Source organism: Pristiophorus japonicus, chromosome 23, assembly GCF_044704955.1.
Source record: "Pristiophorus japonicus isolate sPriJap1 chromosome 23, sPriJap1.hap1, whole genome shotgun sequence".
Classification (NCBI taxonomy): domain Eukaryota; kingdom Metazoa; phylum Chordata; class Chondrichthyes; family Pristiophoridae; genus Pristiophorus; species Pristiophorus japonicus.
In genome coordinates, this window is record NC_091999.1 from 25,543,254 (window position 1) to 25,615,342 (window position 72,089).

A 72,089-nucleotide genomic window follows, 5' to 3' on the forward strand; every position below is an offset into this window, starting at 1 on the left:
GACAATCCCCTGGACCTGACGGCCTACCTCATAGGACTCTAAAAGAGGTAGCTGCAGTGATAGTGGATGCATTGATTCCCCAGAATCTAGAACGGTACCAGTGGATTGGAAGGAGGAAAATATATCCCAGCTATACAAGAAAGGAGGGAGAGAGAAAACAGGAAACCATAAACTGGTTTGCCTGACATCAGGAATATGGAACATGCAAGAATCTAATATTAAGGGCATCGCAACATGGCACTTGGAAAAACTCAAAAAAGTTAGGTAGAGCCAAAATTGTTTAATGAAAGGAAAATAGTGTTTGACAAATATATTCATGTTTTTTAAGGGGTAGATAAGGCGGAACCGGTGGATGTAGTATATTTGCACTTCCATAAGGCATTCAATAAGTTGCCACACAAGAGGTTTTTACACAGGATTAGGGTTCATGCAATTGCAAAATGTAGCATGGATTGAGGATTGCACACGGCCAGTAAAAATGAAAAAGAAAGACTTGCATTTATAGAACACGCTTCATGAACACCGGACATCACAAAGACTTTACAGTCAATAAAGGACTTTTGAAGTGTAGTTATTGTTATATTGTAGGAAAAACGGCAGCCAATTTCACACAGCAATCTCTCGCAAACATCAATGTGCAATGTCGAGATAATCTGTTTTAAGGGATATTTACTAAGGAATACATATTGGCAAGAACAACGGGGAATATTCCCCTATTCAGTGCTGTGGGATCTTTTACATAGACCTGAGAGCACAGCAGGGGCCTCAGTTTATTGTCTCATCTGAAAGACGGCAACGCCAACAATTCAACACTGCTTCAGCCTAGAGTTTTGTGCTGAACTATTTGGTGTGGGACTTGAAGCCAGAAGCTGTGATTCAGAGGTGAGTGTGCTGCCTACCGAGCCACGGCTGGAAAGGAGAGCAGGAATAAACAGGTGTTTTTCTGAATGGCTGGTTGCAACTTGTGGGTTACCAAGAAGACCAATGCTTTGGCTTGAGCAATTTCAAATCTACATCAATGACTAAATGAGGAGACGTGCAGAAATATATCCAAGTTTTCTGATGAAACAATGTGACGTGGGAAGGTAAGTTGTGGGCAGGATGCAAGGAGGCTCAAAATGGATATAGACCTTTAAATGAGGTTAAATGATTCGGCAAATCGTGGCAAACCCTGCAGTTCACGGGCTGATTCATGTTAACAGAGGCTGAGTTCTATGTTAAGTGGCCGAGTTCATTTTAGCAGAGGCCGAAAACTTTGGTCAGGGGCCGGCTTCATGTTAGATTAAGGGGTTATAATTCTACAGGAGGTGCATGAATAGCGAGACCAGGGGTTATATGTGCATAAATCGTTGAAGATGGCAGAGCAGGTTGAGAAAGCGTGAAAAGATACTGGGCTTCAAAATAGAGGCATAGAGTACAAAAGCATGGAAGCTTTGACATACCTTTATGAAACACTGGTTCGGCCTCGACTGGATTATTGTCTCCAATTCTGGACAACTATTTTACGAAGGCTGTTAACGCCTTAGAGAAGGTGCAGAAACAATGTACATCAAAGGTTCCTGGGTGAGGGAATTGAGTTACATGGATAGACTGGACATACTGTGGTTGCTCTCCTCAGAAGAACATGGAAGTTGAAAAAGTGACTGGATTGAGGTCTTCAAAATTATGAGTGGTCTGTACAAAGTAGTTAGAGAGAAACTATTCCCATTGGCAGAATGGTGGAGAACCAGAGGACAGGTGATTTAACGTGATTGGCGGAAGAACCAAAGGCTACATGAGGATAAACATTTTTTATCCAGCTAGTGATTAGAATCTAGAATGAACTGCCTGAAAGGGAGTGGAGGTAGTTTCAATCACTGCCTTCAAAATGGAGTTGGATAAGAACCCGAAGGAACAAAAAACTGCAAAGATACGGGGAAAGGACGGGGTAGTGGAGCTAGCTACATTTTGAACACCTCAATCTCGTCACTTTTCCAATTTCCATGTTCTGAGGAGAGCAACAACAGCTTGTCCAGTCTCTCCATGTAACTCAATTCCCTCACCCAGGAACCTTCGACGTACTTTGTGTCATAGAGGTGTAGTGGTAAACATAGTTGCTTTCCAAGCATTTGACGTGGGTTCAATTCCCAACCATCATATTTTTTACTTTTTGAGGATGTTTCCAGTAGAGTGGACAAGGGAGAACCAGTTGATGTGGTATATTTGGACTTTCAGAAGGCTTTTTACAAAGTCCCACACAAGAGATTAACGTGCAAAGTTAAAGCACATGGGATTGGATGTAGTGTGCTAACTTGGATTGAGAACTGGTTGGCAGATAGGAAGCAAAGAGTAGGAGTAAATGGGGATTTTCAGAATGGCAGGCAGTGACTAGTGGGGTACTGCAAGGTTCTGTGCTGGGGCCTCAGCTGTTTACACTGTGCATTAATGATTTAGACGAGGGGATTAAATGTAGTATCTCCAAATTTGCTGATGACACTAAGTTGGGTGGCAGTGTGAGCTGCGAGGAGGATGCTATGAGGCTGCAGAGTGACTTGGATAGGTTAGGTGAGTGTGCAAATGCATGGCAGATGAAGTATAATGTGAGGTTATCCACTTTGGTTGTAAAAACAGAGAGACAGACTATTATCTGAATGATGACAGATTAGGAAAAGGGGAGGTGCAACGAGACCTGGGTGTCATGGTACATAAGTCATTGAAGGTTGGCATGCAGGTACAGCAGGCGGTTAAGAATGCAAATGGCATGTTGGCCTTCATAGCGAGGGGATTTGAGTACAGGGCAGGGAGATGTTACTACAGTTGTACAGGGCCTTGATGAGGCCACACCAAAGTATTGTGTACAGTTTCGGTCTCCTTACTTGAGGAAGGGCATTCTTGCTATTGAGGGAGTGCAGCGAAGGTTCGCCATACTGATTCCCGGGATGTCGGGACTGACATATCAAGAAAGATTAAATCAACTGGGCTTGTATTCACTGGATTTCAGAAGAATGAGAGGGGATCTCATTGAAACGTTTAAAATTCTGACGGGATTAGACAGGTTAGATGCAGGAAGAATGTTCCCAATGTTGGGGAAGTCCAGAACCAGGGGTCACAGTCTAAGGATAAGGGGTAAGCCATTTAGGACCGAGATGAGGAGAAACTTCTTCACCCAGAGAGTGGTGAACCTGTGGAATTCTTTACCACAGAAAGTTGTTGAGGCCAATTCGCTAAATATATTCAAAAATGAGTAAGATGTAGTCCTTACTACTAGGGGGATCAAGGGCTATGGCGAGAAAGCAGCAATGGGGTACTGAAGTTGCATGTTCAGCCATGAACTCATTGAATGGCGGTGCTGGATCGAAGGACCGAATGGCCTAATCCTGCACCTGTTTTCTATGTTTCTATGTTTCTATTATCTGGCAGAGACCCGGTACCGGCTTATCTGGCAGAATGGCCTCCTTCTGCGTTGTAACTATTCTATCATTTCTGATGAAAAGACGAGTCCTGTGTTAAAGGAGCCGAGGTCATGTTAACAGAGACCGAGTTCTGTGCTCAGAGGGCCGGTTTCATATTAACAGAGATCGATTTCTGTGCTCAGACCCGCGTTCATGTTAGCGGAGACCCAGTCCTGAGTTCAGTGACCGGGTTCATGTTAACAGAGGCTGACTCCTGCGACCAGGGGCCGGGTTAATGTTAACAGAGGCCGAGTCCTGTGTTTAGAACCGAGTTTGTGTTACCAGCGACCCAGTCCTGAGCTCAGGGGCTGTTTTAATGTTAACTGAAGGTTATAATCCTAAAGTGGGTGCATGAACAGAGAGAGCTAGCTGTATATGTGTGCAAATCGTTGAAGGTGGGCAGGGTAGGTTGACAAAGCGGTTACAAGTCACACGAGACACCGGGCTTCAAGAATACAGGTATAGAGTACAAAGGACATTGTTATGAACCCGCCCAAAACACTGGTTCCACCTCAATTGGAGTATTGTGTCCGATTCTGAGCACTGCATTTTAAAAAGATCCGAAAGGTTTCGAGAAGGTGCAGAAAAGTTTTACAAGAATGATTCCACAGATGAGGGACTTCAGTTACCTGGACAGACTAGAGGATCTGTGGTTGTTCTCCTTAGAGCAGAGATGTTTGGCAGGTGATAGAGGTGTCCAAAATCATGAAGGTTCTGCACAGAGCAGATCAAACGAAACGGTATGCATTGGCAGAAGGATAAAGAACAAGAGAACACAGATTTAAGGCGATTGGTAAAAGAACCAAAGGCAATATAAGGAACAAACTTTTTCGCACAGCTACTGGTTGAGATCTGGAATGCACTGCCTGAAAGAGTGGTGGAGTCACCGAGGCCGACCTGGTTGGGAACACCAGCAACTACAGCGGAGATACGATGAGCTAGCCCAACGCAGGGAGCAGCGTAAGCCTTCCTGAGAGGAAGACAAAAGCAAAGTGGGTGACAAAACCGACTTCACAGCAACTCAGGTAGCTGGTTGCTGGCGTAACTTGGAGTGACATCGAGCCAAGCGGCGAGGTCGGGGCCCAGAAGAGTTTGGCGAACAATGGAAAATTTCGGAGGTTGGCGAGCAGCGTGAGGTCCGGAGGACGGTAACCAGTGGGAGTTCCGGATGTCACCGATCAGCACAAGCTCCGCAGGTCGGTGAGCAGTGGGAGCAGTGGCAAGGTTCGGAGGTCGGCCAGCAGCAGGAAGTTCGCAAGTCGTCGATTAGGGAGAGGACAGGAGGTCGGCGAGCTGTGGACATTAGCGAGGAGCGGAGGACGGAAGCAGCGAGGCCTGGAGATGGGAAGTGGCGAGGAATAGATGTTGGGAACAGCGAGGTCAGTACCCATGAGCAGCAACTTCGAGTCCCATGAATCCCAAGGAGACAGGAACTGCTGGAACGAGAGACGAAGACAGTTGGTGTATGCATGAGTGTACGTACTATACCTTTGCAGCAGAGCGTGGTCTTCAGTCACCTTGTATCCCCTTGCCACTTGGCCAAGACCTTGCTCTGCCAAGCCCGTGTGATAGCTGGTGTGCAACCGCAACCCGAGTTTAAAATATATCACATACAGGCATTTTCCTCCCTTCAAAAGGAAGTGCTGGACCTGGAACGTCAGGACCCTCATGGACAACTTCAACAGTGATAGACAGAAATGTCGCATTACTGTCGTTGCCCGGGAACTCTGACGTTTTAATGGACACATCACCGCATTAAGCGAGATAGCGGCTAGGGGAAAGCCAGCTCAAAAAACAAGGCGGTGGGGACAGCTTCTTCAGGAAAGATAAACCAGAAGAAGAATGCCGGCTCCGTAGTGTTAGCTTCGCCATAAAAAAATGAGCTAGTCGGCCGTGTCAGAGACTCCCCTTGCTGGATAAACGAAAGCATCATGATTCTTTGCCTCACCGTAGCCCAGAACCAGGGTGCTACGGTCTACAGAGCGTACCCCCCAACCCTGGAAGCAACAGACGTGACCAAAGAGTAATTCTACTCCAGGCTCGATCAATCCCTGTCCCTCGGCTCAGCGGGTGTATTGTATAGGGTTAATCATATAGGGTTAATGATGATATTTAGTCATCTTGAGTGTGTTTCTGTCCCAGGCCTCATGGAATGATAAGCAGAGAAACAGAGAGAGAGAGCTTGAGGTCTCATGCTTTGTGGACGAGCACCTGCGGCCTTATAGATTAGGAGTTCGCCATATGCCACATGCACATGTTTTGCTCAATAGTATGTTATTTGATAATATAAAGGTACAGCACTGTCCCGTAGCTCTTCGAACTTCACCTTGGACCGAAATTCGCGAGCTGTGCCGGGACCCCCAATGCTCCAGACCAGCCGTCCCTTGAGGAGTTCTGGACGAGCAGAAGGCCGTGAGCTTTGTTATTTGTATCATACTTCTCTTTTGTTCGTAAACTGTATTTATAATGTTTCTTTTCTCTCAATAAACGGTATGTTATTCTTTACTTCATTTGCCTTGTCTCTTATTTAACATTCATCCAGATCCCGAATCTGAGTCTATTATTATCAATCCAAAACATTTTGGCGTCACAAACAGGATCTGGTAAAATGCTTAAGAGAAAAGACGAGAAGCAGTCTCCTCCTGCGAGAGAGAAGTATAGAATACCAGGGTGGGGCACGAGGGATGAGGGTTTTGGCTCTCTTGCCAAGGTGCTAGCCCGGTTTGGACCCCGGCAACATGGGGATACGCCGTTATTGGAACAGAACAAAGGTAGAGCCGTACCCCACGCAGTACTGCCTCTCCTAGACGAAGAGGGCTTCCCACAGGAGAAAAATAGTCTCCCACAAATGGAATGGATTTTGTTGATAGACTTAAGGGCGATGTGTAAACAACTGAAGGAAAGTGAGACAGAAAACCTACCGCTAAAAACAGCTGTTAAGGTTTTGGAAAGTCAAAACTCGACCCTGACTGAAGCAGTCCACACTGCACAAGAGCGGGTGGACAAGGTCAATGAACAAACAGAATCTTTAATATGCCGTCTGGTGAGAGTACAAATTAAAAAGAAAGCTAGACGACGGAAATTACAGCTGGATTCGAAATATATCGTTTGTATTTGCTGCTGCATGTGGTATGGGCTTGCTCAATCCGATCCCAGTGAGTGTTTAAAAGCGCATGCAAAATCATATGGGGAATGTATACAAGCTGGAAGAAATGGAGAGGAGGGGGGAACGGGAGAAACTAAAGACCCTCCCCCATACGGTGCGAGCACGGAAGCTAGACCCCTTATGACAAATAAGACGAAACAGTAAGATGGGGAACAGCCGGTAACCACGAGAGGGGTGCATGACTTCACCACTAATGAGTTACAAGAAATGGTTACTATTGGGATCCAGCAAAACTATCCCTCTGCCGTTGATTGGGAAGGGGAGGTAAAACCTTGGAATACTATGGCAGAGTGTGCAATGCAGTTGCGCAACATGGCAACACAGGGAGGAATATATCACCAACAATCTGGGGGGCCAGATCACGAGCTCTTTACGGCAGGAAGGCGGAGCAGCCTGATGAAGAGTGGCCCTCCTATGATGAGCGGTGCGCTACACGCATTATTGGGACCAGCCCAAGGGCAGCGGGTGGCGCACGCCTGCCTATTTTTAGGACAGTTAGAGGATGTAGAAGATCCCCTCGACTAGGGGTGTTGCCGGAATCCGGGAGCACCCCCCGTTACAACCATATCAACCCAAGCTCCCGGGGATCTGAGGCCACACATTCTGATTACTTACCTGACAGGGGAGTAACCATAATCAGCTTTGTTGAATGACGAAAGACTTTGTGAATGACTGTCTGTGAATGAAAGCGCTTTTGTGTTTTTTTGACTGCGGAATTAATTTTTCATATGTCTGAAAGCCTGTTTGGAAAAATAGTGGAGCTGCCTGTTTGTTTTAGCTCCACCCATTTTTTCAAACAGAGTGAAAACATGTTTAACCCTTCGTAGTGTTGTCCTGTATGTGGGAAGTCTTCAGAAAGTGTGAACCATATGCGGACACCATACAAGAGCTCTTGGGGGCGGGTATCATTGGACACGCAGTGTCCCCCTACAATAATCCTGTTTGGCCTGTGCAGAAACCCGACAAAAGTTGGAGAATGACTGTGGACTACCGACAACTGAACAAATTTACCCCTCCCCTGGCAACCGCTGTCCCAGATGTAGCAACTATAACAGAGCGGCTGTCTGAAGAAGGTGCGGAGTGGTATGCGTTAATCGACCTGGCCAATGAGGCACACAAGGTCAGGCGAGCGCAGGAAAGCTCCATAATGCGCTGGAAATTGTATTTCGCAGACAGAGCAAGTACAGGAATAGAAGGAATCACCAGACTACATGATCATGTGGATGAGTGCCTACATATAGCTGAGAGTGAACTTACGCAGTCGTCTGTCAGTTTAACCAAAGAGTCACCGGTCTCCTGGGGCGTGTCTTTTGAACAGTTAACACCTGAAGAACGTAGCCATGCCTGGTTCACAGATGGCTCAGCGGTCTGGCGAAACGGCCTTCGGTGATGGCGAGCCGCTGCCTTCAATACAAAAACCCAGACAAATGTGTATGATGAGGGCGTGGGAGGCTCCAGCCAGCTCGCAGAACTAGCAGCTGTAGTCCTTACGTTAGAAGAGGAACAGCAACAAGTAAACATATATACTGACTCATGGGCAGTAGCCAATGGCATGGCGAGCTGGATGCAAAACTGCCATGAACATAACTGGCAAATAACTGGCAAAGACTTGTGGGGAAAGCACTTATGGGAACAAATATCGTTCAAAGCCCAGAAGATGAAAATAGCTGTATATCATGTGGACGCTCACATGAAAAACACTTCAAAGACCTCTGAATATAATAACACCATTGATAATATAGCCCGGGTACGGGCTGTCAAAGAGGCGGAAGAGGAAGAATATGGCATAGGCAAGTGGACCCACCACAAATCTGGACGCTTGTGCATTCAGGGTACGATAAAATGGGCACGAAATAGGGGGTTACATTTGATTACGGACGGTGTTAAACAGATCATAAACACCTGTGAAATATGTCAAAAGATGAAGCATTTTCCCTACAATGACAAACCGGTGCCCATATTAAGAGAGGGACTCAACCAGCACAAATATGGTAAATTGATTATATAGGACCTTTCCATTGCAACAAAGGTTCCAATATTTCGTCACTGCTGTCGATAACTATTCTGGACTTTTGATAGCTTATCCAGTGACTAAAGCGAATCAACAAAGTACGATTAAACGACTGGAGAATTTAAACGTATACTACGGAGAGCCAGCAGAAGTACAGTCCGATAATGGGTCGCACTTCACAGGTCAAGCAGTGCAACAGTGGGTGTTAGACAATGGGATCTATTGGATGTTTCACATACCTTACTATCTGCAAACAAAGGGTTAATAGAACGCATGAATGGTCTACTTAAACAACAGATTAATATTAATTCCCACTAACACCTGTCTCTGTTAGTCCCAGCCTGTTAGCTGAGAAGTATTTCCATCATTTTCTGATTCAGTCTCTATCGCTCTCTCTCCATCTGTCTCTTTCCTTGTAACTGTCTTTATCATTGTCTTTCTATCACTCTTTCCCTCTCTCTCTCTTAAAAGATCAAACACACACACATCTCTGTATATGTATATGTTTGAGTCTTTTTCTCAATCAGTCTGCCTCTCCTTCTCAGTCTCGCACTTTCTGTCTCTCGTTGTCTCTATCTCGCTGTCTGTCTCTCCCTGTTTGTCGGTTTGTCTCTGTCTCTCAATGTGTCTGTCGACTTCTCATGGTGTCCAGTTCTGTTCACAGTGGCTCGATTACTGCTCTGGCAGAACTGGTACACGTCAGTTCCTTGTTAATATAGTGGTGAGTATCCCGCCTGTCACGCGGGAGACGGGGGTTCAATTCCCCGACGGGGAGGCAGTTGTTTCAAAATATAGAATTTTACTTCTGTTTCTTGGAAGAGATTCATATTAAAAAGTTCCAGAGCAATATCGAACTGTAAAAATACAGATAGAGGAGATTGCCTGGTCCAGATTTTTAGCAAACGGAGAATTTTTCAGGCGTCTTTGGCCGTCTGCTGGACAGAGATGGATGACTGAGTTTTTTCTGAGTCACGTTTAAAAAGGCAGCGACACAGTAGTCGTGGCCGAGTGGTAAAGGCGATGGACTAGGAATCCATTGGGTTATCCCGCTAATGTTCGAATCCTGCCGACTACGATTCTCAGCATTTTTCATTCTATTTCACAATGTAACCGGTTCTCTGCCAAACTGATCCTGAGATAGATGGAATAACGTCCCACACATTTCAACACTGACATTTTTTTCTCATTTTTATTAATCTGCAATATTCACGATACATCCGTTTCAAAAATCGCAAACATCAGTCAAAGTTGCGACAGTGATTCAGACTGTCTATCCTTCGAGATGACGAAGGCATCTGTGCATGCCCGTTGGTGCGTGCACATTTTTGGTTATGTGTGTGGGTGTCTTTGTGTCTGTCGATCTCTATATATGTCTCTGTGTATGTGCAACTGTCTGTGGAAATCATCATCATGAATTTGGTATGTCCTGGAACTTATAAAAAAGACTTGGGGGAAATAATAAGGTTGTGAACTTTTGTATCGGCTTTGGTTCAGTGGCAGCACTCTCGACTGAATTGGGAGTTTGTGTGTTCAAGTCGCACTTCTGAGACTTGAGCATTATCATCCTGGCAAACACTCAAGTGCAGCACTTGGGGAATTTTGCAATGTTGAAGCTGTTGACTTTCGGATGAAATGTTAAATTGAATCTCCGTCTGCACCCTCGGGTGGAGATGAAAGTTCCCAGTGCATTACTCGAAAAAGAATAGGAGAGTTGCCCCCGTCTCAATATTCCTAAAAATGTTCCTAAATGCTCACTGAAAGCCGATGTGCATGTGTTTGTATGTGGGGTCGGGGTTCAAGCCCAGATTCTCACAGAGACGGAATGCAGGCTCTCACAGGACGAGGATCGCCGAGTGGTTGAGGCGTTGGCCTTGAATTTTAATGGATTTTTCCCGCGTGGGTTCGCACACCACTCCTGGTATCTCTTTAATTTAACACGGATTTCCTCCCATTCTGATCAGTGAGACCGGATTTTCACCGGTTGAATCAGCAATTTTCTGTAACAATGTGACACTCTGAACCGATAATGAAATGAAATTGTGAAATGTATCTGCGTCGCTCGGTCTCTCCCTCTCTCTCTCTTCAGAGAGTTGTGTATGTGTTTGTATGTTTGAGTCTTTGTCTCTCTCAGTCTGACTCACTCTGGCTGTCCCTGTTTCTCTGTTTGTCTCTGTCTCTCAATCTGTCTCTTTCTCACGGTGCCACGTCTGTTCCAATGGGATTCTCTCAGATTCTTTGTCTGACTGGCTCTCTCTTTCCCATCATTTCGGTCTGTCCATGTCTTTGCCTGTCTCTGTGAGTCCCTGCCTGTTAGCTGAGAAGTATTTCCATAATTTTCTGTTTTAGTCTCTATCGCTCTCTCTCCATCTGTCTCTTTCCTTGTAACTGTCTTTATCTTTGTCTTTCTATCACTCTTTCCCTCTCTCTCTCTTAATAGATCAAACACACACACATCTCTGTATATGTATATGTTTGAGTCTTTTACTCACTCAGTCTGCCTCTCCTTCTCAGTCTCACACTTTCTGTCTCTCGTTGTCTCTATCTCGCTGTCTGTCTCTCCCTGTTTGTCGGCTTGTCTCTGTCTCTCAATGTGTCTGTCGACTTCTCATGGTGTCCAGTTCTGTTCACAGTGCCTCGATTACTGCTCTGGCAGAACTGGTGCACGTCAGTTCCTCGTTAGTATAGTGGGTAGTATCCCCGCCTGTCACGCGGGAGACCGGGGTTCAATTCCCCGACGGGGAGGCAGTTGTTTCAAAATGTAGAATTTTACTTCTGTTTCTTGGAAGAGATTCATATTAAAAAGTTCCAGAGCAATATCGAACTGTAAAAATACAGACAGAGGAGATTGCCTCGTCCAGATTTTTAGCAAACGGAGAATTTTTCAGCCGTCTTTGGCCGTCTGCTTCACAGAGATTGATGACTGAGTTTTTTCTGAGTAACGTTTGAAAAGGCAGCGGCACAGTAGTCGTGGCCGAGTGGTTAAGGCGATGGACTAGGAATCCATTGGGTTATCCCGCTAATGTTCGAATCCTGCCGACTACGATTCTCAGCATTTTTCATTCCATTTCACAATTTGACCGGTTCTCTGCCAAACTGATCCTGATATAGATGGAATAACGTCCCACACCTTTCAACACTGACATTTTTTTCTCATTTTTTTTAATCTGCAATATTCACGATACATCCGTTTCAAAAATCGCAAACATCAGTCAAAGTTGCGACAGTGATTCAGCCTGTCTGTCCCTCGAGATGACGAAGGCACTGTGCATGCCCGTTGGTGCGTGCACATTTTTGGTTATGTGTGTGCGTGTCTCTGTGTCTGTCTATCTCTATATATGTCTCTGTGTATGTGCAACTGTCTGTGGAAATCATCACCATGAATTTGGTATGTCCTGGAACTTACAAAAAAGACTTGGGGGAAATAATAAGGTTGTGAACTTTTGTATCGGCTTTGGTTCAGTAGCAGCACTGTCGACTGAATCGGGAGTTTGTGTGTTCAAGTCGCACTTCTGAGACTTGAGCATTATCATCTTGGCTAACACTCAAGTGCAGCACTTGGGGAATTTTGCAATGTTGAAGCTGTTGACTTTCGGATGAAATGTTAAATTGAATCTCCGTCTGCACCTTCGGGTGGATATGAAAGTTCCCAGTGCATTACTCGAAGAAGAATAGGAGAGTTGCCCCCGTCTCAATATTCCTAAAAATGTTCGTAAATGCTCACTGAAAGCCGAAGTGTATGTGTTTGTATGTGGGGTCGGGATTGAAGCCCAGATTCTCACAGAGACGGAATGCAGGCTCTCACAGGACGAGGATAGCCGAGTGGTTGAGGCGTTGGCCTTGAATTTTAATGGATTTTTCCCGCGTGGATTCGCACACCACTCCTGCTATCTCTTTAATTTAACACGGATTTCCTCCCATTCTGATCAGTGAGACCGGATTTTCATCGGTTGAATCAGCAATTTTCTGTAACAATGTGACACTCTGAACCGATAATGAAATGAAATTATGACATGTATCTGCGTCGCTCGGTCTCTCCCTCTTTCTCTCTTCAGAGAGTTGTGCATGTGTTTGTGTGTTTGAGTCTTTGTCTCTCTCAGACCGACTACTCTGTCTGTCCCTGTTTCTCTGTTTGTCTCTGTCTCTCAATCTGTCTCTTTCTCACGGTGCCACGTCTGTTCCAATGGGATTCTCTCAGATTCTTTGTCTGACTGGCTCTCTCTTTCCCATAATTTCGGTCTGTCCATGTCTTTGCCTGTGTCTGTTAGTCCCTGCCTGTAAGCTGAGAAGTATTTCCATCATTTTCTGTTTCAGTCTCTATCGCTCTCTCTCCATCTGTCTCTTTCCTTGTAATTGTCTTTATCATTGTCTTTCTATCACTCTTTTCCTCTCTCTCTCTTAATAGATCACACACACACACATCTCTGTATATGTATATGTTTGAGTCTTTTTCTCACTCAGTCTGCCTCTCCTTCTCAGTCTCACACTTTCTGTCTCTCGTTGTCTCTATCTCGCTGTCTGTCTCTCCATGTTTGTTGGTTTGTCTCTGTCTCTCAATGTTTCTGTCTCTTCTCATGGCGTCCAGTTCTGTTCACACTGGCTCGATTACTGCTCTGGCAGAACTGGTAGACGTCAGTTAATCGTTAGTATAGTGGTGAGTATCCCCGCCTGTCACGCGGGAGACCGGGGTTCAATTCCCCGACGGGGAGGCAGTTGTTTCAAAATATAGAATTTTACTTCTGTTTCTTGGAAGAGATTCATATTAAAAAGTTCCAGAGCAATATCGAACTGTAAAAATACAGATAGATGAGATTGCCTCGTCCAGATTTTTAGCAAACGGAGAATTTTTCAGGCGATTTTGGCCGTCTGCTACACAGAGATTGATGACTGAGTTTTTTCTGAGTAACGTTTGAAAAGGCAGCGACACATACTCGTGGCCGAGTGGTTAAGGCGATGGACTAGGAATCCATTGGGTTATCCCGCAAATGTTCGAATCCTGCCGACTACCATTCACAGCATTTTTCATTCCATTTCACAATTTAACCGGTTCTCTGCCAAACTGATCCTGAGATCGATGGAATAACGTCCCACACCTTTCAGCACTGAAATTTTTTTCTCATTTTTATTAATCTGCAATATTCACGATACATCCGTTTCAAATATCGCAAACATCAGTCAAAGTTGCGACGGTGATTCAGCTTGTCTATCCCTCGAGATGACGAAGGCATCTGTGCATGCCCGTTGGTGCGTGCACATTTTTGGTTATGTGTGTGCGTGTCTTTGTGTCTGTCTATCTCTATATATGTCTCTGTGTATGTGCAACTGTCTGTGGAAATCATCACCATGAATTTGGTATGTCCTGGAACTTATAAAAAAGTTTTGGGGGAAATAATAAGGTTGTGAACATTTGTATCGGCTTTGGTTCAGTGGCAGCATGCTCGACTGAATCGGGAGTTTGTGTGTTCAAGTCGCACTTCTGAGACTTGAGCATTATCATCCTGGCAAACACTCAAGTGCAGCACTTGGGCAATTTTGCAATGTTGAAGCTGTTGACTTTCGGATGAAATGTTAAATTGAATCTCCGTCTGCACCCTCGGGTGGAGATGAAAGTTCCCAGTGCATTACTCGAAAAATAATAGGAGTGTTGCCCCCGTCTCAATATTCCTAAAAATGTTCCTAAATGCTCACTGAAAGCCGATGTGTATGTCTTTGTATGTGGGGTTGCGTTTGAAGCCCAGATTCTCACAGAGACAGAATGCAGGCTCTTACAGTACCAGGATCGCCGAGTGGTTGAGGCGTTGGCCTTGAATTTTAATGGTTTTTTCCCGCGTGGGTTCGTACCCCACTCCTGGTATCTCTTTAATTTAACACGGATTTCCTCCCATTATGATCAGTGAGACCGGATTTTCATCGGTTGAATCAGCAATTTTCTGTAACAATGTGACACTCTGAACCGATAATGAAATGAAATTGTGAAATGCATCTGCGTCGCTCGGTCTCTACCTCTCTCTCTCTCTTCAGAGAGTTGTGTATGTGTTTGTATGTTTGAGTCTTTGTCTCTCTCAGTCTGACTCACTCTGTCTGTCCCAGTTTCTCTGTTTGTCTCTGTCTCTCAATCTGTCTCTTTCTCACGCTGCCACGTCTGTTCCAATGGGATTCTCTCGGACTCTTTGTCTGACTGGCTCTCTCTTTCCCATCATTTCGGTCTGTCCATGTCTTTGCCTGTCTCTGTTAGTCCCTGCCTGTAAGCTGAGAAGTATTTCCATCATTTTCTGTTTTAGTCTCTATCGCTCTCTCTCCATCTGTCTCTCTCCTTGTCACTGTCTTTATCATTGTCTTTCTCTCACTCTTTCCCTCTCTCTCTCTTAATAGATCACACACACACATCTCTGTATATGTATATGTTTGAGTCTTTTTCTCACTCAGTCTGCCTCTCCTTCTCAGTCTCACACTTTCTGTCTCTCGTTGTCTCTATCTCGCTGTCTGTCTCTCCCTGTTTGTCGGTTTGTCTCTGCCTCTCAATGTGTCTTCGACTTCTCATGGTGTCCAGTTCTGTTCACAGTGGCTCGATTATGCTCTGGCAGAACTGGTACACGTCAGTTCCTTGTTACTATAGTGGTGAGTATCCCGCCTGTCACGCGGGAGACGGGGGTTCAATTCCCCGACGGGGAGGCAGTTGTTTCAAAATATAGAATTTTACTTCTGTTTCTTGGAAGAGATTCATATTAAAAAGTTCCAGAGCAATATCGAACTGTAAAAATACAGATGGAGGAGATTGCCTCGTCCAGATTTTTAGCAAACGGAGAATTTTTCAGGCGTCTTTGGCCGTCTGCTGCACAGAGTGGATGACTGAGTTTTTTCTGAGTCACGTTTAAAAAGGCAGCGACACAGTAGTCGTGGCCGAGTGCTTAAGTCGATGGACTAGAAATCCATTGGGTTATCCCGCGAAAGTTCGAATTCTGCCGACTACGATTCTCAGCATTTTTCATTCCATTTCACAATTTAACCGGTTCTCTGCCAAACTGATCCTGAGATAGATGGAATAATGACCCACACCTTTCAACACTGACATTTTTTCCTCATTTTTATTGATCTGCAATATTCGCGATACTTCCGGATAAGAAAATGGAAAAATCAGTCAAAGTTGCGACAGTGATTCAGCCTGTCTATCCCTCGAGATGACGAAGGCATCTGTGCATGCCCGTTGGTGCGTGCAAATTTTTAGTTATGTGTGTATGTGTCTCTGTGTCTGTCTATCTCTATATATGTCTCTTTGTATGTGCTACTGTCTCTGCAAATCATAACCATGAATTTGGCATGTCCTGGAACTTATAAAAAAGACTTGGGGAAAATAATACGGTTGTGATCTTTTGTATCGGCTTTGGTTCAGTGGCAGCTTTCTCGACTGAATCTGGAGTTTGTGTGTTCAAGTCGCACTCATGAGACTTGAGCATATAATCTTGGCTAACACTCTAGTGCACCACTTGGGGAATTTTTCATTGCTGAAGATTTCACTTTCGGATGAAATGTTAAAGTGAAGCTCTGTCTGCACCCTCGGGTGGATATGAAAGTTCCCAGTGCATTACTCGAAAAAGAATAGGAGAGTTGCCCCCGTGTCAATATTACTAAAAATGTTCGTAAATGCTCACTGAAAGCCGATGTGTATGTGTTTGTATGTGGGGTTGGGGTTGAAGCCCAGTTTCTCACAGAGACAGAATGCTGCTTCTCACAGAAACAGGATAGCCGAGTGGTTAAGGTGTTGGCCTTAAAATTCAATGGGTTTTTTCCCGCGTGGGTTCGTACCCCACTCCTGGTATCTCTTCAATTTAACGCGTATTTCCTCCCATTCTGATCAGTGAGACCGGAATTTCATCGGTTGAATCAGCAATTTTCTGTAACAATGTGACACTCTGAACCGATAATGAAATGAAATTGTGAAATGTATCTGTGTCGCTCGGTCTCTACCTCTCTCTCTCTCTTCAGAGAGTTGTGTATGTGTTTTTATGTTTGAGTCTTTGTCTCTCTCAGTCTGACTCACTCTGTCTGTCCCTGTTTCTCCGTTTGTCTCTGTCTCTCAATCTGTCTCTTTCTCACGGTGCCCACGTCTGTTCCAATGGGATTCTCTCAGACTCTTTGTCTGACTGGCTCTCTCTTTCCCATCATTTCGGTCTGTCCATGTCTTTGCCTGTCTCTGTTAGTCCCTGCCTGTAAGCTGAAAAAATATTTCCATCATTTTCTGTTTTAGTCTCTATCGCTCTCTCTCCATCTGTCTCTCTCCATGTCACTGTCTTTATCATTGTCTTTATCTCATTCTTACCCTCTCTCTCTTAATAGATCTCACACACACACATCTCTGTATATGTATATATTTGAGTCTTTTTCTCACTAAGTCTGCTTCTCCTTCTCAGTCTTACTCTTTCTGACTCTTGTTGTCTCTATCTCGCGGTCTGTCTCTCCCTGGTTGTCGGTTTGTCTCTGTCTCTCAATGTGTCTATCGACCTCTCATGGTGTCCAGTTCTGTGCACCGCTCGATTCCTGCTCTGACAGAGCTGCTACCTGTCAGTTCCTCGTTAGTATAGTGGTGAGTATCCCCGCTTGTCACGCGGGAGACCGGGTTTCAATTCCCCGACTGGAAGCCAGGTATTTCAAAATGGAGAATTTTACTTCTGTTTCTTGGTAGAGATTCATATTAAAAAGTTCCAGAGCCATATAGAACTGGAAAAATACACGGAGAGGAGATTGCCTCTTCCAGATTTTTAGTAAACGGAGACTTTTACAGGATTCTTTGGCCGTCTGCTGCACAGAGATGGATGACTGCGTTTTTTCTGAGTAACGTTTAAGAAGACAGAGTCGCATTCGAAGTGGCCGAGTGGTTAAGACGATGGATTAAAAATCCATTGGGTTTTCCCTGCGTAGTTTTGAATCCTGTCCACTACGATTCTCGGCATTTTTTCATTTCATTTCCCAATTTAACCAGAACTTTGCCAAACTGATCCTGAGATAGATGGTATAACGTCCCACACCTTTCAACACTGACATTTTTTTCCATTTTTATTAATCTGCAATATTTACGATACATACGGATAGGAAAACACAAACATCAGTCAAAGTTGCGACAGTGAGTCAGCCTGTCTATCCCTTTATATGTTGAAGGCATCTGTGCATGTCCGTTGGTGCGTGTAAATTTTTGGTTATGTATGTGGGTGTGTCTCTGTGTCTGTCGATCTGTATATATGTCTCTGTGTATGTGCAACTGTCTGTGGAAATCATCACCATGAATTTGTTATGTCCTGGAAATTATAAAAAAGACTTGGGGGAAATAAGACGGTTGTGGACGTTTGTATCGGCTTTGGTTCAGTGGCAGCATTCTCGACTGAATCAGGAGTTTGTGTGTTCAAGTCGCACTCCTGAGACTTGAGCATATCATCTTGGCTAACACTCAAGTGCCGCACTTGGGGAATTTTGCAATGTTGAAGCTGTTGACTTTCGGATGAAATGTTAAATTGAAGCTGAGTCTGCACTATCGGGTGGGTGTGAAAGGTCCCAGAGCCTTACTCGAAAAAGAATAGGAGAGTTTCCCCCGTGTCAATATTACTAAAAATGTTCGTAAATGCTCACTGAAAGCCTCCATGTATGTGTGTCTGTGGGGGTGGGGTTGAAGCCCAGTTTCCCACAGAGACAGAATCCATATTCTGACAGGACCAGGATAGCCTAGTGGTTGAGGCGTTGGCCTTAAAATTAAATGGGATGTTTCCCGCGTGTTCTCGTAGCTGACTCCTGCTACTTCTTTAATTTAACACGGATTTCCTCCCATTCTCATCAGTGATACCCGATTTTTATCTGTTGAATGTGCAACTCTGTGACACTCTGAGCCGATAATGAAATGAAATTGTGAAATGTATCGGTGTCGCTCGGTCTCTGGCTGTCTCTTTCTTTAGAGAGGTGTGTTTGTGTTTGTGCGTTTTTCATTCTCAGTCTGACTCACTCTGTCTGTTCCTGTGTCTCTGTCTCTTTCCCACGGTGTCAAGTTCTGTTCCAATGGGATTCTCTCAGACTCTTTGTAAGACTGGCTCTCTGTTTTCCATCATTTCTGTCTGTCCATGTATTTGCCTGCCTCTGTTAGTTCCTGTCTCTAACCTGCTGAGTATTTCCAGCATTAGTGTTTCTATCTCTGACACTCTCTATCTGTCGCTCTCTCTCTCCTTGTCACTGTCTTTATTACTCTCTTTCTCTCACTCTTTCCCTCTCTCTTTATAGATCACACACACACATCTCTGTATATGTGTGTGTTTGAGTCTTTTTCTCACTCAGTCTGCCTCTCCTTCTCAGTCTCACATTTTCTGTCTCTCATTTTCTCTATCTCGCTGTCAGTCTCTCCCTGATTGTCGGTTTGTCTCTGTCTCTCAATGTGTCTGTCGTCTTCTCATCGTGTCCAGTTCCATTCACAGCTCGCTTCCTGCTCTGATAGAACTCATGCTCGTTAGTATCGTGCTGAGTATCCCCGCCTGTTCCGCCGGAGACCGTGGTTCTACTTCCCGACGCGGTGGCAGCATTTACAAAATGCAGAATTTTACTTGTTACTTGGTGTTGATTCATATTAAAAAGTTCCAGAGCAATATAGAACAGTACAAATACTGGAAGAGGAAGTTGCCTTTTCCAGATTTTTAGCAAACGGAGACTTTTTCCGGATTCTGTGGCCGTTTGCTGCACAGAGATGGATGTCTGAGTTTTATCTGAGTAACATTGAATGATGCAGCGAGCTAGTAGTCGTGGCCGAGTGGGTAAGACAATAGACAAAAAATCCATCGGGGTTTCTCTGTGCAGGTTTGAATCCTGCCGACTATGTTTCTCAGCATATTTCATTCTGTTTCACAATTTAACCACGTTACTGCAAAACTGATTCTGAGATAGATAGAGCAACGTCCCACATCTTTCGATGCAGCCGCTGTTTTCTTTCTTACATTAATCTGCAGTATTCACGATACATACGGATAGAAAAACGCAAAAGCCAGCCAAAGTAGCGACAGTCACACTGCCTGTCTATCCATCTATTTGTCTAAGGCAACCTGTGTATATCTGGATCTGAGTATCATGGTACATCAGTCAGTGAAAGTTGGCATGTAGGTGCAGCAGGCGGTGAAGAAAACAAATGGCATGTTCGCCCTCATAGCTAGGGGATTTGAACATAGGAGCAGGAAGATATTACTGCAGTTGTACAGGGCCTTGGTGAGGTCACACCTGGAATATTGTGTTCAGTTTTGGTCCCCGAATTTGAGGAAGGACGTCCTTGCTATTGAGGGAGTACAGCGAAGGTTCACCAGCATGATTCCCGGGATGGCAGGATTGACATATGAGCAGAGACTGGATCAACTGGGCTGGTATCCACTGGAGTTTAGAAGAATGAAAGGGGATCTCATAGAAACATATAAAATTCTGACGAGATTGGAGGCTGGAAGAATGTTCTCATTGCTGGGGAGTTTGAGACCAAGGATTACAGTCTAAAAAAAAGGTATAAGCCATTTATGACCGAGATGAGGAGAAACTTCTTCACTCAGAGAGTGGTTTACCTGTGAAATTTTCTACCGCAGAAAGTCGTTGAGGCCAGTTCATAGATATATTCAAAAGGGAGTTAGATATGGCCCTCATGGATAAAGAGATCAAGTGGTATGGAGGGAAAGCAGGAAAGGGGTACTGAGGTTGAATGATGAGCCATGATCTTATTGAATGGTGGTGCAGGCTCGAAGGGCCGAATGGCATATTCCTGCAACTAATTTCTATGTTTCTATGTTTCTATGTTGATGCATGTATATTTTTTTATTGTGTGTGCGCGTGTCTGTGTATGTCTATTTGTATGTATGTCTCTGTGTATGTGCAACTGTCTGTGGAAATCATCACCATGAATTTGGTACGTCCCGGAACTTTTAAAACACTTGGGGAAAATAATACGGTTGTGATCTTTGGTATCGGTTTTGGTTCAGTGGCTCCATTCTCGACTGAATCAGGAGGTTGTGTGTGTAAGTCCCACTCCTGAGACTTGAACACATCATCTTGGATGACACTCAAATGCAGTATTTGGGGAATTTTGCATTGTTGAAGCTGTTGACCATCGGCTGAAATTTTAATTTGAAGCTCCATTTTCACCCTCGGGTGGATGTGAAACTTCCCAGAGCCTTAGTCGAAAAATAATAGGAGAGTTGCGCCCGTGTCAATATTACGAAAAATGTTCGTAAATGCTTCCTGAAATCCAATGTCTCTGTGTGTCTGTGGGGGTGGAGCTGAAGCCCAGATTCTCACAGAGGCAGAGTCCAACCATTGACAGGATCAGGACCAGGATGGCCGAGTGGTAAAGGCGTTGCATTTAAGATGTAATGGGTTATATACTTGTGTGGGTTCAAACCCCACTCCTGGTGATTCCTTAATTAAACAGAGATTTTTCCCATCCTGCCGAATGATACTCGATTTTCATCTGCTGAATCTCCAATTTTCTGCAACGATGTGACATTCTGAGCCGACAATGAAATGAAATTGTGAAATGCATCTGTGTTGCTCGGTCTCTGCCACTCTCTCTCTTTAGAGAGCTGTGAATGTGTTTGAGTCATTGTCTCTCTCAGTCTGCCTCTCTCTGACACACTCTCTCTGTCCCTGTTTCTCTGTTTGTCCCTGTCTCTCAATCTGTCTCTTTCTCACGGTGTCTCGTTCTGTTGCAATGGGATTCTCTCAGTCTGACTGCCTATCTCAGTCCCATTATCTCTGTCTGTCCATGTCTTTGCCTGTCTCTGTTAATCCCTGTCTCTAACCTGATAAATATTTCCATTATGTTCTGTTTTTGTCTCTATATCTATCTCTCTATCTGTCTTTCTCTCTATCTGTCGCCCTCTTTGTCTCTCTCTTTGTCCCTCTCCTTTTCTCTGTCATTCCATCACTATTTACCTCCCTCTCTTTATGGAGCACGCAAATACATCTCTGTGTATGTATGTGTTTGAGTCTTTTTCTCATTCAGTCTGATCCTCCCTTTCAGTCTCAAACTTTCTGTCTCCCTTTGTCTCTATCTCACTGTCTGTCTCTCCCTGTTTCCCTGTTTGTCTCTGGTTCTCAATGTGTCTGTCACTTTCTCACGGTGTCCAGTTCTGTTCGAATGGGATTCTCTCAGTCTCTCTGTCTGACTGTCTCACTCTTTCCCATCATCTCTGTCTGTCTATATTTCTGCCTATCTGCCTCTCTTTGCCTGTCGCTGGTAGTTCCTGTCTCTAACCTGCTGAGTATTTCCAACCTTTTTTTGTTGATATCTTTGTCTCTCTCTCGACCTGTCGTTCTCTCTCTATCTGTCTCTCTCCTTGTCACTGTTTTATCACTGTCTTTCTTTCACTCTTTCCCTCTCTCTCTTTATTAATCACACACACACATCTCTGTATATGTAGGTTTTTGAGTCTTTTTCTCAGAGTCTGCCTGACTTTTCAGTCTCACCCTTTCTGTCTCTCGTTATCCCTCTATCGCTGTCTATCTCTCCCTGTTTGTCGGTTTGTCTCTGTCTCTCAATGTGTCTGTCGACTTTTGTTCACAGCTCGATTACTGCTCTGACATCGCCCGTACCTTCGTCCGTTTCGTCGTGATTTTGCTCCCCTGTTAAGCAATAGAACCGGGTTCAATTCCCCGATGGAAAAGCAGTTTTTTCAAAATGTCTAATTTTACTTCTGTTTCTTGGTATAGATTCAAAGTAAAAAGTTCCAGAACAATATAGAACAGTAAAAATACAGCCAGAGGCGATTGCCTCTTCCAGATTTTTTGCAAACAGAGACTTTTTCAGGATTCTGTGGCCGTCTGCTGCACAGAGATGGATGACTGAGTTTTTTCTGAGTAACATTTATAGTGCCAGAGACGCAGCAATTGTGGTCGAGTGGTTAATGCGATTGGCTTGAATTCCTTTGGGTTTTCGGCGCTCAGGTTCGAATCCTGCCGACTACGATTCTCAGCAATTTTCTTCACAATTTAACCAGGTTTTTGCAAAACTAATCCTGAGATAGGTGGAATAACGTCCCACACCTTTCAACACTGACATCTATTTCTTATTTTTATTAATCTGCAATATTCACGATTCATACGGATAGAAAAACGCAAAAATCAGCCAAAGTAGCGACAGTGACTCAGCCTGTCTATCCCTCGAGATGTCTCCGGCATCTGTGCATGTCCGTTGGTGCATGTATATTTTTGGTTATGTATGTATGTGTGTGTCTCTGTGTCTGTCTATCTGTATATATGTCTCTGTGTATGTGCAAATGTCTGTGGAAATCATCACCATGAATTTGGTATGTCCTGGAACTTGTTAAAAAGACTTGGGGTAAATAATACGCTTATGAACTTTGCTATCGGCTTTGGTTCAGTGGCAGCATTCTCGACTGAAAAACGCAAAAGCCAGACAAAGTAGCGACAGTGACCCTGCCTGTCTATCCATCTATTTGTCTAAGGCAACCTGTGTATATCTTGATCTGTGTGTCATGGTACATCAGTCATTGAAAGTTGGTGTGCAGGTGCAGCAGGCGGTGAAGAATGTAAATGGCATGTTCGCCTTCATAGCGAGGGGATTTGAGTATAGGAGCAGGGAGGTTTTACTGCAGTTGTACAGTGCCTTGGTGAGGCCACTCCTGGAATATTGTGTTCAGTTTTGGTCTCCGAATCTGAGGAAGGACGTCCTTGTTATTGAGGGAGTACAGCGAAGGTTCACCAGCATGATTCCCGGGATGGCAGGACTGACATATGAGCAGAGACTGGATCAACTGGGCTGGTATCCACTGGAGTTTAGAAGAATGAGAGGGGATCTCATAGAAACAAATAAAATTCTGACGAAATTTGACAAGTGAGTGGCAGGAAGAATGTTTCCGTTACTGGGGAGTTCGAGAACCAGGGGTCACAGTCTAAGAATAAGGGGTAAGCCATTTAGTACCGAGATGAGGAGAAACGTCTTCACTCAGAGAGTGGTTAACCTGTGGAATTCTCTACCACAGAAAGTTGTTGAGGCCAGTTAGTTAGATATATTCAAGAGGGAGTTAGATATGGCCCTTACGACTCAAGGGTTCAAGGGGTATGGAGAGAAAACAGGAAATGGGTACTGAGGTTGAATGATCAGCCATGATCTTAAAGAATGGTGGTGGAGGCTCGAAGGGCGAATGGCCTGCTCCTGCAACTAATTTCTATGTTTCTATGTTTCTATGTTGACACGTGTATATTTTTGGTTATTGTGTGTGTGTGTGTCTGTGTATGTCTATCTGTATGTATGTCTCTGTGTATGTGCTACTGTCGATGCAAATCATAACCATGAATGTGGTATGTCCTGGAAATGTTTTTTAAAACTTGGGGAAAATAATACGGTTGTGATCTTTGGTATCGGCCTTGGTTCATTTGCTCTATTCTCGACTGAATCGGGAGGTTGTGTGTGTAAGTCCTACTCCTGAGACTTGAGCAGATAATCTTTGCTGACACTCAAATGCAGTACTTGGGGAATTTTGCAATGTTGAAGCTGTTGACCATCGGCTGAAATGTTAAATTGAAGCTCCGTCTGCAACCTCGGCTGGATGTGAAAGTTCCCAGAGCATTACATGAAAAAGAATAGGAGAGTTGCGCCCGTGTCAATATGACTAAAAATTTTCGTAAATGCTCACTGAAACCCGATGTGTATGTGTGTGTGTTGCTGTGGGGGTGGAGCTGAAGGCCACATTCTCACAGAGACAGAATCCAAACGCTACAAAGACCAGGATGGGCGAGTGTTTCCGGCGTTGGCCATAAAATTCAATGGGTTTTTCCCGTGTGGATTCGAACCCCAATCCTAGAATCACTTTAATTTAACTGAGATTTTTCCCATCCTGCCCAGTGATACATGATTTTCATCTGTTGAATCTGCAATTTTCTGTAACTCTGTGACACTCTAAGCCGAGCATGAAATGAAATTGTGAAATGTAGCTGTGTATCTCAGTCTCTGCCTTTCTCTCTTTAGAGAACTGTGTGTGTGTTTGTGTGCTTGAGCCTTTGTCTCCCTCAGTCTGCTTCTCTCTGACTCACTCTGTCTATGCCTGGTTCTCTGTTTGTCTCTGTCTCTCAATCTGTCTCTTTCACACGGTGTCCAGTTCTGTTCCAATGGGATTCTCTCAGACTCTCTGTCTGACTGTCTCTCTCTTTCCCATCCTCCCTGTCCGTGTCTTTGCCTGTCTCATTTTGTCCCTGTCTCTAATCTGATGCGTATTTGCATCATTTTCAGTTTTTGAACCATAGAAACATAGAAAATAACTGCAGGAGTAGGCCATTAGGCCCTTCGAGCCTGCACCGCCATTCAATATTATCATGGCTGATCATTCTTTCAGTTACCCTTTCCTGCTTTCCTCTCCATCCCACTTTATTCACTTAACCGTAAGGACCATATCTATCTCCCTCTTGAATATATCCAATGAACTGGCTTCAACAACTCTCTGTGGCAGGGAATTCCACAGGTCAACAACTCTCTGAGTGAAGAAGTTTCTACTCATCTCACTGCTAAATGGCCTACCCCTTATCCTAAGACTATGTCCCCTGGTTCTGGCTTCCCCAACATCGAGAACATTCTTCCCGAATCTAACCTGTGCAGTCCCGTCAGAATCTTATATGATTCTATGAGATCCCCTCTCATCATTCTAAACGCCAGTGATTAAAGGCCTAGTTGATCCAATCTCTCCTCATATGACAGTCCTGCCATCCCTGGAATCAGTCTGGTGAACCTTCGCTGCACTCCCTCAACAGCAAGAACGTCCTTCCTCAGACTAGGAGACCAAAACTGAACACAATATTCCAGGTGTGTCCTCACGAATGCCTTGTACAACTGCAGTAAGATCTCCTGGCTCCTATATTCAAATCCTGCAGGTACGAAGGCCAAAATACCATTTGCCTTCTTTATCGCCTGCTGTACCTGCATGCCCACTTTCAGTGACTGATGAACCATAACACCAAGGTCTCACTGCACCTCCTCTTTTTCTAGTTTTCCGCCATTCAGATAATATTCTGCCTTCGTGTTGTTGCCCCCAAAATGGATAACCTCACATTTATCCACATTATACTGCATCTGCCATGTATTTGCCCACTCACCTAATCTGTCCAATTCACCCTGCAGTCTCTTAGCGTCCTCCTCACAGCTCGGACCGCCACCCAGTTTATTGTCATCCGCAAACTTGGAGATATTACACTCTATTCCTTCAACCAAATCGTTCATGTATATTGTAAAGAGCTGGAGTCCCAGCACTGAGCCCTGCGGCACCCCACTAGTCACTGCCTGCCAGTTTGAAAATGACCCGTTTATCCCGATTCTCTGCATCCTGTCTGCCAACCAGTTCTCTATCCATGTCAGTACATTAATCCCAATACCATGCGCTTTGATTTTGTGCACCAATCTCTAGTGTGGGACCTTGTCAAAAGCCTATTGAAATTCCAAATACACCACATCCACTGGTTCTCCCTTGTCCACTCTACTCATTCCATCCTCAAAAAATTCCAGAACATTCGTCAAGCGTGATTTAACATTCATAAATCCATGCTGACTCGGTCCGATCCTGTCACTGCTTTCCAAATGGGCTGCTATTTCATCCTTAATGATTGATTCCAATATTTTCCCCACGACTGATGTCAGGCTAACCGGTCTATAATTAGCTGCTTTCTCTCTCCCTCCTTTTTTAAAAAGTGCCATCACATTAGCTACCCTCCAGTCCATAGGAACTGATCCAGAGTCGATAATTGTTGGAAAATGATCACCAATGCATCCACTATTTCTAGGGCCACTTCCTTCAGTACTCTGGGATGCAGACTATCAGGAGCCGGGGATTTATTGGCTTTTAATCCCAACAATTTCTCCAACACAATTTCCCGCCAATAAGGATATCTTTCAGTTCCTCATTCTCACGAGACGCACAGTCCCCTCGTACATTCGGAAGGTTTTTTGTATCTTCCTTTGTAAAGACAGAACCGAATTATTGTCTCTATCTGTCTTTCTCTCTATCTGTCTCCCTCTTTGTCTCTTTCTTTGTCCCTGTCTTTGTCTCTGTCATTGCATCATATTTGCCTCCTTCTCTTTATGGAGCACACAAACACATCTCTGTGTATGTATGTGTTGGAGTCGTTTTCTCATTCAGTCTGACCCTCCCACTCAGTCTCACACTTTCTGTCTCTCTTTGCCTCTATCTCGCTGTCTGTCTCTCCCTGTTTCCCTGTTTGTCTGTCCCTCAACGTGTCTGTCTCTTTCTCACGATGTCCAGTTCTGTTCCAGTGGGATTCTCTCAGTCTCTCTGTATGACTGTCTCGCTCATTCCCATCATCTCTGTCTGTCTATGTCTCGACCTGACTGTCTCTATTTGCCTGTCTCTGTTAGTTCCTGTCTCTAACCTGCTGAGTATTTCCATCATTTTCTGTTTATATCTCTGTATATCTCTCTATCTGTCGCTCACTCATCATCTGTCTCTCTCCTTGTTACTGTCTTTATCACTGTCTTTCTCTCACTGTTTCCCTCTCTCTCTTTATATCTGTATGTGTGTGTGTTTGTGTCTTTTTCTCACTCAGTCTGCCTCTCCTTCTCAGTCTCACACTTTCTGTCTCACGTTGTCTCTATCTTGCTGTCTGTCTCTCCCTGTTTGTCGGTTTATCTCTGTTTCTCAATGTGCCTGTCTACTTCTCATGGTGTCCATTTCTGTTCTCAGCTCGATTCCTGCACTGACAGAATCCACACCCGTCAGCTCCTTATTCGTGTCTTAGTTAATATCCCTCTCTGTCACGCGCGAGCTAGGCGTTCAATTCCCCGACGAGGATGAAGCTTTTTAAAAATGTTGAATATTACTTCTGTATGTCCTGAAACTTTATAAAAAAACTTGGGGAAAATAATACGGATGTGAACTTTGGTATCGGCTTTGGTTCAGTGGCAGCATTCTCGACTGAATAAGGAGGTTGTGTGTGTAAGTCCCACTCCTGAGACTTGAGCATATAATCTTGGCTGACACTCAAATGCAGTACTTGGGGGATTTTGCATTGTTGAAGCTGTTGACTTTCGGATAAAATGTTAAATTGATGCTCCATCTGCACCCTCGGTTGGATGTGAAAGTTCCCAGAGCATTACTCGAAAAAGAACAGGAGAGTTGCCCCCGTGTCAATATTACTATAAATATTTGAAAAGGCTCATTGAAAACCTGTTTCTGTGAGAGTGGATCTGCAGCCCAGATTCTCACAGAGACAAAATCCGAATACTGACAAAACCAGGATAGCTGAGTTGTTCAGGCGTTGGACGGAAAATCCGATGGGTTTATACCTGCATGGGTTCGAACCCCACTCCTGGTAAATCTTTAAATTCAAACCGATTTCCTGCCATCCTGCTCAGTTATACCTGAATCTATTCTGTTGAATCTGCATTTGTCGATAACTTTGTAACATTCAAACAAATGGGATTGTGCAATGTATCTGTGCCTCTCACTCTCTGTCTTTAGAGTGCTCTTTATGTGTTTGAGTCTGACTCTCTGTGTCTGAGGAAGTAGAAGCTGAATTAAGGGAGCTGGGAGCTAAATTAACAAATCGGACCTCAAAGGTAGCAATCTCAGGGATAGCTGCAACTTTTCAGAGTAGGAATCGCAGGATAGTTCAGATGACTGTGTGTTGCAGAAGGGAGGGATTCAATTTCTTGGGACATTGGAACCGTTCTGTGGGAGCTGGGACCTGTGCAAACCGGATGGTCTGCACCTCAGCAGAACCAATGTCCACGAGGGAGAGTTTGCTCGTGTTGTTGGGGACGGGTTAAACTGATATGGCAGCGGGATGGGAACCTTTGGGGGCAGAAATGTAAGGGTGGAGGGCAGAGAAACCCAAAGGAAAAAATCAAAAAGGGCCACATTGCAGCAAACTTCCAAAGGGACAAGGTGTGTTAAGATAACAAGCCTGAAGGCACGGTGCCTCAATGCGAGGAGTATTCGTAATAAGGTGGACAAATTAACTGCACAGGCAGCAATTAATGAATATGATACAATTGGCATCACGGAGAAATGGCTCCAGGTTGACGAAGGCCGGGAACACAACATCCAGGGTTATTCACCAGTCAGGAAGGATAGACACAAAGGAAAAGGAGGTAGGGTGGCATTGCTGGTTGAAGAGGAAATTAATGCAATAGTCAGGAAGGACTTTCGCGTGGATTCTACGTGGGTGGATCTGTGGAATATCAAAGGGAAAAAAACGCTAGTGGGAGTTGTGTACCACCAAACAATCGTAGTGAGTTTGCTGCCAGCATCCAACAAGAAAGTAGGGATGTGTGCAATAAAGGTACATCAGTTATCATGGGCGACTTTAATCTACACATAGATTGTGCAAACCAAACTTGTAGTAATACGGTGGAGAAGGATTTGCTGGAGTGTATTAGGGATGGTTTTCTCGACCAATATGTCGAGGGACCATCTAGAGGGCTGGCCATCCTCGATAGCTTGATGTGTAATGAGAAAGGACTAATTAGCATTCTTGTTGTGCGAGGCCTCTTGGGGAAGAGTAACCACAATAAGGTAGAATTCTTTATTAAGGTGGAGAGTGAAACAATTAATTCTGAGACTGGGGTCATGAACTTAAGGAAAGATAACTTCAATGTATGAGACATGAATTGGCTAGAATAGACTGGGAAATGATACATAAAGGGTTGACGGCAGATAGGCAATGGAAAACATATAAAGATCACATGGATGAACTTCAACAATTGGACATCCCTGTCTGCAGTAAAAATAAAATGGGGAAGGTGGCTCACCCGTGGCTAACAAGGAAAATTAAGGATAGCGTTAAATCCAAGGAAGAGGCATATAAATTGGTCAGAAAAAAGCATCAACCCGAGGACATGGAGAAATTTAGAATTCAGCAGAGGAGGACAAAGGGTTTAATTAGGAGGGGGAAAATAGAGCATGAGAGGAAGCTTGCTGGGAACATAAACACTTCTATAAATATGTGAAGAGAAAAAGAGTAGTGAAGGCAAACGTAGGTCCCTCGCAGTCAGATTCAGGTGAATTTATAATAGGGAACAAAGAAATGGTAGACCAGTTGAACAAATACTTTGGTTCTGCCTTCACGAAGGAAGACGCGCATAATCTTCTGGAAATGGTACGTGACCGAGGGGCTAGTGAGAAGGAGGAACTGAAGAAAATCCTTATTTGTGGGAAATTGTGTTAGGGAAATTGATGGGACTAAAGGCCGATAAATCCCCGGGGCCTGATGGTCTGCATCCCAGAGTACTTAAGGAAGTGGCCCCAGAAATAGTGGATGCATTGGTGATTATTTTCCAACAGTCCATCGATTCTCGATCAGTTTGTATGGACTGGAGTGTAGCTAATGCAATACCACATTTTGAAAAAGGAGGGAGAGAGAAAACGGGTAATTATAGACCGGTTAGCCTGACATCAGTGGTGGGGAAAATGTTGTAATTAATTTTTAAAGATGAAATAGCAGCCCATTTGGAAAGCAGTGACAGGATTGGTCCAAGTCAGCATGGATTTATGAAAGGAAAATCATGCTTTACAAATCTTCTAGAATTGTGTGAGGATGTAACTAGTAGAGTCGACAAGGGAGAACCAGTGGATATGGTGTAGTGGGACTTGCAAAATACTTTTGACAAGGTCCCACACAAGAGGTTGGTGTGCAAAATTAAAGCACATGGTATTGTGGTTAATGTATTGACGTGGATAGAGAACTCGTTGGCAGACAGGAAGCAGAGAGTCGGGATAAACGGGTTCTTTTCATAATGGCAGGCAGTGACTAGTTGGGTGCCGCAGGGCTCAGTGCTGGGAAGCCAGCAATTTACAATATACATTAATGATTTAGATGAAGGAATTTTGTATAATATCTCCAAGTTTGCAGATGACATTATGCTGGAAGGCGGTGTGAAATGTGAGGAGGATGCTAAGAGGCTGCAGGGTGATTTGGACAGGTGAGGTGAGTGGGCAATTGCATGGCAGATGTAGTGTAATGTGGATAAATGTGAGGTTATGCACTTTGGTGGCAGAAACACGAAGGCAGAATATTATTTGAATGGCGGCAGATGAGGAAAAGGGGAGGTGCAACGAGATCCGGGTGTCATGGTACATCAGTAATTGAATGTTGGCATGCAGGTGCAGCAGACAGAAAGAAGGCAAATAGCATGTTGGCCCCATATCTTGGGGATTTGAATATAGCAGCAGGGCGGTCTTGCTGCAGCTGTACAGGGCCTTGGTGAGGCCTCACCTGGAATACTGTGTTCAGTTTTGTTCTAATCTGAGGAAGGACGTTCATGCTATTGCGGGAGTGCAGCAAAGGTTCACCAGACTGATTTCCGGGATGGGAGGACTGACATATGAGGAGAGATAGGATCGAGTGGGTCTGTATTCACTGGTGTTTAGAAGAATGAGAGGGGACCTCAGAAACATTCTGACGGGACTTGGCAAGTTAGATGCAGGAAGAATGTTCCCGATGTTGGGGAAGTCCAGAACCAGTGGTCACAATCTGAGGACAAGGGATAAGCCATTTAGGACCGAGATGAGGAGAAACTTCTTCACTCAGAGAGTTGTTAACCTGTGGAATTCTCTTCCGCAGAACGTTGTTGATGCCAGTTCATCAGATATATTCAAGAGGGCGTTGGATATAGCCCTTAAGGTAAAGGGATCAAGGGGTGTGGAGCGAAAGCTGGAAAGGGGTACTGAGGTGAATGATCAGCCATGATCTTATTGAATGTTGGTCCAGGCTCGAAGGGGCGAATGGTCTATTCCTGCAACCTTTTTCTATGTTTCTATGTTTCAGCGTGCATGCATCTAATAGCCCAGTGTGCTGTGCCATTTCTTTTAACTGGGTGCTATTTATTGAATCTGTAACTCGCCCGGTTTGTATCTGATCCATATTGTGTCTCACCTGACCAACCATCCACCTCCCATAGGCATGACATGTGTCTCTTTTCCTGTCCTCGGCATCGTCCTCTCAATTCCTGCTTATTTAGCTCGTTAATTGTTCGTGCATGGCCTTCCAATATGGATACAACCTGTAGCATTTTTTGGATGTTTTGGATCCTAACTGTGAAGATTCTATCCCAATCCTGGTCTGTTTCCTGATTAGTAAATCCGTTGTTCCCCTCAAACTATCTACACTTGCCTGGATCGCCTGTATATCTGGTGCACCTAATAGAGATGTCCCTGTACAGTTAATACGTCATTTGCTATAGACCTCCTCTTTCTTCCTTCTTTGTGTCTCAGCTGCTTGTGTTACTCCCTTGCTCCTGATGTGTCACTAGTTATTCTCAGGATTGTGTCTAGCAATCATGTTTACAATGCTGTAGTCTTGTGGCTAATTTTTTCTGGCTGTTCAATTTATGCTCACAGGTCACATTTCATGCTGGACATTGTCAAATAACAAAATTACTTCTGTTCCAGGTTTAACTACCACGCATAACTACCACGCAATTTCCCAAGCTTTATTCCCCTGGTTTACAATATTCAGGTAACATTTTTTACACAATGTATTTAAAAATACTTTTGCTGAGCTAGAAGCTTTTGCATCAAGTGTTTACACAAAGGAATATGGGGCGTACTTCCCCAGTAATTTTTTTTTAAACCAACATGCATTTTTTATCTTTTGCTTAACAAATCTATCCTTTGTGCATTTCCTATCTCCAGAACATATCTTCCGAATAACTCCACAACTGGGTTTCTAAATTAAAATGTAATTCAATTCTAGGTTCATACTTTCTTAAAACTTCCCTCATACAGGACAACACTGCAAAGGGTTAAAAAAAAACTTTCACTCTGTTTGAAAAAGTGGGTGGAGCCAAAACAGCAGACAGCTCCACCACTTTCTGAAGCAGGCTTTCAGACACATGAAAAATTCATTAATTCCCACCTCAAATATTCCGCAGTCAAAAATCACACAATCACATTCATTCAAAGACAGACATTCACAAAATGCTCTCTTCATTCAACAAAGCTTATTGTTTGGCCGGCTCTAATTTCGGATCCATACTTCACTTAAGGTAGTCAGTAACAGTTTTTATTATGGTCTTCGGAAAAATATCTGCTATGCTAGTCTTCTGGCCCCCAATGAATCCTTTATTTTCCTCTGCTCCTAATCATAACCCTGTTAGTGTGGGGATACAAATTTGGGGCAAATTCCTCTGTCCATTCCCTTCTGTCATCTATATCTATTTTTATACTTGCATCCTCTTGTCTTTTGTCACTTTTTCTGTCCATCTCACCTTCGGGTATCTTTCTATTCATCTTTCCGGCTGTTAAACTGCTCTTTTTCGCTTCATCATATCCTTCCTTAACCATCTTCTTAAGCTTTTCAGATTTATCTCTCAGAAACTCTTCTGGTGGTTTATACCTCACCCCTCCAAATGCCTTAGCAGATTCCTTTGCCATTTCTTACACAGGGGCTTTTTCCCCAGTTCCTGTTTTACCATCTTTACTTAAGCGGAACGATTTACACCGAGGCTTTTTCCACGATATCCCGTATACGTACTTATTCTCCCGACACATGTATTTACTTATTTTGTCCTGACGCACCCCTCAACTGGATTTACTGGCTGCACAGACTCTGCTTCAGATTCGTTGGATCTGGTTATTTTGCGAGGAGAATTCCTCAAGGTAATTCTCTACTCATTCGTTGTTAGGTTGGTGGGCTTTTTGAGTCTAATCTGCCCGTCCAGTAGATCCTGCTGACTGCGCCAAGTTGTTAGGGTTAACTTCAAACCACCACTCGGAGTCCGTTAGCCTTAAAGTAAATGCAGTTTTTATTAATCAAAGATATAACCCAACAGGGGAGCTATCCTTGAAGGAATGCTCAGAGAAACTGCCAGAGATATCTTATTTTATACAGTTTCAGATGATAGCATTACATAATTATGCAAGTTACAATTAATACGTGCTGATTGATTAATACATGATTATCTGGTCGGTTGCTTCCTCCAATCTGGCCTCTATATGTTTAATTGGTAATTCAGGATACGTGTTGTTATGATTCTTTTTATTTAACTTGTATTTTGTTATAGAATTCAAATCCTATGTTATCTGTGTCTGTGCCCAGCTCCCAAGACCTTTGGTCTATGAATTGGAACATCTGACCCTCTGCGGAAGGCATCCCACACATGCTTCTCACAGTCTGAAAAACAGGCTGTGGGATCCATTTAAAAATCTGTTAACTCCATTTCAAAACATCCCAATTATTATTATTAATTGTAATTACGATTTGTGATCTGCCCTTTCAGTCGATTATGGGGTATCTTATCGAAGGCCTTTGGAAAATCTAGATAAATTACATCTACTACATTCCGTTAGTTTATGCTATCTGTTACTTCTTCGAAAAATTCAAAGAATTTGGTCAATTCAAGACTTTCCCTTTTATAATCCATGCTGACTATTTATTTTTGGTTTCTCGTTGCTCTTCCACTTTCTCCTTTAGTAGGGATTCCATTATTTTTCCTACCAAGGATGTTAAGTTGACTGGGCTATAGTTCCTCAGACACGTTCCATCTCCCTTCTTAAAAATAGGTATTACATTAGGTATCTGCCAATCCTCCGGCACTGCACCTTATTCTAATGAAATATTAAATATGTTTATTAATGCCTCTGCTATCTCCTCCCAAGATGTAATTCGTCCGAAGCAAGCATTTGATCCTTTTTCGGTTTGATTAGTTTAAATAATATTTTCCTTTTGTTCTTATTAAATGCAGTTATTTCATTTCTAATATCATCCGATGTCATGTCCACCTTTTTGTCTCCCTGATAAATACTGATGCAAAGTAATTGTTTAATATTTCTACCTATCTCTGCCTGTGGACAACCTTCTGAGCCACGTACCTTGGTATGTATTGTGGCTGTCCTCCACTCAATCTGTATCCTTCTCGTTAAAGGTAACGAGTATATCTTACCTGTTGGACAGGAGCAGTGTCTCATTCTCAGCCTCTCCTCAGTTCTCGCTACATGGCACCCATCCAGCCATGGACTTTCCTGAACCTGCGCTTTTCTGTGGGGTGTGACTGTTTTCTGGATTAAACTATCCAGAAATCACTTCTCCTGTGTGTTTCAGAATGTGTCGAACTCGCACTCCAGCCCAATTACCCTGAGCCAGAGAGAATCAAGCAGAGACATTTCCTGCAGATGTGGAAATGCGGGACAGATTTGCTGTCCACAAACTCTCACACACTGCAGTCTTGACTCATTGCCTACCCTGCCATCTTTAGTTATTTTTTTAAAATGTATTTGCTTATTTACACACTGAATTAATTTAAATAGTTAGTTTTTATTCAAACGGTTATTTATAATTCTATTAATTAATTAGGTTATACAGTTAAATTATTATTTTAATTAAGTGTTGTTATTGCTCCCAGGTCTTAGTTTAGACCAAGCTTCGAGAAAAAGGCAATACTCACCAAACATTCATCTACCTGCTGTATTTTGGAGACCAAAGCAGCACCTCCTTCCACCACTGTTCCCATTCCAATTCTCTCCAAATTCCGTTTAATATCACTGTGCTGAACACACTGTGCATCAGCAGTTAGTGTTTATTCTTACCTTTGGAGCCACACACAAGTTGTCTCAGCTCCATGCCCATTGCTCGCAGTAATTAGCACGTTATTGAAGACTAACACTTACAGCTGACTGATATTTAATTACCACTAACAGGCAGTTTCTGCTAACTACATTTGTTAAAGTTCCAAGTTCAATTCAAAACGTTAAACTAAATTTCCCTTCTTACAGCTAATACTCAGCCAGACTCACCAAGGACTTACCATTGAATCCCACTCGCTCCCCATTCCCAAGTTTAACACTCTCTTTGTGCCCTCCGTTTAAGATCAGGATGTGGTGATAGAGTAAACTCTGGCATGGTGTGCTGGGCCGAAAGGGGACGGGGTGGGGAAGGTCGCTCTGTAAATTTGCAGTCTACAGGCAGTCGGGCTGCTGACTCCATGAGCCCCCAGGGAAACCACAAGAAACAGGCTCAGACCAACGTGCAGCCGTGGCCATCAAATGACCTCTTTCTATGTTGCAGACGTTAAGTAACTCTATGTAAGATGATGTGTGAAGGAGAAGGGATGTCTGAAATGCGATTGTGGGTCAACCACAGACCAGGGCTTGGTCAGAAGGGCAGGTCTGTGATGTCACAATGCTCAGGCACAGTGTCATGGGGGTTTCACCGCTGTATTACTTCACAGGTACAGCAATACCTAGCAACAAACTCGTTACCACCCTCTTTGAACACTGTATATTATGGGCTATGTTTAGCAAGGAGAATTTACAGAGAGTGAGGAGGAGCTGAGTTCAATTTGCGGGGATCACTTCATCCTGCAGATCACTGCATTGTTCAGGCAGATTTACAAAGGAACGTTACAGTGGTGAATGTCACTGGGACATACTCCGTCTGCAGGAGACCCTTTAATCCCAAAGGTAGATTATCTGAAAGAAGGATTCGTCGCTATCAGCAGGCGCTGGGGCTGCTCAGGTTAAACCCCACTGGGAGAAAAATACAAGGAGCCTGTAAAAGGCTGAAAGCACTGAGCTTTGAGCCTTTGAAAGCCTCCCTCACTGGCTGTTGTTTGGTCCCAGGCCATTTCCACCGTGGTTTCCCTGGGAGTGCTGGGACTGAGCGGCCCTTCCGCCCGTGGACGGTACAGTAACAGAGACACATTCCCCACGCCATTGGGTAACCACATCAGACCCGAGCCTGGCGGTCGGGAGCTTTATAAACCTGTCCCAGGCCGCACCAGAGGTCTTAGCGGGGTTAAAACCTGCAGGGGCCCAGCTGTACTGATCCCCGTGGACTTCCCCACATCTATCATTTTTATTAGTCGCTGAATCCGGGCGGTGAAAGATGAAAACAGGCCTCACTGTGTGTGTATCACAGAGATCAGCGGATTGGGCAGAACACCCGCCCAACACATTGTGTGATTCTCATTATTTAATACATTTAAAAATTACAGTAAAGGGATATTTCACCACATTCTTCAACTCCTCTCTGAATTTCACAGCATAAATACATGTGTTGATGCATCAACTCAGGAGCTGAAGCATAAATCCCAATTCCTGTATATAATCAGGTAGATATGCAGAAAGAAATTTTAACGAATACAATCGATTAACCACAGAAGACATCAGAAACACTGCCCACAAGAGGATAAAATTGCCGGATATAACAAAGAGTAAAATGATGGATTTCCTTCGCATCTCCATCACTGGGTCACTGGGACCCTCCCCACTAATGTGGGCCCGGAGTCGCCTACGAGCTCTGCTCGATACTAAAAGTGTTTGACAGTTAAAGCATTGAGCAGAAGAATCAGAACAAATGGAAAAACGGTGTAATAATATAATGAAGGAATTCAATTACTGCCCATGCTAGTGACGCATAGACATCCCATGTAACAAAACAAAACCAGGGATTATTGGAAATCTGATACATACCTCCAAGCATAAACTACCAGAAAGTGTTCTTTGCACAGAACAGCGCACTCAATGTTCCCACAACCACAGTCACCGTTTTCTCGGTGCAATATTTGGGTTTGAGCTTCTGATAACAAATGGCTATACATCGATCAAAGGTAAAATCAACTGTGAACCAGACGGAACAGTCTGTGACTGCGTAAAGCAGGATGGCATGGATATTACACACGTTAATGACCCACATGAACTCAAAAGCGGTTGAATAACGAATCGGAATCTGCCTGGATATCAGGTCGAGGATAACGACCAGTAGATCCACCGCTGCCATTGCCACCAGGTAACGGCAGACACACTTGGAGAGACCGCACCTTCGTCGAGACAGGATAATTATTGTCACTAAGTTCACTGCAGGGAAGAGAAAAACAGGGAATTTATATTTCAGATTGAGAGCAATAACAGCTGTCTCAAACAATTACGTGTGAAATGTGTCAGGATTAAATGAACTAGCCAATGGGACTTGTGGTGTGTGGGTCAGGACTGATGAAATCATCAGATGGGATATGTGGTGTTTGGCACAGGTACAGAAAGAATCAATGTATGGGACGTGTGGATGGTGGGACAGGAACTGAATGTACCAGTGGAAGGGATGTTTGGGTGTTGTGACAGGGAGTGAGTGAAGCTGTGGATCTTATGTGAGGGTGCTGGGTCATGACCGAAATAATTAATGGATTGGACTTTTTCCGGGTGGATAAAGCGCTGAATGAGACTCTAATATAACGCCATATCCAAGTCAGAGGAAGCAATACTTCAGCACAAGAAGACGTGGAAGTGAGCCTTGCCCACGTCCCACCATAGCCTCAAGAAGTCCCTCAACTTCTCCATCGCCGTCATGCTCTGCGGGGCACCGGAGCGGTCCCTCGCCTCGAGGGTGCAGTTAAAATCTCCCCCGAGGACAATGCAGTCGCCGACGTCGACGGAGCCAAGAAGAGTGGACACCTCTTCAAAGAAGCGCGTTTGCTGCAGTCCGGGCTGAGGGGAGTACACGTTCACGAGATGGAGCTGCACGTCCCCCAGGCAAACCGTGACGTGCAGCAAGCGGCTGGCACGGGCTCCTCGACCCCCAAGATCTCCGGCTGAAAATGCGGGGCCAACAAGATGGCCACCCCACTAGAACTGGCGGTGAGGTGGCTCATGCGGACCTCTCCTTGCCATTCCAGGAGCCACGTGGCTTCGTCTCCCGGAACGGTGTGGGTTTCTTGCAGGAAGCACACCGCATATTTCGCCTCCTGCAGGAGCGAAAAATTGTTAAATCTACGTTGTGCCTCTCTGCCGCCGTTGATGTTGAGGCTGGCTATGGTTATCTTCATGACAAAAGCATATTGCAACCTCGACCTAACCTATTGTGGGGGGGGGGGAGTGGAGTCTTTTGTTGACCTCCACTCCTTTAGCAGCCCAGCGAGGAACCTTTGAGCCGGCACAGCTCAAGGCCTTGCGCTTTTGATAAGGGCCCGCCTGCGGCCATGGTTTTCGCGGCGGCGCGGATGGACGCGACGAGCAGCCCCAGCTCGGATCATCTTTCCCGGGACAGATGGGTTCGGTTGCGGCGACCCTGGCTCTGGACCAAAAAGTCCCGGAGTTCCTTTGCAGGAATGAGGAGGGTCTCAGCGGCGGGCACGAGTAGATCCACCGCCTCACTGGCGATGGACTCGAGATCTTCTCCCGAGTTCCCCATCGAGTCCCCGTCCCCCTCCGGAGGTCGCTGCCAGCAGCCGACCCGTCGACCGCACGAGGTACAGCAAACGGCCCGGCCGCTCCATCCGACCCTGGCTCTGCCCCGACCCCACCCCCAGGATCGTCGGCCGAGCAGTCCGCACTGGGCTGTTTTAAAAGTGGTGCTGGGTCAGAAAGCGACAGCAGAAGGGGTTCCTCCTCCGCCCCAGGAACCGGGCAACACGGAGAGACCTGGTCAAAGAAATGTTCCAGGTCCTCCAAGTTCCCCAGCCCCAAAGTAGGGGGCGAGGGTTGTTGTTCTTCCCCCTCCCCGCCGCCACCCTCCGGTCAGCGTGTACAGATTCATTAAAATTGTTAATACTGTGTATTTCTGCTGAGTCGAGAAAATCCCGGGGAAGTTGGTTAATAGCTGGGCGGGCTCAGGTTCGGCCTTTTCCGACCCACCCGCCTCAGTCCCCGGAACGCTCGACCCGGCGGCATCGTATTCCTCCGCTGGCCCCACGCCCCCCACGACAGGCAGATCTTCCACGCCATCCACGGGAGGCAGAGGCTGGGCAGCCTCGACTGCCCCTCCCTCCCCGGGGACAGATTCCTCCCGTCTACAGCGCAGTTTGGGGGCGCTGGTGGGGGACGCGGGACACGCGGCGGGCACCGACTCCTCCGCGGAGGGATGTTGTTCCCCCTCCGCCTCATTGGAGCGGCGCCTCCTTTTGTTCCTGCGGGTGCACGGAGGCAGGGACACCTCCATGTCTGCCGAGGCCTCCCGCTCCGCCCCCCCCCTTTTTCTTATCTTGCCCGCGCCCGAGCCCCTCTGCGGTATTGGTCAAGGGCTCATGCAAGGGCTCAGGGCACCCCGCGCTCGCCGGTGACGGGGTTGGGCTGAACGCGGTGGTCAAACTTTCTGGCGCACCGAGTGGACCCGCTTCGAGATGTTTCGCCTTCCTCCGCGCCGCCTTTCCCGTCGGACGCTCTCCCTCCCCCCCGCCAGAGGCCGTGAAAACAAAGGTCTCCGACGATGCCCGCGCACCTATGGCTCCCGGCACGCGGACGCTACTAGGGGGAGGGGTGGCCGCGGCGCCAGCCTTCGCTGCCTTCGGTGGTTTGGTTGTCTTGGAGGCGGGGCAGTTCTTGCGAACGTGCCCCATCTCCCTACAGGCATGGCACCGCACGCCATCCGACATCCAGAAGACGCGGTAGGCAGACCCCTCGTGCACCACATTAAAATTGCCCTCTGTTGTCTCCTCCCGCGCCAGCCGGACAAAGAGCTGATGGCGGAAGGTGAACACTTGGCGCAGACTGTTCTCCCTGAGGCCGAGCGGTATGGGGTTGAGCCCTGACCTTACCTCCCCCAGTTGGTGCAGGTGAGGGAGGAGGAGCTCAGCGGGAACAAAGGGCGAGACGTTTGAAATGATGACCCTCTGCGCGGTGGCCTCGAGAGTGTCCACCGGCAGGAATGTCCCGCCCTCCGTGAGCCCCTTTCGAGGGCCAGGGACACCGCCCGCTCCGACCCCAGGAAGAATACAGCCTTCCCAGTCATCTTGGAGGCTGCGACAATGGCCGAGGGGCCGACTACCCGAGCCATCGCCCGCACGCACTCCTCAATGCTCAATGTGTGGTGAGTGTAGCTCTTGACACCGTTTTTCTTAGTAATTAGTCTGAAATGTGGCAGGGCAGCAGGTGGCGCAGGAGGCGCCGTGGATGTGGACGCTGCCTGCGCATAAGTCTTAGTTGGCCCTGCCACCGGCGTGGATGGAGTCGCCATCACGGGGTCCCTTTAAGGGCTACACCCACCCCAGAGTCACAGGCCTTAATGGTCTTAAATTGGCCTCGTTTGAATTTATGAGAAGAGGAGCTCTCAATGAGGCACACCTCTCCCCTAGCTGACAATTGGGGAGGGGCCTTGCTCCCTCTGCTCAATTGTCTTAATTGTTTTTCCAATTAAGGAGGAAAGGAGCTCTCAGAGAGAGACAGGAGAGAGAGAGAGAGGGTGGGGGGTGGGAAAGAGGGAAGCTGTGATGGCAGGTCTCCCCTCACAGTGATGGGTGGGTGTTTTTCTGGGGCGTACTCCCTAGATGATGGAAAACAAAGCAAGGCACAGTCTTATGGGATGGTCTTCGTGTGGGAGGAGACGATATCTTCATCTGGGACAGCTGGAGCCACCCAGGCACACACGCCCAACGATGTTTAATAAGGTGATTAGTAAATCTTCAGAAAGGTTGCTCCAGCTATCCCAGGCTAGGCAATGGGGGAGGGGTGCTTCAGTGGTGTGTGGGGCCTAGCTGTGAGCAAGACCCCCACACACTTCCACACACACACCCCCCGCGATGTTCCGGGCCTCGAAGAAAATCTTCTTTTCTCCCCCCACCAATAAAACAATGTATTTCGGGGAATGCACCAACAACCACCTGTAGAATGTTGTAGAATCTCCCTCCTTCCACACAGGTTGTTGCTCTTTTCCCACTCTCTCCAACTCTCTGTAGAAGTAAATAAAGTTGTTGAAATTTTCAGCTCTCCTCCTCTCCCTCCGGACGTTGTATTGTAGCAAGCCAGCCCTTTCCTCCTACTCCTGGGCTGGTCTCAGGGCTCACTATCGGCCTTCCAGACAGGAGCTTCAGCAGGGAGTTCCTTCTCTCTCAGCAGCACAGCTCCAACTGAATAGGCCACGCCTCCAAAGCTCCAACATTGGTCCATAGATCCCTGAAGGTAGCAGGCCAGGTGGATCAGGTGGTTAAGAAGGCATACAGAATGCTTGCCTTTACTGGCCGTAGCACAGAATACAAGAGCACAGAGGTTATGCTTCAATTGTATAACACTCTGGTTAGGCCACAGCTGGAGTTCTGGTTGCTGTATTATAGGAAGGATGTGATTGCACGAGAGAGGGTACAGAGATTTACTTGGATGCTGCCTGGAATGCAGCATCTTAGCTGTGAGGGCAGATTGGATAGGCTGGGTCTGCTCTCATTGGAACAGTGGAGGCTGAGAGGAGACCTCATTGAGGTGACAACATTATGAGAGGCATGGATATAGTGGATAGCAAGGGTCTATTTCCCTTGGTGGAGGGGTCAATTACGAGGGGGCATGGTTTTAAGGTGGTTGGTGGAAGGCTCAGAGGGGATTTGAGGGGAGGCTTCTTCACGCAGAGGGTTGTGGGGATCTGGAACTCACTGCCTGGAAGGACGGTGGATGCAGAAGCGCTCACCACATTTAAAAGGTGCTTGGATGGGCACTTGAAGTGCCGTAATCTGCAGGGTTACGGACCTAGAGCTGGTAATTAGGATTAGACTGGATAACCTCCTGTTGGCTGGCGCAGATACGATGGTAAGTACTGCAGCAAATCGAATATGGCCAGGGTGATCTCCTGGGCTCGTTTCGATCGCCTGGATGGGTGAGAGAGGAATTTTCCCAGATTTTTTTCCTCAATTGGCCTGGGTTTTTATCTGGTTTTTCCTCTCCCAGGAGATAACATGGCTCCGGTTGGGGTGGAGTGTAGAATGTTTCAGTGTAAGGGGTGTCGCAGTTCTGTGAGGCGGACTGGTTGGCCCGGGTGCTCTTTACCTTTCCGCCATTGTCATTGCTCACAGGTTTATATGTAACCTTCAGGGCTGCTGACCGAGGGCCATGCGGCTCTTTATCGGTCGGCGTGGACATGATGGGCTGAAATGGCCTTCTGCGCTGTAAATTTCTAAGTTTCTACCAATTACTTTAAATCTATGCCCCTAGTTATTGACCCCTCTGCTAAGAGGAATAGGTCCCTCCTAACCACTCCATCTCGGCCCCTCATAATTTTAGAAACCTCAATAAGTTCTCCCCTCAGCCTCCTCTGTTCCAAAGAAAATAACCCCAGCCGATCCAATCTTTCCTCATACCTAAAATTCTCCAGTCCCGGCATTACCCTGGTAAACTCTTCTATACCTTCTCTTTTCTGTAATGTGATGACCAGAATTGCACGCAGTATTCTAGCTGTAGCCTAACTAGTGTTTTATACAGTGCAAGCTCTTGTATTCTATGACTCGGCTTATAAAGTCTAGTATCCCGTATGCCTTCTTAACCACCTTATCGACCTGTTCTGCTACCTTCAGGGATCAGTGGACAAACACTCCAAGGTCCCCCTGTTCCTCTACACTTCTCAGTGTCCGACTATTTATTGTGTATTCCTTTTCCTTGTTCGCCCTCACCAAATGCATTACCTCACACTTCTGCAGATTGAATTCCATTTGCCCCTGCTCTGCCCACCTGACATGTCCATTGATAACTTCCTGCAGTCTACAGCTTTCTTCTTCATTATCAACCACACGGACAATTTTCGTATCATCTGCAAACTTCGTAGTCATAACCCTGACATTCAAGTCTAAATCATTGATGTATACCAGAAACATCCTTCCAGTCACAAAAACACCCATTGACCATTAACCTTTGCTTCCGACCTCAGCCAATTTTGGATCCAAGTTGCCACTTTGCCTTGTATCACATGGGCTATTACTTTCATGACCAGTCTGCCATGTGGGATCTTATCAAAAGCCTTGTTAAAATCCATATACATAACGTCAAACACAACACCGTCATCGACCCTCCGTGTGACCTCCTCAAAAAATGCAATCAGGTTAGTCAGACACGACTTTCCATTAACAAATCCGTACTGAACGTCTCTGATTAATCCCGGTCTTCCTGAATGAAGATTTATCCTGTCCCTCAGAATTTTTTCCAATAATTGAAAGTCCAAACTGGGGGAACTGAATCTTATTTTGTCATGCTATCGAGATTGGGGCCAGAGGGACAATAAATAATAATAAATACATTATTTTAAAAATCGGTGATCAGACCTGCAGTATGATCAAAATCTCCAGCTGACGCCAAAAATGGGGAGCGTGGGGCTCTGTGAAGAGGACTGTAAGTGAGCTCAGTCTGAATGCACAGGTTTGTAAATGGGCTGGATGGATGGCAGATGAAATTTAGTGCAGAGAAATCAGATGCAAAAAATTTTGGAAGAAAAATGGAGGAAATGTATATTAAATGGTAACATTTTAAAAGGAGTGGAGGGGTAGAGAGATTTGGGGATGTAAAAGTCCCTTTTCTTATTAATTAGCAAGTTCCAGAGTCCAGTGTCAGCAACTTTAATACCTTAATAAGAAATAAGGAAGGATAGAATAAAAGGAAAAGGAGGTGGGGTAGCATTGCTGGTTAAAGAGGAGATTAATGCAATAGTTAGGAAAGACATTAGCTTGGATGATGTGGAATCTATATGGGTAGAGCTGCAGAACACCAAAGGGCAAAAAACGTTAGTGGGAGTTGAGTACAGACCTCCAAACAGGAGTAGTGATGTTGGGGAGGGCATCAAACAGGAAATTAGGGGTGTATGCAATAAAGTTGCAGCAGTTATAATGGGTGACTTTAATATTCACATAGATTGGCCATGCCAAACTGGAAGCAATTCGGTGGAGGAGGATTTCCTGGAGTGCATAAGGGATGGTTTTCTAGACCAATATGTCGAGGAACCAACGAGGGGGGAGGCCATCTTAGACTGGGTGTTGTGTAATGAGAGAGGATTAATTTGCAATCTCGTTGTGCGAGGCCCCTTGGGAAAGAGTGAACATAATATGGTGGAATTCTGCATTAGGATGGAGAATGAAACAGTTAATTCAGAGACCATGGTCCAGAACTTAAAGAAGGGTAACTTTGAAGATATGAGGCGTGAATTGGCTAGGATAGATTGGCGAATGATACTTAAGGGGTTGACTGTGGATGGGCAATGGCAGACATTTAGAGACCGCATGGATGAACATTCCTGTCTGGCGTAAAAATAAAAAAAGGGAAGGTGGCTCAACCGTGGCTATCTAGAGAAATCAGGGATAGTATTAAAGCCAAGGAAGTGGCATACAAATTGGCCAGAAATAGCAGCGAACCCGGGGACTGGGAGAAATTTAGAACGCAGCAGAGGAGAACAAAGGGTTTGATTAGGGCAGGGAAAATGGAGCGGGAGAAGAAGCTTGCAGGGAACATTAAGGCGGATTGCAAAAGTTTCTATAGGTATGTAAAGAGAAAAAGGTTAGTAAAGACAAACGTAGGTTTCCTGCAGTCAGAATCAGGGGAAGTCATAACGGGGAACAAAGAAATGGCAGACCAATTGAACAAGTACTTTGGTTCGGTTTTCACTAAGGAGGACACAAACAACCTTCCGTATATAAAAGGGGTCAGAGGGTCCAGTAAGCAGGAGGAATTGAGGGAAATCTTTATTAGTCGGGAAATTGTGTTGGGGAAATTGATGGGATTGAAGGCCGATAAATCCCCAGGGCCTGATGGACTGCATCCCAGAGTACTTAAGGAGGTGGCCTTGGAAATAGCGGATGGATTGACATTCATTTTCCAACATTCCATTGACTCTGGATCAGTTCCTATCGAGTGGAGGGTAGCCAATGTCACCCCAATATTTAAAAAAAGAGGGAGATAGGAAACAGCGAATTATAGACCGGTCAGCATGACCTCAGTAGTGGGTATAATGATGGAATCAATTATTAAGGAAGTATTAGTAGCGCATTTGGAAAATGGTGACATGATAGGTCCAAGTCAGCATGGATTAGTGAAAGGGAAATCATGCTTGACAAATCTTCTGGAATTTTTTGAGGATGTTTCCAGTAATGTGGACAAAGGAGAACCAGTTGATGTGGTATATTTGGACTTTCAGAAGGCTTTCGACAAGGTCCCACACAAGAGATTAATGTGCAAAGTTAAAGCACATGGGATTCGGGGTAGTGTGCTGACGTGGATTGAGAACTGGTTGTCAGACAGGAAGCAAAGAGTCGGAGTAAATGGGTGCTTTTCAGAATGGCAGGCAGTGACTAGTGGGGTACCGCAAGGTTCTGTGCTGGGGCCCCAGCTGTTTACACTGTACATTAATGATTTAGACGAGGTGATTAAATGTAGTATCTCCAAAATTGCGGATGACACTAAGTTAGGTGGTTGTCTGAGCTGCGAGGAGGATGTTATGAGGCTGCAGAGTGACTTGGATAGGTTAGGTGAGTGGGCAAATGCATGGCAGATGAAGTATAATCTGGATAAATGTGAGGTTATCCACATTCTTTGTAAAAACAGAGAGACAGACTATTATCTGAATGGTGACAGATTAGGAAAAGGGGTGGTGCAACGAGACCAGGGTGTCATGGTACATCAGTCATTGAAGGTTGGCATGCAGGTACAGCAGGCGGTTAAGAAATCAAATGGCATGTTGTCCTTCATAGCGAGGGAATTTGAGTACAGGGGCAGGGACGTGTTGCTACAGTTGTACAGGGCCTTGGTGAGGCCACACCTGGAGTATTGTGTACAGTTTTAGTCTCCTAACTTGAGGAAGGACATTCTTGCTATTGAGGGAGTGCAGCGAAGATTGACCAGACTGATTCCCGGGATGGTGGGACTGACCTATCAAGAAAGACTTGATCAACTGGGCTCGTATTCATTGGAGTTCAGAAGAATGAGAGGGGACGTCATAGAAACGTTCAAAATTCTGACGGGTTTAGACAGGTTAGATGGAGGAAGAATGTTCCCAATGTTGGGGAAGTCCAGAACCAGGGGTCACAGTCTAAGGAAAAGGGGTAAGCCATTTCGGACCGAGATGAGGAGAAACTTCTTCACCCAGGGAGTGGTGAACCTGTGGAATTCTCTACCACAGAAAGTAGTTGAGGCCAATTCACTAAATATATTCAAAATGGAGTTAGATTAAGTCCTTACTACTCGGGGGATCAAGGGGTATGGCGAGGAAGCAGGAAGGGGGTACTGAAGTTTCATGTTCAGCCATGAACTCATTGAATTGCGGTGCAGGCTAGAAGGGCTGAATGGTCTGCTCCTGCACCTATTTTCTATGTTTCTATGTTTCTATAAGATGAGCAGTTTCTCCGTCATCCACCGTATCTTATACTGATCCACCAATCAGAGTAAAGATGCAAGTCCCGCGTGTCCACAGTAACTGACAACAGGTCAGCTCACTGGATGGAACCTCGGGCACCCTGAGCTTGATCTCCGGTGCCTCCAGTCCCCACTGCCCCCTTACATAAGTCTCCCCTCACTTTTATGCCCGGCACTGATCCACCTCTGCCACCGGACTCTTCTTTGTCTTCTCTGCTGGGTTTGGGCAGGAAGTGAGGAAAAGACAGCTGGGACTTCTCTAATCTGTGATTTACAAGGACACTTTCCCTGGTTCCCAGCACTTACTTTTCTTCAGTAATTTTCTCATTATCCCTAAACTACCCTGCCTGCTGTTAGTTCTTATAGTTTCACAATTATATGTATAAACATCTCACATTATAATCTAATCTATTCTATTATTCACACTGGTTTAAGCTTGGAAGAAGCACTGAGGGGAGCAAGGGCACAGAATGTACTCTGGGTGGGGAACTTCAATGTCCATCACCAAGTGTGACTCGGTAGTACCACTACTGACTGAGCTGGTCGAGTCCTGAAGGACATATCTACCAGACTGGGCCTGCAGCAGATGGTGAGAGAACCAACACGAGGAAAAAACCTACTTGACCTGATCCTCACCAATCTACCTGTCACAGATACGAACAATGACGGACAGGTAAAGACCATCGGGTACATCCAGCCTGTCCCACATGGAGCTGCCTTTGTCTATGACAGCATTGGTAGCAGTGACCACCGCACACAGTCATTGTGGAGACAAAGTCACACCGAACACACTCTCAAATGTGTTGTGTGGCACCATCACCGTGCTAAACGGGATAGATGCAGAACAGATCTAGCAGCTGAAAGCGGGGCATCCTCAGGGTGCAGTGGGCCATCAGCAGCAGCTGCATTGTATTCCACCACAATCTGTAACCTCATGGTCCGGCATATCCCTCACTCTAACATTACCATCAAGTCTGGTTCAATTAGGAGTGCAGAAGAGCATGCCAGGAGCAGCACCAGGCGTACCGAGAAATGAGGTACCAGCCTGGGGAAGCTGCAATGCAGGACTACATTTATACTAAGCAGCGAGGGCAGCATGGTATAAACAGGGCTAAGCAATCCCACAATCAATGAATCAGATCAAAGCTCTGCAGTCCTCCCACATCCAGTCGTGAATGAACACAAGAACATACATAACAACCAGGAGCAGGAGTAGGTCATACGGCCCCTCGAGCCTGCTCCGCCATTCAATAAGATCACGGCTGATTTTCTACCACAACTCCACTTTCCAGCACTATCCCCATATCCCTTGATTCCCTTAATATCCTATGCTGGGTTTAGCTCCACACTCACTGGTTCCCCTCCCTCTCCACCCCTGAAGGTGCTGACTCTGGCTGGGTTCAGTTCTACACTCACTGGTTCCCTTCCCACCCCTCCCCTGAAGGTGCTGACTCTGGCTGGGTTCAGTTCTACACTCACCAGTTTCTCTCCAATATGTGACCCATGTGCCCAAACTCCATGTGTGAACCTCGACAGTGAGTGTCGACTGGCTATTCCACTGTCCTCACCAGAGGCCTCACACGTGCATTTTCCAGTAGGGCCACCGGACCCTCCTCCCAGTGGCTCAGTGGATAAAGGCTTGTCGGATCTGTTCCCCACCCCCCCCTCACCCCAACTGTAAAATGGATTGTGGAATGGAATATAAAACCCACGGGCGGTGGGACGGGTTAATAAAAAACAAACCTCAGTACAAACACCCAAAGGGTGAGCTATACAGTAAGGGGTTCATTCAAACATTGCAGGGAAATGATGATTCATTGAGAGACTGGAAGGACACCCTCAGAGGCAATGATACAGGACACCTGCCATCGATCTAATCAACACAGACAATAGAACCAGACGCCGGCCATGCACACCTTCAATGGTCCCTGGTCCCTGTCAAGAAGGAAGAGGGACATTCATACATTCCTCAACTGTGGAGCCAGACCTGTTCCCAAGGAAGGTTTGCATTGTACTACACAGCAGGAGAGCTGATCGTGCCCCTGTCTGGGCCAGAGAGTGGAATACACTGATGATCAAGAGGTTATTAACTATCGGAAGAGTCGACAGGGGAACAGCTGGAAATATGTTTGATGCTGTGATTATGAAGCCCCATAAAAAGAGGACCACTTCGGAGCGAGGACAGTGCAGTGAAGGAGGATGCAGGGTGGTCACCTGGTCCTCGCCTACAATCCACACCACAACCACCAGCTGTGTGGGTGATTATAAGTTTCAGTCAAACCGTCGGGGAATTTGTCCGAGTCGTTTTATAATCACAGTCGAATCGCGGAAGGGTGTTAAACTGTGATATTTCCTGTTAGGTTTCAGGTAACCTTGTGGAGGGGTTTTTTATTATGGGTTCGGTGTTATTCCTGTCGGAATCTCAGGGAGGTTGTGTGCTGGGGAATAACGCAAGTTCAACAAACATACAAGTTTAAGGTTGAGCCAAAACCCTTTGCCGAGTGTATTTTGTTCTTGTAAATCCTGAAGTCAAGAACTGTTGGTGATGGTTTACAGAATCTCTCACAGGAGCCACCCAGTGTGACTGAGTCATAGTTCCACCATTCAATTAGATCGTGACTGATCAGTATCTTAACTCCGTCTACCTGCCTTGGTTGCGTCACTCTTAATACCCTTGCCCAAGAAGAATCTATCAAGCACAGTTTTGGAACTTTCAATTGGGCCCCAGCCTGAGTTTTATGGGGAACAGAGTTCCAGATTTCCACAACCCTTAAGAACATAAGAAACAGGAGCAGGAGTCGGCCATACGGCCCCTCGAGCCTGCTGCACCATTCAATAAGATCCAGGATGATCTTGTACTTCAGCTCCACTTTCCCGCACAATCCTCATATCCCTCGATTCCTTTAGTGTCCAAACAGCTTTCTATCTCTGCTGTGAATATACTCAATGATTCAGCATTCACAATCCTCTGGGGAAGATAATTCTAAAGATTCACGACCCTCTGAGTGCAGACATTTCTCATCCGCTCAGTCCTAAATGGCCGAGCCCGTATCCTGAGACAATAATCCTTAGTTCTAGACTCTCGAGCCAAGAGAAACAGATTCTCACCATTTGTGTGAGGAAGTGCTTCCTGACATGACCCCGGAACCTCAGTGGTGGGAAAATTATTGGAAACAAATCCTGAGGGACAGGATAAATCTTCATTTGGAAAGACATGGATTAATTAAGGACAGTCAGCATGGATTTGTGAAGGGAAGGTCGTGTCTGACTAACTTGATTGAATTTTGAGAGGAGGTAACCGTGAGGGTCGATGAGGGTAGTGTGTATGATGTAGTGTATATGGATTTTAGCAATGCTTTGGATAAAGTCCCACATGGCAGACTGGTCACAAAAGTAAAAGCCCATAAGATCCAGGTCTAAGTAGCAAGTTGAATCCAAAATTGGCTCAGGCTGGAAGCAAAAGGTAATGGTACATGGGTGTATTTGTGACTGGAAGGCTGTTTCATAACATTTGAATTAGGAACAGGAGTAGGCCATCTAGCCCCTCGAGCCTGATCTTCCATTCAAAAAGATCACGGCTGATCTGGCCGTGGACTCAGCTCCACTTACCCGCCCGCTCCCCATAACCATTAATTCCCTTATTGGTTAAAAATCTGTATATCTGTGATTTTAATACATTCAATGAGCTAGCCTCAACTGCTTCCTTGGGCAGAAAATTCCTCAGATTCACCAATGTCTTGGAGAAGAAATTCCTTCTCAACTCGGTTTTAAATTGGCTCCCCCGTATTTTGACGCTGTGCCCCCAAGTTCTAGTCTCCCCGACCAGTGGAAACAACCTCTCTGCCTCTATCTTGTCTATTCCTTTCATTATTTTAAATGTTTCTATAAGATCACCCCTCATCCTTCTGAACTCCAACGAGTAAAGACCCAGTCTACTCAATCTATCATCATAAGGTAATCCCCTCATCCCCGGAATCAGCCTCGTGAATCGACTCTGTACCCCCTCCAAAGCCAATATATCCTTCCTTAAGTAAAATGACCAAAACTGCACGCAGTACTCCAGGTGCGGCCTCACCAATACCCTGGACAGTTGCAGCAGGACCTCCCTGCTTTTGTACTCCATCCCTCTCGCAATGAAGGCCAACATTCCATTTGCCTTCCTGATTACCTGCTGCACCTGCAAACTATCTTTTTGGGACTGGTCAGTTCCTCGATTATACAGTTGTGAGTATCCCCGCCTGTCACGCGGGAGACCGGGGTTCAATTCCCCGACGGGGTGGCAGTTGTTTCAAAATTTAGTCCGAAAAGAGTTTCATGCACAAGGATCAATGGTGGAGCTTTGGAGGCGTGGCCTATGCACTTGGAGCCTGGAGCAGTGAGAGAATGAAGGCCTGTCTGGAAGGCCTGGAGTGAGCCCTGAGACCAGCCCAGGAAGAGGAGGAAAGGGCTGGCTTGCTACAATACAACATCCGGAGGGAGAGCAGGAGAGCTGAAAAATTTTACTACAACTACAGAGAGTTGGAGAGAGGGGGAAAAGAACAACCTGAGGAAACACCATCCAGTGTGGAAGGAGGGAGAGTCATTTCCACATCTTCGACTGGTGGGTGTGTTTTGGTGCATTCCCCAAAAGACTTTGTTGTATCGGTGGGGGGAGGAAAGAAGACAACTTGAGGGCCGGAACATCGTGGGGTGTGTGTGTGTGGGGGTCTTGCTTACAGCTGGGCCCCACATTCCACTGAAGCACCCCTCCCCCATTGCCTAGCCTGGGATAGCTGGTGCTACCTGGCTGAAGCATCTTTATTCACCCTATTAAACTTCGTTTGGAGTGTGTGCCTGGGTGGCTCCAGCTACCCCAGGTGAAGACATCTTCTCCCCCCACCCGAAGACCACTCTACAAAGACTTTTTTTTGCCATCTGGGGAGTGCACCACAAAAAACACCCACCCACCGCTGTGAGGGGAGACCTGCCCTCGCAGCTTCCCTCCTTCCCAACCCCTCCCTCTATCTCTCCCGCTCTGTCTCTCCCCTCTCTCTCTGAGAGCCCTTTCTTCCTAATTTCTTTTAAAAAAAACACAATCAAGACAACTGAGCAGAGGGAGCAAGGCCCCTCCCCAATTGCCAACTAGGGGAGAGGTGTGCCTCTTTCAGAGCTCCTCTGCTCATACATTCAAACGAGGCCAATTTAAGACAATTAAGGCCTGTGACTTTGGGGTGGGTGTAGTCCTTAAAGGGACCCCGTGATGGCGTCCCCATCCACGCCGGTGGCAGGGCCAGCTAAGACATATGCGCAGGCGGCGTCAACATCCACGGCGCCTCCTGCACCTCCTGCTGCCCTGCCCCCATTCAGACTAATTACCAAGAAACACGGGGTCAAGAGCTACACTCACCCCACAATGAGCACTGAGGAGTGCGTGCGGGCGATGGCTGGGGTAGTCGGCCCCTCGGCCATTGTCACAGCCTCCAAGATGTCTGGGAAGGCCGTGTTCTTCCTGGGGTCGAAGCGAGCGGTGTCCCTGGCCATTGAAAAGGGGGCTCACGATGGGCGGGGCGTTCCTGTCGGTGGACCCTCTCGAGGCCACCGCGCACAGGGTCATTCTATCGAACGTCCCGCCCTTTGTTGCCGCTGAGCTCCTCCTCCCTCACCTATACCAACTGGGGGAGGTAAGGTCGGGGATCAACCCCATGCCGCTCGGCCTCAGGGAGAACAGCCTGCGCCATGTGTTCTCCTTCCACCGCCAGCTCTTTGTCCGGCTGGCGCGGGAGGAGACGACGGAGAGAAATTTTAATGTGGTGCACGAGGGTACTGCCTACCGCGTCTTCTGGACGTTGGACGGCGTGCGGTGCCATGCCTGCAGGGAGGTGGGGCACGTTCACAAGAACTGCCCCGCCTCCAAAGCCGCCAAACCACCAAAGGCGGCAAAGGCTGGTGCCGCCGCCACCCCTCCCCCTAGTAGCGTCCACGTGCCGGGAGCCGTAGGTGCACGGAAATCGTCGGAGGCCATTGTTTTCACGGCCTCCGGCGGGGGGGAGGAAGAGCGTCTGACCGGAAGGAAGGCGCGGAAGAAGACGAGACATCTAGAGGCTGGTCCCCTCGGTGCGCCAGACAATCTGTTTACCGCGCTCGGCCCAACCCCGTCACCAGCGAGCGCGGGGTGCCCTGAGCCCGTGCCCGAGCCCTTGACCAGTAGCACAGAGAGGCTCGGGTGCGGGCAGGAAAAAAGAAGGGGGTGGAGCGGGAGGCCTCGGCAGACATTGAGGTCTCCCTGCCTCCGCACCCCCCCAGGAAAAAAAGGAGGCGCCGCTACAATGAGGCGGAGGGCGAACAACATCCCTCCGCGGAGGAGTCGGTGCCCGCCGCGTGTCACGCGTCCCCCACCAGCGCCCCCAAACTGCGCCGTAGACGGGAGGAATCTGTCCCCGGGGAGGGAGGGGCAGTCGAGGCTGCCCAGCATCTGTCTCCCGAGGATGGCGTGGAAGATCTGCCTGTGGTGGGGGGCGTGGGGACAGCGGAGGAATGCATTGCCGCCGGGCCGAGCGTCCCGGGGACTGATGTGGGCGGGGCCAAAATGGCCGAACCTGAGCCCGCCCAGCTATTAACCAACTTTCCCCGAGAGTCGCTCGACCTGGCAGAAACCGAAATTATGAATAATTTTAAAGATTCTGTACACGCTGGGCCGGGAGGTGGCGGTGGGGAGGGGGAAGAACAACAACTCTCGCCCCCTCCTTTGGAGCTGGGATACTTGGTGGAACTGGAACATTACTTTGACCAGGTCTCTCCGTGTTCCCCGGTTCCTGGTGCGGAGGAGGAACCCCTTCCGCTGTCGCTTCCCGACCCAGCACCAATTTTAAAAGAGCGCAGTGGGGACTCCTCTGCCGATGATCCTGGGGGTGGGATTGGGGCAGAGCCAGTGCCAGATGGAGCGGTCGGGCTGTTTGCCATACCTCGTGCGGTCGACGGGCCGGCTGCTGACGGCGACCTCCCGGAGGAGGACGGGGACTCGGTGGAGGACGCGGGTGAAGATCTCGAGTCCATCGCCAGTGAGGCGGTGGATCTCCTCGTGCCCGCCGCTGATTCCCCCGTCATTCCCGTAGAGGAACTCCGGGAACATTTTGGTCGAGAGCCAGGGTCGCTGCAACCGAACCCATCTGGCCCGGGAAAGATGGTCTGAGGCGGTGTTGCTCATTGCTTCCGTCCGCGCCGCCACTAAAACCATGGCCGCGGGCGGGCCCTTATCAAAGGCGCAAGGCCTTGAGCTGCAGCGGCTCAAAAAGTTCCTCGCTGGGCTGCTGAAGGAGTGGAGGTCAACAAACGACTCCACTTCCCCCCCCCCCCTCCCACAATAGGTTAGGTCGAGGTTTCACTATGCTTTTGCCATGAAGATTACCATAGCCAGCCTCAACATCAACGGCGGCAGAGAGGCACGCCGTAGATTTAACAATTTTTCGCTCCTGCGGGAGGGGAAATATGTGGCGTGCTTCCTGCAAGAAACCCACAGCGTTCCAGGAGACGAAACCACGTGGCTCCTGGAATGGCAAGGAGAGGTCCGCATGAGCCACCTCACCGCCACTTCTAGTGGGGTGGCCATCTTGCTGGCACCGCATTTTCAGCCGGAGATCTTGGGGGTCGAGGAGCCCGTGCCAGGCCGCTTGCTGCACGTAACGGTTCGCCTGGGGGACGTGCCGCTCCATCTCGTGAACGTGTACGCCCCTCAGCCCGGCCCGCAGCAAACGCGCTTCTTTGAAGAGGTGTCCGCTCTTCTTGGCTCCGTCGACGTCGGCGACTGCATTGTCCTCGGGGGGGATTTTAACAGCACCCTCGAGGCGAGGGACCACTCCGGTGCACCGCAGTGCATGACGGCGATGGAGAAGTTGAGGGACCTGTTCGGGTCCTTCGACTTGGTGGACGTCTGGCGAAATCTCCACCCCGACTCCAGCGCCTTTACTTGGGTGAGGCCTGGAGTAGGATGGTCCAGAGTCGACCGCCTTTACGTGTCTCGGGCGTACGTTTCCTGCGTCCCGGCGGCCTCCATGCGGCCGGTGCCGTGTTCGGACCACCACCTGGTGTGGGCGTAGCTCGCTTCGCTCCGCGCGAGGACGGGTCCGCGTACTGGCACTTTAACAACCGGCTGCTGGAGGACGTGCGGTTCCAGGACTCGTTCCGTCGTTTCTGGGCCGACTGGAGAAGGAAGCAGGGGAGCTTCCCCTCCTTGAGGCTATGGTGGGACGTGGGCAAGGCTCACATCCGCGTCTTCTGTCAAGAGTACACGAGGGGGTCGACCAAGAGGCGGGCGGCCAGGGTCGGGCGCCTAGAAAAAGAGGTGCTCGACGTGGAGTCCCGTCTCGGTGAAGTCATCAGGGAACCCAGCCCTGCGTACGGTGTACGAAGTGAAGAAGGCCACGCTGAAGGACCTGCAGCTCGTCGGGTCCCGAGGCGCGTTCGTGAACTCGCGGATCCGGTTCCTGTGGGATCTGGATCGCGGCTCCCCCTTCTTCTACTCGCTGGAAAAAAGACAGAGTGTCCGGAAGCAGCTCTTGACGCTGCTGGCCAATGACGGCTCTCTCGTCTCGGATCCGGAGGGCGTCAACAACACGGCCCGTGAATATTACGGGGCTCTGTTGTCTCCAGAGCCATCCAGCGAGGAAGCGCGTAGAGTTTTGTGGGAGGACCTGCCGAAGGTCGGCCCGGAGGGCGCCGAAAATCTGGAAGCTCCGCAAAGCATGGCGGAGCTGACCGGCGCCCTCGATCGGCTCTCGAGGGGAAAATCCCCAGGGCTGGACGGGCCGACCATGGAGTTCCACAGGGCGTTCTGGGACGTCCTGGGGGGCGACTACTAGAGGGTCCTGGGGGAAAGTCTGGCGACCGGGGAGATGCCCCTCTCTTGGCACAAGGCAGTCATCATCCTGCTGCCTAATAAGGGCGATCTCCGCCTCCTTAAGAACTGGCGCCCAGTCTCCCTCCTCAGCACGGACTACAAAATCTTTGCCAGGACGATGTCTGCTCGCCTTGGTGCCGTGCTGGACCACATGATCCACCCCGACCAGTCCTACACGGTCCCGGGCCGGACAATCCACGATAACATCCATCTGGTCGGGGACCTCATCCATTATTCCCGGGAGGCTGGTCTGTTGGTCGCCTTCCTATCCCTCGACCAAGAGAAGACGTTCGACAGGGTGGATCACGACTATCTGCTCGGAACTCTGCGCGCTTTTGGGTTCGGGACGCATTTCGTCGCCCGGATCCGACTTTTGTACACCGCCGCGGAGTGTCTGATTAACGTTAACAGGTCCTTGATGGCGCCCCTTCGCTTTGGGAGAGGGGTGCGCCAGGGATGCCCCATGTCCGGCCAGTTATATGCCGTCTGCGTGGAGCCTTTCCTGCGCCTCCTGCGGACGAGGTTGATGGGACTGGCTCTGCAAGGGCCGGGCGCGGAGGTCGTCCTCTCGGCTTATGCCGATGACGTACTCCTCGTGGTGGAGGATCCCGCTGACCTGCATCGTCACGCCCGGCAACCAAATTTTAATTTGATTTTATGTTTTAAAGTTTAATTTCTTTTAATTGCCGATGTTTTTAGTGTCCCCCTCCCCTTTTATCGGGGGCACTTGGAGAACATATATGATTTTAGTGCACAAAAAAAAATACAATAAAAAACAAAAAAAAGAGCCTTGTAGATGTTTGGTGCGGCCCCCAGATCGGGGGGCCACGATTTAATGTTTTCGTGTCCTCCCAAAAGAGTTCTGTGGACCAATGGTGGAGCTTTTGAGGCGTGGCCTATTCAGTTGGAGCTGTGCTGTGGTGAGAGAAGGAGCTTGCTGCTTTGCTCCTGCCTGGAAGGCCGAGAGTGAACCCTGAGACCAGCCCAGGAAGAGCAGGAGGGGGCTGGCTTACTACAATTCAACGTCCAGAGGGAGAGGAGGAGAGCAGAAAATGTATCACTTATTACTACTACAGAGAGTTGGAGAGAGGGGGAAAAGAACTTCCTGAGAAAACACCAGCCAGTGTAGAAGGACAAAGAGCCATTTCTACAATCTTCGACATATGGGTTTGTTTTGGTGCATTCCCTGAAAGACTTTGTTGTATCGGTGGGGGGAGGAGAGTAGCACAGGGTGCTGAGGGAGTGTGAGTAACACAGTGGACTGAGGGAGTGTGAGTAACACAGTGGACTGAGGGATTGTGAGTAACAGAGTTTACTGAGGGAGTGTGAGTAACACGGTTTTCTGAGTGAGTATGAATAATACAGGTTACTGAGGAAGTGTGAGTAACACAGGGTACTGAGGGAATGTGAGTAACACAGGGTACTGAGGGGTATGGGTAACACAGGGTAACGAGAGAGTGTGAGTAACACAGAATACTGCGCGAGTGTGAGTAGCCCAGCGTACTGAGGGATTGTGATCAACACAGGGTACTGAGGGATTGCGAGTAACATAGGGTACTGTGGGAGTGTGAGTAACACAGGATCCTGAGGGAGTGTGAGCAACACAGGGTACTTAGGGAGTGTGAGTAATAAAGGGTACTGAGGGAGTATGAGTAACACAGGGTACTGAGGGAGTGTGAGTAACACATGGTACTGAGGGAGTGTGAGTAAGAGAGGTTACTGAGGTAGTGTGAGTAACAGAGAGTACTGAAGGAGTTTGAGTAACACATGGGACTGAGCGAGTGTGAGTAACACAGAATACTGAGCGAGTGTGAGTAACACAGGATACTGAGGGAGTGTGAGTAACACAGGGTACTGGGGGATTGTGAGTAACGCAGGGTACTGAGGGAATGTGAGTAGCACAGGCTACTGAGGGATTGTAATGAACAAAGTGTGCTGAGGGAGTGTGAGTAACACAGGATCCTGAGGGAGTGTGAGTAACACAGGGGACTGAGGGGTTGTGAGTAACACACGGTACAGAGGTGGAGTGAGTACCACAGGGTTCTGAGGCTGTGTGAGTAACAGAGGGTACTAAGGGAGTGTGAGTGACACAGGATACTAAGGATACTGAGGGAGTGTGAGTAACAAAGGGTACTGAGGGAGTGTGAGTAACACAGGGTACTGAGTGAGTGTGATTAACACAGGGGACTGAGGGAGTGTGAGTAACACAGGATACTGAGGGAGTGTGAGTAACACAGGTTACTGAGGACGTGTGAGAAACACAGGTTACTGAGGGTGTGTGAGTAATACAGCGTACTGAGGGTGTGTGAGTAACACAGGATGGTGAGGGAGTGTGAGTAATACAGGGTACTGAGGGAGTGTGCGTAACACAGGGTACTGAGGAAGTGTGAGGAACACACTGTACTAAAGGAGTGTGAGTAACACAGGTTCCTGAGGGATTGTGAGAAACACAGTTTACTGAGAGGGTGTGAGTAACACAGGGTACTGAGGGAGTGTGACTAACACAGAGGACTGAGGGAGTGTGAGTAACAGAGGTTACTGAGGGTGTGTGAGTAACACAGGATACTGATGGAGTGTGAGTAACAGAGTGTACTGAGGGCATGTGAGTAATACAGCGCACTGAGGGACTGTCAGTAACACAGGATACTGAGGGAGTGTGAATAACACAGGGTACTGAGGGAATCTGAGTAACACAGGGTACTGAGGGATTGTGAGTAACACAGGGTACTGAGGGAGTGTGAGTAACACAGGGTACTGAGGGATTGTGAGTAACACAGGGGACTGAGGCAGTGTGAGAAACCCAGGGTAATGAGGGAGTGTGAATAACACAGTGTACAGAGGGGGTGTGAGTAACACAGGCTACTGAGGAGGTGTGAGTAACACAGGATACTGAGAGAGTGTGAGTAACACAGTGTCCTGAGGGAGTGTGAATAACACAGCGTACTGAGGGAATCTGAGTAACACAGGGTGCTGAGGGTGTGTGAGTAACACAGGGTATTGAGGGAGTGTGAGTAACACAGGGTACTGAGGGAGTGTGTGTAACAGAGGGTACTGAGGGTGTTTGAGTAACACAGGGTACTGAGGGAGTGTGAGTAACACAGGGTACTGAGGAAGTGTGAGTAGCACAGGATACTGAGGGATGGTGACCAACACAGTGCACTGAGGGATTGCGAGTAATATAGTGTCCTGAAGGATTGTGAATAACATTGGGGACTGAGCGAATTTGAGTAAAACAAGATACTGAGGGAGTGTGAGAAACACATGGTACTGAGGGAATGTGATAAATACATGGTACTGAGGGAGTGTGAGTAACACAGGATACAGAGGGAGTGTGAGAAACACATGGTACTGAGGGAATGTGAGAAACACATGGTGCTGAGGGAGTGTGAGTAACACAGGGGATATGGGAGTGTGAGTAACAGAGGTTACTGAGGTAGTGTTAGTAACACAGTGTACTGAGGGAGTATGAGTAACACAGTGCACTGAGGGAGTGTGAGTAACACAGGGTACTGAGGGAGTGTGAGAAACACATGGTACTGAGGGAGTGTGAGTAACACAGGGGACATGGGAGTGTGAGTAACAGAGGTTACTGAGGTAGTGTGAGTAACAGTGTACTGAGGGAGTATGAGTAACACTGGGAACTGAGGGATTGTCAGTAACACAGTGTACTGAGGGATTGTGAGTAACACAGGGTACTGAGGGTGTGTGAGTATCACAGGATACTGAGGGTGTGTGAGTAACAGAGTGTACTGAGGGAGTGTGAGTGACACAGGATACTGAGGGTACTGAGGGAGTGTGAGTAACACATGGTACTGAGGGATTGTGAGTAACACAGTGTACTGAGGGAGTGTGAGTAACAGAGGGAACTAAGGGAGTGTCACTAACATGGGGACTGAAAGCCAGTGAGTAATACAGCGTAGTGAGGGTGTGTAAGTAACACAGGGTACTGAGGGAGTGTGAGTAACACCGGGTACTGAGGGAGTGTGAGTAACACAGGTTACTAAGGGAGTGTGAGTAACACAGGTTTCTGTGTGATTGTGAGAAACACAGGGTACTGAGGGAGTGTGAGTAACACAGGGTACTGAGGGAGTGTGAGTAACACAGGTTACTGAGGGATTGTGAGTAACACAGGGTACTGAGGGACTTTGAGTCACACAGGTTACTGAGGGACTGTGAGTAACACAAGGTACTGAGGGATTGTGAGTAACAGAGGGTACTGAGGGAGTGTGAGTAACACAGGGTTTTGAGGGAGTGTGAGAAAAACAGGTTACTGAGGGAGTGTGAGTAACACAGATTTCTGAGTGAGTGTGAGTAATACAGGTTACTGAGGGAGGGTGAATAACACAGGGTACTGAGGGGATGTGAGTAACACAGGATATTGAGTGGTGTGGGTAACACAGGGTACCGAGAGAGTGTGAATAACACAGGGTACTGAGGAATTGTGAGCAACACAGGGTGCTGAGGGATTGCGAGTAACATAGGGTACTGAGGGAGTGTGAGTAACACAGGATCCTGAGGGAGTGTGAGTAACACAGTGTACTGAGGGAGTGTGAGTAATACAGGGGACAGAGGGAGTGTGAGTAAGAGAGGTTACTGAGGTAGTGTGAGTAACACAGAGTACTGAGGGAGTTTGAGTAACACATGGGACTGAGCGAGTGTGAGTAAGACAGAATACTGAGCGAGTGTGAGTAACACAGGATACTGAGGGAATGTGAGTAACACAGGGGACTGAGGGGTTGTGAGTAACACAGGGTACAGAGGTGGTGTGAGTACAACAGAGTTCTGAGGCTGTGTGAGTAACACAGGGTACTAAAGGAGTGTGAGTGACACAGGATACTAAGGATACTGAGGGAGTGTGAGTAACACAGGGTCCTGAGGGATTGTGAGTAACACAGTGTACTGAGGGAGTATGAGTAACACATGGTACTGAGGGGGTGTGAGTAACACAGGATACTGAGGGAGTGTGAGTGACACAGGATACTGAGGGTACTGAGGGAGTGTGAGTAACACAGGGTAATGAGGGATTGTGAGTAACACAGGGTACAGAGGGAGTGTGAGTAACAGAGGGACCTGAGGGAGTGTCACTAACATGGGGACTGAAATCATGTGAGTAATACAGCGTAGTGAGGGTGTGTAAGTAACACAGGGTACTGAGGGAGTGTGAGTAACACGGGGTACTGAGGGAGTGTGAGTAACACAGGTTACTAAGGGAGTGTGAGTAACACAGGTTTCTGAGTGATTGTGTGTAACACAGGGTACTGAGGGTGTGTGAGTAACACAGGGTACTGAGGGAGTGTGAGTAACAGTGTACTGAGGGAGTGTGAGTAACACTGGGAACTGAGGGAGTGTGAGTAACACAGTGTACTGAGGGATTGTGAGTAACACAGGGTACTGAGGGTGTGTGAGTATCACAGGATACTGAGGGTGTGTGAGTAACACAGTGTACTGACGGAGTGTGAGTGACACAGGATACTGAGGGTACTGAGGAAGTGTGAGTAACACATGGTACTGAGGGGTTGTGAGTAACGCATGGTACTGAGGGAGAGTGAGTAACAGAGGGAACTGAGCGAGTGTCACTAACATGGGGACTGAAAGCCAGTGAGTAATACAGCGTAGTGAGGGTGTGCAAGTAACACAGGGTACTGAGGGAGTGTGAGTAACACAGGGCACTGAGGGAGTGTGAGTAACACAGGTTAGTAAGGGAGTGTGAGTAACACAGGTTTCTGAGTGATTGTGAGAAACACAGGGTACTGAGGGAGTGTGAGTAACACAGGGTACTGAGGGTGTGTGAGTAACACAGTGTACTGAGGGAGTGTGAGTAAAACAAGTTACTGAGGGATTGTGAGTATCACAGGGTACTGAGGGACTTTGAGTCACACAGGTTACTGAGGGTCTGTGAGTAACACAAGGTTCTGAGGGATTGTGAGTAAAAGAGGGTACTGAGGGAGTGTGAGTAACACAGGGTTCTGAGGGAGTGTGAGTAACACAGGTTACTGAGGGAGTGTGAGTAACACAGTGGACTGAGGGAGTGTGAGTAACAGAGGGTACTGAGGGAGTGTGAGTATCACAGATTTCTGAGTGAGTGTGAGTAATACAGGTTACTGAGGGAGGGTGAATAACACAGGGTACTGAGGGAATGTGAGTAACACAGGATACTGAGTGGTGTGGGTAACACAGAGTACCGAGAGAGTGTGAGTAACACAGGGTACTGAGGAATTGTGAGCAACACAGGATCCTGAGGGAGTGAGAATAACACAGGGTACTGAGGGAGTGTGAGTAATACAGGGGACAGACGGAGTGTGAGTATGAGAGGTTACTGAGGTAGTGTGAGTAACACAGAGTACTGAGGGAGTTTGAGTAACACATGGGACTGAGCGAGTGTGAGTAACACAGAATACTGAGCGAGTGTGAGTAACACAGGATCCTGAGGGAGTGTGAGTAACACAGGGTACTGAGGGAGTGTGAGTAACACAGGGTCCAGAGGTGGTGTGAGTACCACAGGTTTCTGAGGCTGTGTGAGTAACACAGGGTACTAAGGGAGTGTGAGTGACACAGGATACTAAGGATACTGAGGGAGTGTGAGTAACACAGGGTCCTGAAGGATTGTGAGTAACACAGGGTACTGAGGGAGTGTGAGTAACACAGGGTACTGAGTGAGTGTGACTAACACAGGGGACTGAGGGAGTATGTGTAACACAGGATACTGAGGGAGTGTGAGTAACACAGGGGACTGAAGGAGTATGAATAACACAGGTTACTGAGGGTGTGTGAGTAATACAGCGTACTGAGGGTGTGTGAGTAACACAGGATGGTGAGGGAGTGTGAGTAACACAGGGTACTGAGGGAGTGTGAGTAGCACAGGATACTGAGGGATGGTGACTAACACAGGGTACTGAGGAGGTGTGAGTAACACAGGGTACTGAGAGAGTGTGAGTAACAAAGGATACTGAGGGAGTGCGAGTAGCACAGGATACTGAGGGAGTGTGAGTAGCACAGGATACTGAGGGATGGTGAGCAACACAGTGTACTGAGCGATTGCGAGTAATATAGTGTCCTGAAGGATTGTGAGTAACATTGTGTACTGAGCGAGTTTGAGTGAAACAGGATACTGAGGTAGTGTGAGAAACACATGCTACTGAGTGAATGTGAGAAACACATGGTACTGAGGGAGTGTGAGTAACACAGGATACTGAGGGAGTGTGAGAAACACATGGTACTGAGGGAATGTGAGAAACACATGGTACTGAGGGAGTGTGAGTAACACAGGGGACATGGGAGTGTGAGTAACAGAGGTTACTGATGTAGTGTGAGTAACACAGTGTACTGAGGGAGTATGAGTAATACTGGGAACTGAGGGAATGTGAGTAACAGTGTACTCAGGGATTGTGAGTAACACAGGGTACTGAGGGGTTGTAAGTAACACAGGATACTGAGGGTGTGTGAGTAACACAGTGTACTGAGGGAGTGTGAGTGACACAGGATACTGAGGGTACTGACGGAGTGTGAGTAACACATGGTACTGAGGTATTATGAGTAACACAGGGTACTGAGGGAGTGTGATTAACAGAGGGACCTGAGGGAGTGTCACTAACATGGGAACTGAAACCATGTGAGTAATACAGCGTAGTGAGGGTGTGTAAGTAACACAGGGTACTGAGGGAGTGTGAGTACACAGGGTACTGAGGGAGTGTGAGTAACACAGGTTACTAAGGGAGTGTGAGTAACACAGGTTTCTGAGGGAGTGTGCGTAACACAGGGTACTGAGGGTGTGTGAGTAACACAGGGTACAGAGGGATTGCGAGTAACATAGGGTACTGAGGGAGTGTGAGTAACACAGAGTACTGAGGGTGTTTGAGTAACACATGGGACAGAGGGAGTGTGAGTAAGAGAGATTACTGAGGTAGTGTGAGTAACACAGAGTATTGAGGGAGTTTGAGTAACACATTGGACTGAGCGAATGTGAGTAACACAGGGTACTGAGGGAGTGTGAGTAACACAGGATACTGAGGGAGTGCGAGTAACACAGGGTACTGAGGGATTGTGAGTAACGCAGTGTACTGAGGGAATGTGAGTAGCACAGGCTACTGAGGGATTGTAATTAACAAAGAGTGCTGAGGGAGTGTGAGTAACACAGGATCCTGAGGGATTGTGAGTAAAACAGGGGACTGAGGGATTGTGAGTAACACAGGGTACTGAGGGAGTTTGACTCACACAGGGTACTGAGGGGTTGTGAGTAATACAGGATACTGAGGGAGTATGAGTAACACAGGGTACTGAGGAAGTGTGAGTAACACAGGGTGCTGAGGGTGTGTGAGTAACAGAGGGTACTGAGGGTGTGTGAGTAACACAGGATACTGAGGGAGTGTGAGTAACACACTGTACTAAAGGAGTGTGAGTAACAGAGGCGACTGAGGGTGTTTGAGTAACACAGGGTACTGAGGGAGTGTGAGTAACACAGGGTACTGAGGGATTGTGAGTAACACAGGGTACCGAGCAAGTGTGAGTAACACAGTGTCCTGAGGGAGTGTGACTAACAAAGAGGACTGAGGAAGTGTGAGTTACAGAGGTTACTGAGGGTGTGAGAGTAATACAGGATACTGATGGCGTGTGAGTAACACAGTGTACTGAGTGCATGTGAGTAATACAGCGTACTGAGGGAGTGTGAGTAACACAGGATACTGAGGGAGTGTGAATAACAAAGGGTACTGAGGGAGTGTGTGTAGCGCAGGATACTGAGGGATGGTGAGTAACACAGGGTACAGAGCGGGTGTGAGTAACACAGGGTACTGAGGAGGTGTGAGTAACACAGGGTACTGAGAGAATGTGAGTAACAAAGGATACTGAGTGAGTGTGAGTAGCACAGGATACTGAGGGATGGTGAGCAACACAGTGTACTGAGGGCTTGCGAGTAATATAGTGTCCTGAAGGATTGTGAGTAACATTGGGTACTGAGCGAGTTTGAGTAAAACAGGATACTGAGGGAGTGTGAGACACACATGGTACTGAGTGAATGTGAGAAACACATGGTACTGAGGGAGTGTGAGTAACACAGGATACTGTGGGAGTGTGAGAAACACATGGTACTGAGGGAATGTGAGAAACACATGGCACTGAGGGAGTGTGAGTAACAGAGGGGACATGGGAATGTGAGTAACAGAGGTTACTGAAGTAGTGTGAGAGACACTGTACTGAGGGAGTATGAGTAACACTGGGAACTGAGGGAGTGTGAGTAACACAGTGTACTGTGGGAGTGTGAGTAACACAGGGTACTGAGGGAGTGTGAGAAACACATGGTACTGAGGGAGTGTGAGTAACACAGGGGACATGGGAGTGTGAGTAACAGAGGTTACTGAGGTAGTGTGAGTAACACAGTGTACTGAGGGAGTATGAGTAACACTGGGAACTGAAGGAGTGTGAGTAACACAGTGTGCTGAGGGATTGTGAGTAACACAGTGTACTGAGGGGGTGTGAGTAACACAGGGTACTGAGTGAGTGTGAGTAACACAGGATAATGACGGAGTGTGAGTAACACAGGAGACTGAGGGAGTGTGAGTAACACAGGTTACTGAGGGTGTGTGAGTAATACAGCGTACTGAGGGTGTGTGAGTAACACAGGATGGTGAGGGAGTGTGAGTAACACAGGGTACTGAGGGAGTGTGCGTAACACAGGGTACTGAGGAAGTGTGAGTAGCACAGGATACTGAGGGATGGTGAGTAACACAGGGTACAGAGAGAGTATGAGTAACAAAGGATACTGAGGGAGTGTGAGTAGCACAGGTTACTGAGGGATGGTGAGCAACACAGTGTACTGAGGGATTGTGAATAACACAGGGTACTGAGGGAGTGTGATTAACAGAGGGACCTGAGGGAGTGTCACTAACATGGGAACTGAAAGCATGTGAGTAATACAGCGTAGTGAGGGTGTGTAAGTAACACAGGGTACTGAGGGCATATGAGTAATACAGCGTAATGAGGGAGTGTGAGTAACACAGAATACTGATGGACTGTGAGTAACACATGGTACTGAGGGAGTGTGAGTAACACAGGGCACTGCGGGATTGTGAGTCACACAGGGGACTGAGGTGGTTTGAGGAACACACGGTACTGAGGGAGTGTGATTAACTGTGTACTGAAGGAGTGTGAGTAACGCTGGGGACTCAGGGGGTGTGAGTAACACTGTGTACTGAAGGAGTGTGAGTAGCACAGGGTACTGAGGGATTGGGAGTAACACAGGGTACTGAGGGACATTGAGTCACACAGGTTACTGAGAAACTGTGAGTAACACAAGGTACTGAGGGATTGTGAGTAACAGAGGGTACTGAGGGAGTGTGAGTAACACAGATTTCTGAGTGAGTGTGAGTAATACAGGTTACTGAGGCAGGGTGAATAACACAGGGTACTGAGGGAATGTGAGTAACACAGGATACTGAGTGGTGTGGGTAACACAGGGTACCGAGAGAGTGTGAGTAACACAGTGTACTGAGGAATTGTGAACAACACAGGGTACTGAGGGATTGCGAGTAACATAGGGTACTGAGGGAGTGTGAGTAACACAGAGTACTGAGGTAGTTTGAGTAACACATTGGACTGAGGGAATGTGAGTAACACAGGATACTGAGTGGTGTGGGTAACACAGGGTACCGAGAGAGTGTGAGTAACACAGTGTACTGAGGAATTGTGAACAACACAGGGTACTGAGGGATTGCGAGTAACATAGGGTACTGAGGGATTGTGAGTAACGCAGGGTACTGAGGGAATGTGAGTAGCACAGGCTACTGAGGGATTGTAATTAACAAAGAGTGCTGAGGGAGTGTGAGTAACACAGGATCCTGAGGGAGTGTGAGTAACACAGGATCCTGAGGGAGTGTGAGTAACACAGGGGACTGAGGGGTTGTGAGTAACACAGGGTACTGAGGGAGTGTGACTAACAGAGGGTACTGAGGGAGTGTGAGTAACACAGCATCCTGAGGGAGTGTGAGTAACACAGGGGACTGAGGGGTTGTGAGTAACACAGGGTACTGAGGGAGTGTGAGTAACACAGGTTACTGAGGATGTGTGAGTAACACAGAGTACTGAGGGAGTGTGCGTAACACAGGGTACTGAGGAAGTGTGAGGAACACACTGTACTAAAGGAGTGTGAGTAACACAGGTTCCTGAGGGAGTGTGAGTAACACAGGGGACTGAGGCTTGTGAGTAACACAGGGTACTGAGGGAGTGTGACTAACACAGGGGACTTAGGGAGTGTGACTAACACAGGGGACTGAGGGATTGTGAGTAACACAGGATCCTGAGGGAGTGTGAGTAACACAGGGGACTGAGGGGTTGTGAGTAACACAGGGTACTGAGGGAGTGTGAGAAACACAGGGTACTGAGGGAGTGTGAGTAACACAGGGTACTGAGGGAGTGTGAGTAACACAGGGGACTGAGGGGTTGTGAGTAACACAGGGTACTGAGGGTGTGTGAGTAACACAGGATGGTGAGGGAGTGTGAGTAACACAGGGTGCCGAGTGTGTGTGAGTAACAGAGGGTACTGAGGGTGTTTGAGTAACGCAGGATACTGAGGGAATCTGTGTAACACAGGTTACTGAGGGAATGTGAGTAACACAAGGGACTGAGCAAGTGTGAGAAACCCAGTTTCCTGAGGGAGTGTGAATAACACAGTGTACTGAGGGGGTGTGAGTAACACAGGGTACTGAGGAGGTGTGAGTAACACAGGGTACTGAGAGAGTGTGAGTAACAAAGGATACTGAGGGAGTGTGAGTAGCGCAGGATACTGAGGGATGGTGAGTAACACAGGGTACAGAGGGGGTGTGAGTAAAACAGGGTACTGAGGAGGTGTGAGTAACACAGGGTACTGAGGAGGTGTGAGTAACAAAGGATACTGAGGGAGTGTGAGTAGCACAGGATACTGAGGGATGGTGAGCAACACAGTGTACCGAGGGATTGCGAGTAATATAGTGTCCTGAAGGATAGTGAGTAACATTGGGTACTGAGCGAGTTTGAGTAAAACAGGATACTGAGGGAGTGTGAGACACACATGGTACTGAGTGAATGTGAGAAACACATGGTACTGAGGGAGTGTGAGTAACACAGGATACTGAGGGAGTGTGAGAAACACATGGTACTGAGGGAATGTGAGAAACACATGGCACTGAGGGAGTGTGAGTAACACAGGGGACATGGGAATGTGAGTAACAGAGGTTACTGAGGTAGTGTGAGTAACACAGTGTACTGAGGGAGTATGAGTAACACTGGGAATTGAGGGAGTGTGAGTAACACAGTGTACTGAGGGAGTGTGAGTAACACAGGGTACTGAGGCAGTGTGAGAAACACATGGTACTGAGGGAGTGTGAGTAACACAGGGGACATGGGAGTATGTGTAACACTGGGAACTGAGGGAGTGTGAGTAACACAGTGTACTGAGGGATTGTGTGTAACACAGGGTACTGAGGGGGTGTGAGTAACACAGGATACTGAGGGTGTGTGAGTAACACAGTGTACTGAGGGAGTGTGAGTGACACAGGATACTGAGGGTACTGAGGGATTGTGAGTAACACATGGTACTGAGGGATTGTGAGTAACACAGGGTACTGAGGGAGTGTGAGTAACAGAGGGACCTGAGGGAGTGTCACTAACATGGGGACTGAAAGCATGTGAGTAATACAGCGTAGTGAGGGTGTGTTAGTAACACAGGGTACTGAGGGAGTGTGAGTAACACAGGGTCCTGAGGGAGTGTGAGTAACACAGGTTCCTAAGGGAGTGTGAGTAACACAGGTTTCTGAGTGATTGTGAGAAACACAGGGTACTGAGGGAATGTGAGTAACACAGGGTACTGTGGGTGTGTGAGTAACACAGGGTACTGAGGGAGTGTGAGTAACACAGGTTCCTAAGGGAGTGTGAGTAACACAGGTTTCTGAGTGATTGTGAGAAACACAGGGTACTGAGGGAGTGTGAGTACACAGGGTACTGAGGGAGTGTGAGTAACACAGGTTACTAAGGGAGTGTGAGTAACACAGGTTTCTGAGGGAGTGTGAGTAACACAGGGTACTGAGGGTGTGTGAGTAACACAGGGTACTGAGGGATTGCGAGTAACATAGGGTACTGAGGGAGTGTTAGTAACACAGAGTACTGAGGGAGTTTGAGTAACACATGGGACAGAGGGAGTGTGAGTAAGAGAGGTTACTGAGGTAGTGTGAGTAACACAGAGTACTGAGGGAGTTTGAGTAACACATTGGACTGAGCGAGTGTGAGTAACACAGAAGACTGAGCGAGTGTGAGTAACACAGGATACTGAGGGAGTGCGAGTAACACAGGGTACTGAGGGATTGTGAGTAACGCAGGGTACTGAGGGAATGTGAGTAGCACAGGCTACTGAGGGATTGTAATTAACAAAGAGTGCTGAGGGAGTGTGAGTAACACAGGATCCTGAGGGAGTGTGAATAACACATGGGACTGAGGGATTGTGAGTAACACAGGGTACTGAGGGAGTGTGACTCACACAGGGTACTGAGGGGTTGTGAGTAACACAGGGTACTGAGGGAGTGTGAGTAACACAGGGTACTGAGGAAGTGTGAGTAACACAGGGTGCTGAGGGTGTGTGAGTAACAGAGGGTACTGAGGGTGTGTGAGTAACACAGTATACTGAGGGAGTGTGAGTAACACACTGTACTAAAGGAGTGTGAGTAACAGAGGCTACTGAGGGTGTTTGAGTAACACAGGGTACTGAGGGAGTGTGAGTAACACAGGGTACTGAGGGAATTTGAATAACGCAGGGTACTGAGGGATTGTGAGTAACACAGGGGACTGAGGGTGTGTGAGTAACACAGGCTACTGAGGAGTGTGAGTAACATAGGGTACTGAGGGATTGTGAGTCACACATGGGACCGAGGGTGTTTGAGTAACACAGCGTACTTCGAGAGTTTGAGTAACACAGGTACTGAGGGAGTGTGAGTAACACAGGGGATTGAGGGGGTTTGAGTAACACAGGGTACTGAGGGAATGTGAGTAACACAGGGTACTGAAGGAATGTGAGTAACACAGGGGACGGAGGGAGAGTGAGTAACACAGGGTACTGAACGAGTATGAGTAACTCAGGGGACGTGGAGAGTTTGAGTAACACAGGGTACTGAGGGATTGTGAGTAACACAGGTTACTGAGGGATTGTGAGGAACACAGGGTACTGAGGAACTGTGAGTAACACAAGGTACTGAGGGATTGTCAGTAACAGAGGGTACTGACGGAGTGTGAGTAACAAAGGGTACTGAGGCTGTGTGAGTAACACAGGCTACTGAGGTACTGTGAGTAATGCAGGTTACTGAGGGAGTCTGAGTAACACAGTTTACTGAGGGAGTGTGAGTATCGCAGGATACTGAGGGAGTGTGAGTAACACAGGGTACTGAGTGAGTGTGAGTAACACAGATTACTGAGGGAGTGTGAATAACACAGGGTACTGAGGGAGTGTGAGTAACACAGGTTACTGAGGTGGTGTGAGTAACACAGGCTACTGAGGAGTTTGAGTAACACACGGTACTGATGGATTGTGAGTAACCATGGGACTGAAGGTGTGTGAGTAACACAGCGTACTGAGAGAGTGTCAACAACACAGGTACTGAGGGAGTGTGAATAACACAAGGAACTGAGGGGGTTTGAGTCACACAGGGTACTGAGGGAGTGTGTGGAACACAGGGTACTGAAAGAGTGTGAGTAACACAGGGGACGGAGGCAGTGTGAGTAACACAGTGTACTGAAGGAGTGTGAGTAACACAGGGGACGGAGGGAGTGTGATTAACACAGGGTACAGAGGGATTGTGAGTAACAGAGGTTACTGAGGGATTGTGAGTAACACAGGGTACTGAGGGACTGTGAGTAACACAAGGTACTGAGGGATTGTCACTAACTGAGGGTACTGACGCAGTGTGAGTAACAAAGGTTACTGAGGGAGCGTGAGTAACACAGGTTAGTGAGGTACTGTGATTAACGCAGGGTACTAAGGGAATGTGAGTAACACAAGGTACTGAGGGAGTGTGAGTATCACAGGATACTGAGGGAGTGAGAGTAACTCAGGGTACTGAGGGAGTGTTACTAACCCAGGGTACTGAGGGAGTGTGAGTAACACAGATGACTGAGGGAGTGTGAATAACACAGGCTACTGAGGGAGAGTGAGTAACACAGGGTACTGAGAGAGTGAGTAACACAATGTACTGAGGGCACGTGAGTAATACAGCATACTGAGGGAGTGTGAGTAACACAGGGTACTGAGGGAATGTGAGTAACACGGGTTACTGAGGGGATGTGAGTAACACAGGGTACTCAGGGAGTGTGAGAAACACAGTGCACTGAGGGTGTGTGAGTAAAACAGGGTACAAAGGGAGTGTGAATAACACAGGGTACTGAGGGAGTGTGAGTAACACAGGTACTAAGGTAGTGTGAGTAACACAGGGTACTGAGGGATTGTAAGAAACAGAGGGTACTGAGGGAGTGTGAGTAACACAGTGCACTGAGGGAGTGTGAGTAACACAGGGTACGGAGGGAGTGTGAGTAACAGGGCACTGAGGACGTGTGAGTAACACAGGGTACTGAGGGAGTGTGAGTAACACAGGGTACTGAGGGAGTGTGAGTAACACGGGGTACTGAGGGAGTGTGAGTAACACAGGATACTGAGGGAGTGTGACTAACACAGGGTACTGAGGGAGTGTGAGTAACACAGGGTACTGAGGGAGTTTGAGTAACACGGGGTACTGAGGGAGTGTGAGTAACACAGGTTACTGAGGGATTGTGAGGAACACAGTGTACTGAGGGAGTGTGAGTAACACAGGCTACTGAATGAGAGTGTGTAACACAGGGGACGGTGGGAGAGTGAGTAACACAGGGTACTGAACAAGTGTGAGTAACTCAGGGGACGGAGGGAGTGTGAGTAACACAGGGTACTGAAGGATTGTGAGTAACACAGGTTACTGAGGGATTGTGAGGAACACAGTGTACTGAGGGAGTGTGAGTAACACAGGGTACTGAGGGTGTGTGAGTAATACAGGGTACTGAGGGAGTGTGAGAAACATAGGGTATTGAGGGAGTGTGAGTAACACAGCTACTGAGGGAGTGTGAGAAACACAGGTTACTGAGGGAATGAGAGTAACACAGGATACTGAGGTGATGTGAGTAACACAGTTTACTGAGGGAGTGTGAGTGTCGCAGGACACTGAGGGAGTGTGAGTAACACAGGGTACTGAGTGAGTGTGAGTAACACAGATTACTGAGGGGTTGGAATAACACAGGGTACTCAGGGAGTGTGAGTAACACAGGTTACTGAGGGTTTGTGAGTAAAACAGGGTACTAAGGGAGTGTGAATAACGCAGGGTACTGAGGGAGTGTGAGTAACACAGGGTATAAGGGAGTGTGAGTAACACAGGTTACTGAGGGATTGTGAGAAACACAGGGTACTGAGGGAGTGTGAGTAACATAGGGTACTGAGGACGTGTGAGTAACATAGGGTACTGAGGGAGTGTGAGTAACACAGGGTACTGAGGGAGTGTGAGAAACACAGGGTACTGAGGGAATGTGAGTAACACAGGATACTGAGGGAGTG

At 47.3% G+C, this 72,089-nt stretch overlaps 5 non-coding genes across 5 annotated transcripts; all 5 read left to right on the forward strand.

Moving 5' to 3' along the window:
* The first annotated feature begins 9,602 nt into the window (after positions 1–9,602).
* Positions 9,603–9,683, forward strand: trnap-agg (transfer RNA proline (anticodon AGG)). The gene has a single exon. It is a non-coding gene; the product is annotated as a tRNA-Pro (tRNA).
* A 1,595-nt stretch (positions 9,684–11,278) lies between these two features.
* trnad-guc (transfer RNA aspartic acid (anticodon GUC)) lies at positions 11,279–11,350 on the forward strand. Its single transcript has one exon. It is a non-coding gene; the product is annotated as a tRNA-Asp (tRNA).
* A 219-nt stretch (positions 11,351–11,569) lies between these two features.
* trnap-agg (transfer RNA proline (anticodon AGG)) lies at positions 11,570–11,650 on the forward strand. The gene has a single exon. It is a non-coding gene; the product is annotated as a tRNA-Pro (tRNA).
* Positions 11,651–16,338: 4,688 nt separating this feature from the next.
* trnal-uaa (transfer RNA leucine (anticodon UAA)) lies at positions 16,339–16,421 on the forward strand. Its single transcript has one exon. It is a non-coding gene; the product is annotated as a tRNA-Leu (tRNA).
* Positions 16,422–20,931: 4,510 nt separating this feature from the next.
* Positions 20,932–21,015, forward strand: trnal-uaa (transfer RNA leucine (anticodon UAA)). The gene has a single exon. It is a non-coding gene; the product is annotated as a tRNA-Leu (tRNA).
* The last annotated feature ends 51,074 nt before the right edge of the window (positions 21,016–72,089 follow it).